Below are 72089 nucleotides of genomic sequence, written 5' to 3'. Positions count from 1 at the left end.
TATAGTTATTTTTCCGTGTTTCAGCTGCTCGGTTTATCGGTTATGTTCTTGTGGTATATTATTGATGGTGCTCGTTGATTTTGGTTGTTCTTTAATTTTTGATGTTATGGTTTGGTTGTTGATTTGAGTGTTTTTGCGTATGTCACTTTATATCATTTTGGATAAGAGCTCACTAAATATTTACGTTGTTTTTTCCTTTCTCTCAAAGAACTGTGTACCTTGCATGATTAATAGATTTAACGATCATAAATACGTCAAGCAAAGTTTTGCACCTTGAATACAGTACATCATAAGATAAATAACACCTAAGGTATTAACTGTGAAGGCTCCACTGGTACAGCGGGTAATCAGAGTACTTATAACAGAAGAATCTAGGTTTTGATACCTATAGCTTCCGCACCATAAAAGACCCGGTGTGGCTTTGTTAATAAGTTGCTCGACTCTTAATATGAGATAAGCGGGTTCGAGTCCCTGTCACACTAAACATGCTCGACTTTTTAGCCATCAGGTTGTTAAAACATTACTGTCAATTCCACTATTCGTTTGTAAAAGAATAGCCCAAGAGTTGGCAGTGGGTTGTTATGACTTGTTGCCTTCTATCTAGTCTTACACTGCTGAATTAGGGACTGCTTGCGGAGATAGCTCTCGTGTAGCTTGGCTCGAAACTGAAAAACAAACAAACATCTCACAGCGAAGAAACACCACAGTATGACGTTTCGTTTAATTACAAATGAACAAATACCTCCTGGTGAAAAATGCTTATACCAGACAGATATTTCGAAATTCTAAAGCTCAATTAGATGAAAATAGGAAAGGCCTACGTTTTAGGAGTAATTTCACTGAGCTTTGAGAGAATATGATTATAATAAATTCCGTGATATTACTTAGCATTATGTTTCCATTAGGTTTGAGAAGAATAAAACATATAAATAAAAGATTAGGTTTTGAAGCTTGGTTAATGGTTAAAATTGTTAACAGTGCTTTTATACGTACTATTTGCTTGTATTAATTAAGCACGTAGCTACAGAAGTCTCGGTTTTGTCAACAAACTCATCAAAATCCGGTTTCTTGCGTTGTAATTTCTCCACCATTCCGCCTGGCTACCAAGAGGTTTATTTTACAGTAAATTTTCATTTGATTTTCAAAAAATAAGATTCTTAAGACTTAGATTTTAGTTTTTATTAGAAATTTCATCCGAAGATTTTGCGCCATTCATCATTGAAAGCTGCATCTGTTTTCATTGTTTATCCTCTGACAAAATATTTTTATACCTATTTGATTTATAATATACATTCGGGATATAGAACCTAATAATATAGAACGCATTTGATATTGTTATATTGTGTGTTTTTGTTTAAGTAAATAACCTTATGCCTAAAATACGTAAACCTTTTCAACTTTATGTTTATTTCGTTGACTTGTAAGTTAACTAGTACTAACTGGGTAACAGTATCATTAAGAAACGGATAAAAAAGTTATTTAATAAGGTTTTTAAATTATCAAAGTAAGAAAGGTTGAAAACTAGTAATGCAACTTTAAACACCTTGAATTAATGATATTTATGTTCACAATGAAACGTCCTAGGCACAGAGAAAATATAAATATATATACATATATATGTCTACACTTATATTTACTAGCTTTAACATTCAAATAAGTTATTACGACATTCATGCTATATCTCCGAAAAAATTTGATTTCACCAGACCTGTATTGATTCTTTCATATTTTACATTTGTGTGTGTTTTTTATTTTTTCCTGTGACTTAAATACAACCAATTTTAAGGCTTGCTCTTTTTGTAGCTTTCAAGTCTGTTCACAAAAAATTAAGACGTACAATACAAATGAAAGATTCTGATTTTCAAGTTTCACATTGCTTGTGATCATATGTATCTAGCAATTGAAAACGAGCAACTTTTACCACTAACACTACCTGACTTTTAAAGCGAACATAAACTGCTGTTTTTATGTTACATGGGTATTTTCCGTACATTTGAATAAGTTAATTTGGTTTTATATAGAAACACTGCTTTTATTTGTAACATAAGACACCTTGTTAGCTTGAGGATAAATAGCAATCAGTGTAGACAATGATTATGTTGATCAATTGTAACCTGTTTCATTATTATCCAGTAATATGTTGCAACTACAAACCCCAATAGAAATTAAGTTAATTATGTTACATAAACTGAACGTGAATTCAATGTAAAAGTCAAGAACTTAGAATTTACTTCCGTATTATTTACGATATTTTATGCTTTTATTTTTTCAAATACAATTTTTTTATTGAAAGACTTCGTAAAAAACAAATATTTTTAAGTATATATTTCCGGTACGATATTTTATAATACAATTAAAACAATAACTTTTACTAGGTTTTCAAATGATCCTGCTTAAATAGTAAACTTTAAATGTTATTTATTAAGTTACATAATATGTTTGAAGAAAATGAAAAGCTCGTTTAAACACAAAAATTAATTTAATATGTAAAATATTACATGAAGATTGAGTCTAAAAGTCATGGTAAGTTGGACACTGATGGTCTATTTCGTGTAAACTAGAGATAAGAGTTGTTTCAGACTGACATTTTCCATGAGAATACATATCACATTTTAACATGGAATAGTGTTTGATAGTCGAATGCTCAGACTGTATAAAAATATTGATACTTCAAAAATAAAACAAATAATTTTAGGTTTTTATACTTATTTATTGTTGATAAGTAGGTTCGAGTGTAATTTATTTTTTATCGCAATTTGGTGATCAGCAACTGCACTGCCCCACGTCATCGCTAATGTCGCGCGCTTCATCATTGCCACATCACTCCGCTCATTTTGTAATGTCAGTCTGGTTTAGATGTTTGTTATCGAGTGTGCGTTGTTTGGCATACGCTTGCAAACATATTTTTATTGTACAACTTTCAAGTGTTTAAATATATTTTGTTTTTAATCCCATAACATGGATAAGTGGATATTCTAAAACGAAATAATCCAGATGATGGTGAATACTCAGAAAATAAAGACAGTTTAATTGATTCTGGCATTACTGCCGAAAAGAAAATGGAATGTGACTGGAAAAACGAGAAACGATAATTTAATGAAAGTTGGGAGTTGAAATTTGCAGTGATTGAAACAAATAATAAATCAGTGTGTCTTTTGTGTAATAAAGTTTTTAGGAATAATAAAGTATACAACCTTAAGCAACACTTTATTTTCACAACGAATTTGATGTAAAATTTCCAGTTGATAGCAAATATTTTATATATAAAATTACCCATCTGAAAGCACAACTTCATGAATAAAAAGGGAGGCGTAAAAATATTTTAATCATTGATAGAACTAGTTACGTTGAAGTAGGTTGAATTCTAGCTTCAAAAATAATTTTCTGATGCTCAACTAGTAAAAGAAATATTGATTGTGGTCAATGAAACTGTTGGAGAATTTGATTCAAAAATAAAATATAGTATTCTTCAAGAGAAAAATAATTTGCAATTAATTCGAAAAACAATTGTCCGAAGAATACCAAACTTAGCGAAAACAGAAAATCAGTTGCTTGAACAATTAAAAGACAACAACATCAAAATTCTAAAAGCAGATAACAGCAATACTATAGTTATAATGAACACAAATGAATACATCCAGATAATTAACAACATCTTGTCAGATACAAACAAATTTAAACTACTGAACACAAATCACAAAAAGACATGAAAATAAATTAAACAAAATACTACTACAAATGAAAAACCAACACAATCTCAGAAAACATTTATTCTTACCTATAAAAAACCGACTCACGCACACCACAAGTGTACAACATCCCCAGACATCACAAACTCGATTGTCAACCTACGAATCATTTAACTGCAACCTCGGTAAATATATAGTGTGGACATTTTCTAAATATGTAACATCAGCCGGCTTCTTATTGAAAGACTCTTAACTTTAAATATTTCTTTATCAACTAAATCATAAAGACTTAATGGTCAGTTTTGATGTAATCTCCCTCTTCACAAAAGTCTCAACGATGGAAGCCTGCAATATAGCCTAATAGCTTTATATCCAAGACCCCATTCCATTGATACACATCCCCAGCAACCAATTAGCAACCCTTATAGAATTCATTACCGCCAAAAGTAACTTTATGTTTAATTACCAAAACAACCTGAAAATGAATATGGCTTAAGTATTGGGAATCCCGTGTCACCAGTTCTTGCCAACATTTTTGTGACACAGATTGAATCTCAAGCGATCAATTCAGCTTTACACCCACCACTATACTGGTACAGGTATGCTGATGATACAATTGCTGGATTTACATCTTCAGATCACACACTTAGTTTTTTCAATCATGTTAACTCGATACATCCCAAAATTAAGTTCACCTGTGAACAGGAAATAAAACTAATCAAACAGCATTTCTCAACTTCAAGATCACAAGAACTGATACACAATTCAAAAGAGAAATACACAGAAAAATCACCCATACTGGATTATAAATTCCTTGGGACTCAGCACATGAAACTAAACAAAAACTCAACATATTAAGAAACCAAATAAAGACAGCCACAAAGCTTTGTTATCTGATAAAATTAACGATGAAATCAACAAAATAAAACAACACTTCATTAACATCAAAACATTTCCTCAAAAACCGTGGAAAAAATTATACGCCCATACCTGTACCAACAACAATAACTCCCAAGATACAGCAAACTAAAACCTTATACTGCTGCATACCATATTTTCCCAATATCAGCGAACAAATATCCAACATTTGGAAAAACTTATAACAAAAATCCACATTCCAGTAAACACCAAATTTATTCAGAAACTAGGAAAAACTAAAGTGCATACTATGTAAAATTGCACTGACAAACACAACCCCAACATAATTTATAAATTACAATGCAACAACTGCCACGACTTCTATATTGGAGAAACAAACGGAAAAATGGAAACAACATTAAAAAAAAACCCAAAACCATCTTCACACGTTTTTGAAAACTGTAAATCAAATAAACACAACATAACTATAAAAAACACACAGATATTAAGTAGGGAAAAAAATATAAACAAATGCAAAATCAAAGAAGACCTACTTATACAGCAACTAAAACCAAAATTAATCCAATATAAAGGAACACCTTTATACCTGTACTAATTAATAACCTAACATCCACCTGCAATGCCCCTAGAATCGCGTACCCGTTTATACTCTTGTCCGTCAGACATGTGTCTGTCAACACTCTCTCTTTTTTAACATGAAGATGATCTAGTAAGGTGGAAACGTTGTTCTTTCCTTATTGGTAAAAGTGTTAATATCCATACTAGCCATTCTGAGATATAATATTATTTTTGTGAATTGGCAACAATCTTTACAAAATGTATCTTTAACTTGTTCGCAAAAATTTTACTAATAAACATTTAGCACACAGTCCACTTGTTTTAAAATAATATATAAAAATATTTGTTACACTGTTAATTATCACAATTCTATCTTCACTTTAAAATCTGTAATGAAACTATTAAATACCACACTTGTATCTAGAGATTTAAATGACTCTTTTGTTTCGTTAAAGTCTACATAGGCTGCTTCAATTATTTTAAAACAGAATTCACTAGACAGAGTATTATTTCCTACTCAGTTTTTTTCAGTACAGAAATTACCACAATATCCTCTTACTGACAGTTACACAATCTGGATTTATTTGGCTGTATATCTTACTTGCTAACTGACTCTAACAATACTTTGAATGCATACTTGCAACGCCCAATAGAGGCCTATGACTATTCTTATATTATGGGAAATAGTGCTACAATAATAAATAAATATTTAAAAGGTTTTGGTCAACACGCAAGGTACTGTGTCGTTTGGCGAAAACAATTCGTGTACTATTAAAATGAGTGATAATTTTGCGATTTCTCATCTTTTGTATCTTGTACTCCAAACGTTCACATATTTTCAGGGAATATTAGATACTTACAACACAAGTTTCGCAGCAATTAGTGAAGAAATACCTCAGATACATAATCTCAAAATGTGATTGAGTTACCGTTTTTTTTTCTTTCTACTTTATTTCATATGAGAACATATTTAATTTTTTGGATTTTTCAAATTTGAAACATTGATAGATCTTTCAACCTACAATTATAAGTCTCATTTCGGGCAAGGCCCGGCATGGCCAGGTGGGTTAAAGCGTTCGACTTGTCATCCGAGAGTCGCGGGTGCGAATTCCGGTCGCACCAAACACGCTAGCCCCTTCAGCTGTGTTGGCGTTATAATGTGATGGTCAATCCCACTATTCGCTGGTAAAAGAGTAATCCAAGAGTTGGCGGTGGGTGGTGATGACTAGCTGAATTATCTCTAGTCTTACACTTCAAAATTAGGAACGGCTAGCGCAGATAGCCATCGAGTGCGAAATTCAAAAAAGAAAACAAACAATTTCGGGCAAAAATGAAGTAAATAAAATACGTTTACAAAATTCGCACTCGCCTATACAAAAGTGATGTATGTTTATGCAATTTTTACATGAAAAAAAATTAATACCTATTTTCAGTTACCCAGAACACTTTTATGATTATTTAGAAAAGTTTGTAGTTTTATTTAGAGTTTTTGCGTAAGGTTACACGACGGATCTCTGCACTAACTGTAAGTAACTTAAAATTACAAGACTATAAGAAAGGTAGCTAGTAATCACCACCGACCGACAACTGGTAGGCTACTGTTTTACGAATGAATTGAGGGATTGAGCATCACATACTAGCGTCCTTATAACTGAAAAGGAGAGAGCATGTGTGGTGTGACGAGGGTTCAAACTCATGGAGTCGAGTTTTCGTAACCATTTGGCCGTGCTGAGCCATTTAGAAAAGAATTACCTGTATATATTTTACTAAAGATATATTCTATTTTAGTTACTCAAGATTAAAACTCAAAGCTTTTCTAGTTATAAAATAATGACGCTTTCATAGTCCGTTTGATTACTTAAAATCATGTTAAAAATCATCATTAATGAATGTTCCTTAGATTCATGAATGTGGCATTATCCTACACTAACACCATACTATCCAGGGGTGGACTATATGTAGATTTGATATGTTTATATTTTTATTTATATAGCAAGATATATATAATAAGTGAGAATTTACGTCCTATATTGCGTCCCTCTAGTACAGCGGTATGTCTACGGATTTACGACGTTAAAATCAGCGGTTCCATTTCTCCCGGTGGGCTCAGCAGATAGCCCGCTGTGGCTTTGCTATAAGAAATTACACACGTGCATTCTACAACTGAGAATGGTAAAAAATTAAGGAACAAGGACGGAGACAATACTTATTCAAACTTGCAAAGCTTTGGTTTGTATCTGCGTTGTTTAAGATGTGTTTTCATAAAAGATATTAGGGTTTTATAAAATTTCTTGGGATTCCTTTTAAATAGCCTTCATTGATACAGACAGTCATGTGCTTGTAAATTGTAGAGTTACTCATAAATCCAAATATTAACTTGAAAAGGAGGCATTACGATCTATAACTTAATTTGGAAATTAAGCAATAAACAAAAACTTAGCTGTTTATTGTTTTCCATTTGGATTTACCGACCACTTGCTGAAATTACTTCAGTATCTTGTTCTCTGGTATGAGTAAGCATTTTTGAAACTTGATAGGTAGGTTTAGAAACAGAGTAACATTCGAATGCGAATTTTACCAGTGAAGTTTCCATATCTTCCGTTTATCTTCTTTGGGATCTGAACATCAACTCAAATGTTAGCAGTGTGTAACGACCCATGAAAGGAAGGATAGGATCATGATAGCTAAGTTGTAGCTGAAACTCTGCAAAACATTATTTTGACCTCAAATTTCTCTAGAGGAGTGTCATTGGTGTTGCGTACCTAGTGTCAATCATCTGGTCCTGTTGAGCTAGGGCCACGGAGAACCAGTTTTGGACATTCTCAACGAGAGTTGTTAACATTGTGTCTGATGCTGTTGTTTGAGTATAGTGTTCACAAAGTCCTGGTGCTACTACAATGGAATTCTTTGGCATTATAGTGCATATCTTCATAGTAAACATTAGTGAATAGAATCAGTGAGCATTAAATTCATTTCCTTTTCTTATGGATCCTTAAAGCTCAGAAAAGTAGAACTGTAAAAAATAGGTTAAAAACACACATTTACGACTCTATAACACAGTCACCCTACAAGTTAATTCCAATATCTGGATTTTTAATTTTTTATTCTTTGAGAAACAAACTCTTATGGAAAATGTTTCTACGTCTTTATTAGACCTCCAACATTAGCAAATAAGCTCTTTTCTGGAGATATCTTAGAAGAAACATCTACACATAAACACAGCAAACTTCTTCTGAATTCGAAGACAATTGACAATATTTGTATCAAGATTGCTTCATTGCTGGTTTGAAAACTTCTTAAAAATTATCATTGAGAGGAATTTGCAGAACATTTCCTAATCGAAGATCATTGCTGGTTTCTTCATCCCAGGCGTTTCTGCAGTAAAACATATCTCCTTTTTAAACAAAGAATTATGCTATCTAGAAATGTTGTGATTTTGATGTTGCGTTACCTGGAAGGCATAATCATACACACCTAATAATATCAGATGTTTCCAGTAACAATGGATTGGATTTTGAAAGACACATTATTTTCTTTCTTGTCTTTAGTGGGTGATGAAGAAAAAAGATAAAATGCTTAAAACCGGTAAATGGTGTCGTTGAGTGGAATATACGTTTTCAGACCACAACCTCTCTTTCTTTAATACTGGGACTTTTAAATATTTTCATGCACCTAGTCCATTTTTACTGCTATTAATCTACCTATCTTTTATCTGTTCACTTTTTTGCATTTTTCTTGGACTGTTGAGAGTAACCCACGAGGCAGTGATAATTTGCCTATTGTTTTGACAGATGCTGATCGTGATCGATGTCTCATCACCATTTTACCATGATTAAAATTGGAACAGGATAAATGTCTTTCTTACAACTCTCTCTTATAACTTAATCCTGTTGTCATTAGCTTTCCAATCATCAATAGCAGTCACACATTCTTTCTTGGTAATCAATAATTGGATAACGTTATTGATTTCAATGATCAGCCCATTCTGCCACAGTTTATTACCGTCACGCACGTGTGACCTTTATTTGAATCATCAGAGTAAGATAGATACTCCTGAATGGAAGTATGTTTATATTTTGCTTAATGTGCATCAAACCATCTTTTTCTTTATGTTTAAATTTGAAATTAAGTAACTCCATGGACTATGTTTTGTCTTGCTGGTTGATCACAGAATCTCCTCCGCAGTTTTCAGTCTTTAATCAGTTAGAGGTCATGTATGAAAGTAAATTCTGTCTAATTGCATATATGAATTTTTTTCTTATTCCATTTGCTCGTCACATATCATTAACAGTATTGCCATAACATATATAAATATACAATAAAAAGTAATTGGTTAAATGTTTTCAATATTATTATATATTTAAAATGTTTAAATTCAATGAGTTTCGTGCCCATCATTTGTTTGTAGAACAGATGAGGAAATACTTTCTTTCTCACAGGGTGTGGTTCAATACATTTTAGAGCAGCTATTCATCACAATAAGAAACAGTTACTAACGCCTTAAACAGTCATCAGGTGGAGAATACATTTCTAAATTTTTCCTGTGACCTAAGCCAAGGTTTGGTAATAACATTGTGTTGCAACATGACAGTATCACTTCCAATAGAACATGTACTGTATAGAACTATTTTGACAAGGAGGTTGTAATAAGATTACTAGTATCAATAAAGCCTCCAAATGATAACCCTAAGACCCCCAACCACCAACAATAGCTAAGTGATAGTGCTTTCTAGTAATGAGTTGAAATGAAATAGCAGTTGATTATATAAATAACTTTGTCAACATCCTGTCAGGTCGATTTATGGACGTTATTATAGTACCAGAATAACCAACAGAGTACCAAATATTTTATATGATTTAAGGTTGCATACGCTATTTATAATAATTTGATGTTATATTTTATTATTATATACGTTTTGTTCTGATAGATATTTCTTTTTGAGGTGGCTTACCCTGCTTAACGTTTCAAGTCAAATCAGGTGATCCATGGTGGTCAAAGTAACACACTCTGTGTGAGTGAGAATTGGTTGTTTGATTCAGGAAATAAACAAGATGAGCATTAAACATCTTATCCAATACCTTACAGAGGCAATTAGTCAAAGCAATTGGACAATAGTTTGAGGAATATTTTGATCCGTCATAGGCTTATAAAAATGGCAAACAGTAATGCGGCAACAAGTATCAGGGAAAAAGTATCCTCCCAGATGCAATTAAAAACAATCAGAGGAATAAAAAGAGATGCATGAGAGTTATGGTGCAGCCTCTCATAATGTACGTCATCAGATCCAACCTATGTATTTTCAGACCAATAAAGAGCATGTTTTAGTCCTACCAGTGTGAAAAGGCGAAAATAGTCACAGAGACGACCATCCTGAAAGGAAAGATCTGTACATTCTGCTCGAGATTTCTTGGCCAAGAAGGCAGGGAAAGAAACAAACGTGATAAGGAGACGAGAAAAGCTCTCGCCGAGAATATCGGTTTTGCTCCGGATATGAGCAACTTCCTGGAATGGGAGAGCAAGATGGAAAGGGATTGGTCCACTGAGCTACTGAATCTTGTTCGATAGAATTTTGGAACTGATGGTAGAAAAGATGCTAGTTCTGAGCTTTATCCAAGATTCCTTTTAGATTTAATGTCTGAACTTTCGTGCACTTGTACAAGTCCACTCGAATGTAATGCAGTTTAAAAGTATGTAATACCTGGAAAAGGTATCCCAGGTCCATTTTTAAACCTCCTTATAGGCAGTACTCCACAAGATATGGTTTTAGGAATAGAAAGAGCAGCATCCTGTTACAACTACCATGCATTCGTCTGTCAATGGCAGACTAACGACAGCGAGATCACGTTCCGAGAGAGTGGTGAAAGAGAGCAAGTTGGCTTGGTAGAACTTTTACTGATGCACACACGTCAGGTAGCATAGACCATGGCAAAGTTCTCATAAAATGATAAAAAATGAATAATGCGCTGATAGTCACTGTTAACCTTCCATGAAAAGCGAGATAAAAAGTGAAACGGAGCTGATAGAGAGATCAATGGCAGTAAATGAATGACTTGGTGCATGAGAATAAGTACAAGAACCAATAATGAAATGAGAAAGGTTATGAACTAAGAGCATAGATTCTATGGATCGATCCCTCTGATTGATTGTAAATCTCTCCAGCACACAGGTAAAGAGAACAAACAGTGATGGTACAACCCAAGGAAACACGGATTGTTTCAACTTCCACTGTGGCCCGACATAGCCAGAGAGATTCCCGTCAAACCGTTATAATTGACGGTCAATCCCACTCTTTGTTGGCAAAAAAGTAGCTCAAGGATTGGCAATGGGTGGTGATGACTAGCTACCTTTCTTCTTGTCTTAAACTGCTAAAATTGGAGACTAGGAGAGCAGTTAGCCCTCGTGTAGATTTGTGCGATATGTAAAACAAACCAAGTTAAGCTTTCAGTGTATCAATTTGCAAAGACAGGGTGGGCATGTTCTAGTTGACAAGCATTGACACCTCTACATGCACTCACCCATCACACAACCTGTCATTCCAGTATTAAAAAACAGCAAAAGGTGAATGTATCGGTACCCTTTAGAAGTGTTTTATGTAAGAAAATACAAACAGTATGATGAAAACAAACAAGGTCTTATTGTCATCCAGATTAGAACAGAATTCTCGAAATTTCCATTGTATTAAAGTAGTAATTTTTCTTTAAGTGGAGAAGTGGGTAGAGAACCATTTAGTTTATCACTGCGCCTTTTATCTTTTATCAAGTTTTTCTAGTGTAGCCTGTGACAATATGAACAGAACATATTTCCTCTGTGTGTCATGCCATATTTTGTGTTATTGTAATTTGAGAGCGAAAGAATTACTGAATTACAATTATATTTCTTTACAAAAAGCATCAGTAAAATGTATGTTTAATTTACAGCAATAATAATTATATATAATTTATGATCGAATGCATCAACATTATCGAATATTTTTATAATCTTAGACACTTCAATTAGATATCCCTCTAATTCCTTTATTTTAAAGACAAACCAATTTTAAAGAACTTCATTGTTCTGCATATGGCAACCCCTCCATCACAGATGCCATTTAATAAAACTCCTCAAATATTAAGTTTATATCAGGAGTGAAATCCATAATTAATTGAATATTATAGTACCGATGTGTATCTTGGTTCAGAAATGTTTCTGAATGACGTTTCATATGAGAAGAAATATGAAAGGTAAAGTGATTTCTGCTTATGCTTACATTTCATTACGAAATCATACTTGAGAATGTTACATCATTCCACTAGTTACTAATTGACTTTATAACGCAATTGATGTTGGAGATATTTCTCTACATTCTACAAATGTACAATAACATAACTTTAAGAATTTGGTAACAAGATTCAGAAACAATTGGACAGCATCAAACAACTTCTCTGAAAAATTTAAAAACGGATGTGCAACAACTTAAAAGTACCCACACCTGATCTTTCTGAAACACTTAGATGTTTAAAATAACGTTAAAATACATATTGCCATTAAAACCGTTGATAAAATGTAAATATTATTCAAGAACAGAATTCATAAAATGTCGTATAAGTTTTGAATAATACAAATGAACATGAATTTTTCAGCTCACTTATATGATGGCAGATTCCCTGGAAGTCGTAGTAATTACGTGATGACGTTCTGTGCACGGAACATCGAGACAGAATAATAGTTTTTGTATGTAGTTAGTTATATTATATTTTGTAGCAATATATTGTACATGTGTCCTACAGCAGATTAATTTAGTTCTCCAGCTTGACTTAATTAACAATTCAAAGAGTTACCAACTATGTTTTAGCCGAAAAGAATAAGTCTATAGTTCCTCTTGAAATGATCAAGTTCAATAAGTTTCCGTATATATACGTACTATGTACTAAATATGTCTATATGTAATAAATGTCTATGATATTATGGATTCAATTTTTTAATGGCCAAAATTTATTTGATTTGTGAAACGTAGGCATTATTATCAGCTTTATAAAATTTAAACTGCTTGATATCCTTATCCACTGATGAATTTTTCTGTGGACTGTTTATTATCATTTTTGTTTCTAACATCTTTGTTGTTTAACGGGGGTGATAATTTTATTGATCTCCCTATGATATAATTTTTTACTCTTTAATTTCTAAACTCACTGGATAGAATAGTATATCAATTGAGGTTAATGTTCCTGGTAGTTTGTTCCTTTATAACACGTATGAACATGAGTACTTTTTGTTCAGTTGGAGTGTTTTCTTCCTTACCATGAAAATGTTTTCGTTTTTATGGACCTTAGTTGTGTGATGAATTTTAATCATGACAAATTTCCGGTTCACCGTATTTTTGGCGCTATTTGATATTCTTTCAACTTTTTAAAAGTTTGTAATTTAGTGATGCTAATTCTTTACCTTTTAAAAACCAGTATTAAGTTACGTGGAGAAGGTATATTTGGTGAAGTTCCATTAATTATGTATTGTTAAAGTACTTTTTACGCAAACCTTGAGGTCCTACGGTAAATATTTTCATCAGTCTTGATTTCTTTACACAGTTTATATTCTTTTGCATATTTCTTTAATTTCACTATTATTCCGTGGGATGTTTTTTTTTTTGGCATTTCAACAGTATTCGGTAGCAGGATGAGGTGTCTCTCCCAAGTCAATCAGGAAGTAATGCTCTTGAGAGATTTTGGTGGAAACACCTAAACCTACGTATAGTTATTTCCTACTAAAGTCGAAGGCCATTGGAGACATATGTATTGAGGTCACATTTCATGTTACTTTGAATTCCTCCCGAGGAGTGATTGTTTAGAAGGATATTAAGAACATTTCCAAGTAGGAGATCCTCGCTGGTTTCTCCAGCCAGGGCGTGTCTCCTTTGCTTTTTATTTCCACCAGCTAGAACGCAATTATCCTGTTAATAAATGTCTTATTTTGACTTTTACATCGCCACTTCTATGTGCCTCTGTCAACGAAGGCTAACTCAACTGTACAGTACAGCTATAGATTCTTAACCCTCTCAGATGTTTTCAGTGTCAGCGGTTATTATATTAGAAAGCAGTTTTTTTTTGTGGTTTTAGGCATGTGTTAGCTGAAGTGACAAAGATCAAGACGCTTTCGAGTGTAAAGTGGATCATCACTGCGCCAAATGTGGTATTTCCCACCACCTTTTCTACCAATCTCGCCGTAGGTGGGTGGAGGAAAAAAGAGGCACATCTCAGTCGCTAGAATGTACGTGTATGACAGAGACCTCACCACTTAGCCAAGATGAAGGTCCACGAACAGAACTTCTAATAACGAAAAATGCGTAGCTGTAAACATAGGGGTTCTCTGCACATTTCTCCTTTACATAAGTAAAAATGTCCAGTGACCTATAGTGAATATTTTCGTCAGTCTCAATTTCCTGACACAGTTTATATTCTTTTGTATGTTTCTTTAATTTCGCTTTTATTTCACTCTGTGTTTGTTGCTGGGATTCCAATAATACTCGGTAGCAATACGAGTGGTATTTAGTTTCTATAGTCTAACTTATAGTAAGGATTGTAGTAGTTGTATTACCGACATTTATTTGTTAATCATCAACAACCAGTCCGTAATTTAACTCCATTCAGGCAAGCGACGGTTGTACCATAATTTTAGTCAGAAACTAATTTTAAAGCGTGTTTCAGTTAATTGTGATTCCTAAATCGCAAGCAGATATTAAAGGTGAAAATATCAAGGTTTATAAAATCTTATTTATTTATTTTTGTTAAACACGAAGCTACAAGATGAGTTATGTGTGCTTTGCTCACCACGGATATTGAAACACACAACCTAAAACAACAATAAGATAAATGTATTTGTAATGTTGTCTGTGACAGATCCTAAGATAAATCAGGTATTTAACATATTAATTCACAAAATAAGGAAAAAATATATTGTGATTGGAGAGCAGTGAATCATGACTTACGTAATTATTAACTAATTAATTTTCGGTTGTAACTATTCAAATAAATTATTTCACCTAAAAGAAAGTATTGTAGATTTGGTTTGTTTTGAATTTCGTGTAAAGCAACACAAGGGGTACCTGCGCTAGCCGTCACTAATTTAGCAGTGAAAGATTAGAGGGAAGGCAGCTAGTCATCACCAACCATCGCCAAATCTTGGGCTACTCCTTCACCAATGAATAGATTGACTATCACATTATAACGTCTCCGCGGTATGATGGGGCTTCGAACCCGTAACCTTCGGATTAGAAGTTGAGTGCAGTATTGTAGTATCACACTTAGTTAAACAGTTAGTTAAACGCAATCTAACATAATATTTCTCTTAATGATACACTATAAAATAATTAAAATCCCCGATATTTTTCTAACTTCTCGAAGAAAAGTCTTTAGCAATTAAACACTAAGTATTATTTATTAAATTAGATAATCAGTCTGAGTAACATCAAAAGATATTTTTAACGAACTAAATAAAATATAAAATAAGAAGAAAAGCTACTGCCAATCGAGCAATGAAGTTTCTAACTATATACTGGAAATTTGAGGAAAGAAAATTTTCGAATAATAATTTATATCAAAAGAGACAGTGAATTTTCAGTGGTTATAGCTGTTATTTATTTGACAATATGATAAAGTGTATGATATTTGTAGTGCTCAAATTGTTTTTGTAACTGATCTTATAACCTAATTTTAATTCAGAATGTTTCGCTTTTGCATCGTCTAAATAGTTTATTTGTTCCTAAGGGCAAAGGTATACATATCAAGTAATTAAAATACAAGAAATAAAGATCAAATTATATCTTTACAACACTTTTATTTTTTAGCACTCAGAATTTAAGCTACAGAATATTTCGAATGTAAGTAAAAGATCAAGATATTTTAATTTTTAATGCTATTATTGATTGTTCTCACTTCAGAAGTCATGATACACTTTACTGTAAACTAATTTCAGTAAACTTTTGTCCTTGAGGATCCAGGAAGGTGGGTGTTTTTTAAATAATTAAAGTTATTATAAACAACATGAAAACAATACCGTAGATTTCTAGTTCTTAACCTCATAGCTTGTGATATGAATGGTATAAATCTTCTTTAGGATATAAACGTTTCTGTTCAAGATTTTAGAATGTCCACACTTTTTGATCTAACATCACGGTAGCATACGGTTTAGTTGTGAAGAAGGGAATATTTTTCTGTATCATATTTCATGTATGAAGAGATCCACATTAACCAGTTAATGAAAGGAGTAAACATACATTCAAATTAAACATAACAGGATAAATTTGTGAATATTTATTTAATAGCTGGATAATAATTTATTCGCCCTTTATTTGGAATGAATATATTCCGTTAAGAAAATCAGAAAAACAGAATAAAATATTAGATGTTTTAAAACTTTTAATTTCATGTATAAACCACCCATCCAAAATACCTGACGTTGCATCTACTAAATCTATAAACTAAAGTTACCAGAAATACCATTTATGGCTCTAGTTTCAAGAATACATCTTCTAGTATGTTTGCACATTCAAGACATTTGTTCTTAATAGCAAAGATAATTAAATACTATTTTAAAGTCTAGAACATAAGATGTTCTAGACAATTTATGAAATAAAAGTCGCATGTTTTACAGTCGAATAAACAAAACAAGTTGTTAAAATAGAAGGCTACATTCTAATAAATTTTCTTTTCGTTGTATTTTTTAGTCGTTATTATTAGTGAATGTAGCTCTCTTAACTCAATTGCTTCTTGAATCATGACATTTCTTGCGCTCTCCTTGCCGCTTACTGACTGGCTTATGTCTTCAGTCACGTGGTTGAAAATTTCATTCATATCGTTGACTGCATTTAGACATGAAGTAATAACATCTGCGACGATAAACGCAGCCCGAAGAAAACTTACCACTTTAATAGAAGAGTCTCGAGTAAACAGTTGAAAGATATGACCAAATGCAATAGCAGAACAAGGAGATGCACTGCTTGAATCAGTTTCAACTTGCTGACAACCTCGTGTTATAGCAAGAACACTCAATAAACCAGAATACCTGTATGGGTTTAGAAACAATCAAGAAACCTTAACACAGGAATACATTTAATGCTTATTAAATTTAAAACCCACAAGAGAATTATATTCCAGCTTTGACACTTTGTGTTGAAATACGATTAGCGTTTACAAACACGTTATTAAAATTCTAATACAACGAATCCAGAATAGAGGGAGCTATTATTGCAGAATATTTTTTTTTTGTAATTCAAGGAAAGATGCTTGTTTAATGCAACTAAAAAAATTGGTTTGAAAAATAACAATTACACCAGAAATACAAATGATTTTGAATAATAAAAAAATCATTCACATGAACATTTTAATTTAAAATAAAAAAAAATTAGCTAAAAATGAGTTCGTAGAATAAATGGCATGAGAAAGAAGAATGTAAGAGTTACAGAAAGAAGTATCTCCTAACACTCTTATTAAATAATGAAGAATGATGAACAGAATCGTTCTTCGCTTGTAGATGAGTTTTGCATTTCGAAATACGATCACAGATGAAATAATGAGTATTCGGACTATCTCGGATAAGATCATAACGTCCATAAATATCTTATCTTCAGTAAAGTGTACTAATACTCTAATGATGGCGGTAAAAGATCCTGTAGAAGAATTAAGCCAATTCCATAACATGATCGTACACGGTCCATTTGGTTAAAACTTTGGGAAAATGGAACATGAAGTTATATGATATCTTCAGTTTATTACATCCATACTTTAATTAAAGTTTCCTTAAGTCCGACGAGTGAAAAACATAATAATAAAGATAATTTTGCTAATTTTAATATATGTACATATTGTAATCGGATTAGGCTTAAACCAAAATTTACTGAAATACTAAGCTTTATAAAACTACGTATAAAATATTATTATATATGTTTGTATATATAGATATAGAGAGAGATTGATAAACAGATATATAAACACATGCCTATATTTAAAATCCAAATATTTCAAAATAGAAAAATTTTTCCTTCAGATTTCATGTTTACTTGTTCGTTTTGTAATTTCTTGCAAACCTGCATTAAGGCTATCTACGCTAGACGTTCCTACGTTAGCTGTGTAAGACGAGAGGGAAGGCAACTAGTCTTCATCCCCCTTCGCAAGTTCTTAAGCTATTCTTTTAGCAAGGAATACTTGGATTGACTATCACTTATGATGGCCTTACGGCAAGTCTCTGATTGTGAGTCGAGCGCCTAAACTTTCTGGGCATGCCGAACCTCATGTTTATCTATTATTATTTAACATCAGGTTCACTCTGTTCTTTTTTATCATGAAATAATTAAAAGACAAAATAAAGTTCGAAATGTATCACCTGCATACATTTTTAACGTTATAATACTTTTTGATAATCTATAACTTGAAAGTGAGATAAAGTTATTGTAAGATTAATTTTGAGGAATACAATTTATCCAAACAAAAGTATGAAAAAATTGTTTAATTTACATATTGATGTGTCTCAACTGAAGTTTATAATATCTCATTATTCCAACATATTTTACAGCCACAATGCGAAGAGGAAGATAAACATTTAGCTTGCGACACATGCTTATTTATAATTAAAGTAAATATTTAATAATTCCTTCAATGAATTTTGTAAAAAGAATAAAGCCATAATTAATGACTTCAACACAAAATAGTTATAACAGTTAAAATCATCGTATATATACCTCGATAGATTAATAGTTTTCACGATCAGAAATATGCCATACAGAGTTTCATGTTGTGAACATTATGTCTGATGCTGGTGTTTAGATACTGTGCTCACGAAGTCCTGGAGTTGCTGCTGTGTCTTTGTTTGGTACTGCAGTGTACCCTATTGTAGAACTGTATGATAGGTAGGGTTAGTGGACATTGAATTATTCTCCACTTATTATGGATCTCTGAATCTTCAAAAAATTAATATAATAAAAAATGGCTTATAAGAAAACATCTTTGTGTAGACGACTCTATTATACAGCTACCATCAAAGTCAGATCCAATACTTCGACTTTTAATTTTTTGTTCTTTAGCTGAAATGTCTCCCTTTTTTTTAATTCAGAAATTATTAGAATGCTTTGCTATCTCTCCCAAGTCAGTCAGGAAGCTATGTTTTAGAGACATTTTCAACTACACCAACATACAGTGAACTCCTACTGAGATCGAAAACCATTCGGGATATACCTATTGAGGTCATTCTTCATGCTACTTTGAATTCCTACCAAGGAATGATCGTTGAGAAGTATATGAAGAACATCCCCGAGTATAAAGTTCTCGCTGATTTCTCCTTCCAGAGCGTGTCTGCTGTCATTCGTATATCCACTTGTAAGGACGGAATATTTTTTTGTAAAAAGGACAAAATTTTGACTTTTATGTCGCCACTTTGACATGACACTGTCATCCGAGGTTATCTGAGCTGTGAGGTACAGCCATACATTCCTGGCTTTCTTAGATGTTTCCAATGTCAGCAGTTCGGATATTAGAAGTCATTTTGTTGTGTTTATTGACAGTTGTTCGCTATATTGACAAAGGTCATACGTTTTCGAGTGTCAAATGCACCCTCATTGCTTCAATTATGGTTGTTCCTACTACTGTTTCTACTAATATTGCCGTAAGTGAGTGAAGGAGAAAGAGGTACACTTCAGTCGCTGGAATCGACGTCTTTTGACAGAGACCTGATAACTCAGCTGAGAATAGGATCCATGGACAGAACTTCTAATAAAGAAAAACGTTATGGTTGTAAACACAAGGGTTCTCTGCTCATTACTCCTCCTCCTAATAAAATGTCCACTTTAATACAGGGAAATCAGGGGTTCTATTCCCCTCGGTGGGCTGAGCAGATAGCCCGATGTGGCTTTGCTATAAGAAAAACACACACTTAATACAGCGATACTTTCAAGGTTTTTATTCTAATCCGGAACATATTAAAGGTTTGACTGACTCCAGTGTATTTTCTCACAGGAAACTTCGTGATGCAGTCACTTTGAAGAGGTTTTCTTTATACCAAATTGACAATTGTTTTGATGGGTGAGTGCGTGGAGGGGTGGCACTGCTGGTCATCTAGCACATGCCCACTTTTTCTGTGCCGTGTTTTCTTGGATCAAACAATAATTGTTTTTTTTTCTCGATCTGTCTCCTGAGAGACTTACAATAGTCAAACCTTTATTCTCTTATAGAACAGTTGGTGTCTCCCTTCTTCATCTTGCACTGCAGTGGTGCACATACTGATGGGAGAAGTTGTTTTGTGGAATGTATGCACTTGGGTTACAACCTTTTTCTCTTCAGTACTATTTTCTTTACTTATTTTCATGTATTTAGTTAATTGTTTACTCTAATTGTTATATCTATGCATTGCCCTTAAAGTTTCTCCGATTTCTCTTGGAAGGTTGACAGTGACTCACGGAAGATTGATCAGTTCCGTTTAGTTTTGAGAGTAATGGGCCATAACCGATGCCAACAGACATGAATATCACGCTGAAGGTGTACCTGGCTGACTGTTTCATTTTATCTTTATCTTGGAAATCAATCCTCCTGTCATTAGTCTACCACCTACTAATGACTACGTTGAAGCAGTAACTGTTTGCATTGTTTATCAACCGTTCGTTTTATTCGTAAATCCTCGACATTTTTCCTATGGCATCCCCGTTCATAGTAGTCTCCAACCAGCGAGCAGGTAGAGAAGGCTCAGAAAAACAGTCATGGAATACCTTTTGCAGGTACTCCATGTTTTCTAACAACATTGCTTACAAGTGGGCCCGTGCAGATCAGATATCAAAGCTTTCCACCACTTCCAGATACATTGCGGACAAGATTCGAAAAGTCAAAAGGTGGTATGCTTCCCATTTCCTTTCCATATCGCTTTTCAACAGACAGGAAATTGCTGATGTACAGAACATTGCTGATACTCATTGTAAGAACTTTGTCTATCTTTCCAACAATATTATCTCTTCCCCTGCTTTTTGGAAATAATGCCTCAGGCAAAGAGACCTCCTCTTTCCTTTTAAGCCGATCGTCTATATGACTATAATCACCTCTTTATACTGGTGGAACGCAAGCTTCCTCAATCTGGCAGTACAATGGTTAGACAAAAAAAAACTGACGTTCACTGAGAGAAGCGCTACCATCTCTATCCTGCCACTATTGTTCTTCTTATTATTGTAATTAACCTGATACGATAGAATAATATTTTGCCTCATGATTGGCACAAAGCTATTGTCTTACTTATTTTAAAATGCTGGGAAGGACATCAAGATTCTATCTAATTAACATGCAGTTTTCTTGACTATCTGTTTCTGTAAGATCTTGGAGAGAATGGTTTGGTTTGGGTTTTGGAATTTCGCGTAAAGGCACACGATGGCTATCTGCGCTGGCCGTACCTGATTTAGCAGTATAAAACTCTGGTCTTCTCTTTAGGGATGACAAGCCATCTCTTGGGCTACTATTTTTACCAACATATCGTGGTATTGATCTTCATATAATAACGCTCCATGACTGAAATTGCTGGTGTTATGGATGTTAGAACTCGCGACTCTCAGATTAAAAGTCGAGCGCACTAATCACCCGGTTATGTCGGCCTTGGAGAATATGATTAATGCTAATCTTGTTTGCTTCTTTGAAAGAAACAACTTTTTCTAGCTCACCCAGAGTGAGTTCCATTGACAATGCTTCATTGTAAACAATCTGATTCGACTTGAAAAATCGATTAGGAAAGACTTCCTCAGAACATAACATCTTGTTTCTGTGTTTTTTCTTTTGTGATAGCTTATGACACTACCAGGAAATTTGGCATGTTGTTGGTTTTCCATTCATATGGATTGCATGACCATTTGCTCATTTCAATTAGTAAGTTTCTAGTCGCCAGGCAATTCCAATACTTTTTCTGTTCTTTCACACAGAACCTGGAGTCTCTAAGGGCGGTTTTTTATTTACGCATTTTTCAGTATTAGGATCACTATTATCACTACCTAACTTCTTTTTACTTTTGTAAACGGGCTTTATGTCGATAACTTCTGCATCTCGTGTCGGTAGTCGATTATGAGATTTATTTAAAGGTAGCTTCCGACTGTCCTTAATATCTTGTAGAACTGGATCACAGCATTGTTTTACGTTTCCATTTTCCAAAAAGTGATTGCATATACTTTTGTTACCAATATGGTTTACACCTTCATTCAAAGCTTTGTCTTGCTTAGGAGTTTTACGTGGTTCCAAGACAAAATTATTGGGGCTTATCTCAGACAATAATGGACACAGTTTTTAACTCATTGTTTTGTTATATCTGAGTGTGATCCATAAATGTGTGCTCTTTGTGACATTCAAATACACAAAACAAGTTTTTCTGTTTGCGATCCTAACAATCGTGAGCGGCTGCACTGTTTTAGACTTTTCTTTTCCGCGGTTTTACCATTGACATTGAATGGTGTCATTGGCAACAATGATACTGTCTAACTGAATTGTGTTGGCCCGGCATGGCCAAGCGTGTTAAGGCGTGCGACTCGTAATCTGAGAGTCGCGGGTTCGCATCCCCATCGCGCCAAACATGCTTGCCCTTTCAGCTGTGGGGGCGTTTTAATGTGACGGTCAATCCCACTATTCGTTGGTAAAAGAGTAGCCCAAGAGTTGGCGGTGGGTGGTGATGACTAGCTGCCTTCCCTCTTGTCTTACACTGCTAAATTAGGGACGGCTAGCACAGATAGCCCTCGAGTAGCTTTGTGCGAAATTCCAAAACAAACAAACAAGAACTTAATTGTGTTTTAAAAGTTTTAAAGGAAGATTGGCTTTTTAAAATATATTTAATATTTTAACCAGACTTTTGGACATTGTTTAGTTTTTAACTCGATTTATTTTTACATTTTATAAAATTTTACTTTCAAGTTTTTACCGGTTGTTTGGCGCAGAAAGCCTAGTTGCAACTAACAAACCTAACAATAAAAGTGAAGAGAAAGACCAGGGATATAATTTCAGGTTGTTTAATTATTATCTTCGTATGCATATAAATATAAGGCATAGCGAAATACTTTATATATATATATATATGTAGTACGTAAGTTTGTACACACATTTACTTTCACTTTCAAGTATCGTTTTATAATGTTCATGCTACTCGTCCAGGTTTCCTCCAATATCAGAGTATGCGGACTTATAACTCTAGGAACCGGGTTTGAACACCCTTCTTGGACAGAGCACAAAAAACTCAATGTGTAGCTTTGTATTTAGTTCCAAACAAGTAACCTAACCCACAAGTTCCGTATTATCTGGCTTGCATTTAAATCTTTTCTATTTTTATACGTTTATTTTTATTTTGTTGTTTACTGAGAGTTTAACAAAAAATAAATAAACTGCATTTAACGTAAAAGAATGTAAAATATAAATTTCACAACTTCAATAATGAAGTTTTTCGATTAATATTTAGGATTATATTTTGTAACTTTCAAGCCTGTTTATTAACATTTCAGATGTACAATGGAAATGAAAAATTCTGATATTCCTGTCTTTACTTATGTTTGTTTTTGAATTTCGCACAAAGCTACTCGAGAGCTATCTGCGCTAGCCGTTCTTAATTTAGCAGTGCAAGACTAGAGGGAAGGTAGTTAGTCATCACCACCCACCGCCAACTCTTGGGCTACTCTTTTACCAACGAATAATGGGATTGACCATTACATTATAATGTCCCCATGGTTGAAAGGGTGAACATGTTTGGTGCGACGGAGATTCAAACCCGCAACCCTTAGGTTACGAGTAGAACTTCTTTACCCACCTGGCCATAGCGGACCTCTTTACGTTTGTTAAAATAATTTAAAATTAATAGTGATGATGTGTCTTTTTCAGCTGAAAGAAACAAAGTTTACCATACACACGACCTGTTTTGTTTTGTTTTAAACAAAGATAAGCCACCATATTTATTAATTTGTATAGATACTTGATATCCATTTCATGGACCAAATGTGGTTTCAGATAAATGTTACTTTTATTTTTCGTAAAAAGGTATTTGTGTAGCCTGTAGATTTTATATATGTTGTCATGGCTGTATATAATCTTTGATAGATCGTTGCAGGAACACGGAAATTCATAGATGACATTTTTGAGATTGTTTTTGGTCGGTCGGTGTTTATTTTTTACCAGAATGGACCTGAAGGTATTGTAGGATTTCTGTCGGACTTCTAAGTTGAATTTTTTGGCTATGCGTTTGAGTTCTTCACTGAAATATTGGTAATGTGGTAACGAAATGTGGTAGTGGTGGTAACTTTCTGATCTTTTCTTTCTGTCGTGGTCTTCTTCAAGGAGTTTTTAATGAAGGAGGAGGTGTAACTATTCTGCTTAAAACTCTCTATGGTCTTTTGGCGTTCTGCTTCGATGGATGTCTTATCGCAAATGTTTTCTGCTATCTTGTTTAGGCATTGGATTATACCACGTTTTATTGAAGTTGCATGATAGGATTGAAGATGTAGGGATCTGTTCGTGTGGGTGGGTTTTCTATATACAGTTGTGGTTATTTGTCTTGCTTGTTCGCTGAAGAGTGTGTCAAGAAACGGTAGACTGTTTTTTCATAGTGAAGTGGATTATTTTGTCTACGGAACTGAGATGTTCTAAGAAGGCTGGTATGTTTTCTTGACCGTGGGTATCGTCGACATAATGACTGTAGAAAATTGGTTTTATAGGTGTGGATAAAAGAACTTTTTCTTCAAAGACTTCCATGTAAATTCTGCTAGGATTGTAGAGAGTGGTGATCTCATGGCTAGACCATTTGTTTGTTCGTAGACTTCCTCGTTGTATTGTAGTCAAATGGTTGTTGGTTTCATTATGGCGTCTATTTTCATATCCGTTTTGTGTAGTAGAGAGTTCTCTTTCAGCAGTCGTTGTCTGGTGATATGAAGAGTTTCTGAGGTTGGAACATTGATAAATAGGCCTATGATGTCAAAACTGACCAGAACACTATAAAATACAGACAACTCCTACACACTCACTCTAATCTGAAGACAAAAGGCAGAATACTTTCGAAACGTCGTTCTCTACACATGTGTCTTCACAACAGGCAGTTGCCGTTCTTTTTACAAAGACACTATACAATCATGCACAATAGCCAATATAAAACCTGGATTAAGAGAGAAATTAGCTATAATTATAACTTTATACAAAATACAACACTTAGATACGTGTTCACTTCACACTACACGACATTTATTTATAGCTTGTAATAGAAAGTAACTAAACTACATACATCAGAACAACCAAACAGCTCATATGAAGCCAAATTCATAAACAAAGTCTTTTGAAATTAATTAACGTCATAAGTTAGTAAACAAGGACATAAAACCTATAATAACTGGTATGCACTGAGTAATAATATAACCTGGTGTTATTAACGATACTTCTGCGGTTATTTTTAACACTTTTTTTAATTTTAAAAAGACACCTTGATAAATAAATTTCGTTACAGGATACATTTCTTTAATGTTTGTTATTTTCGAATTAAGCTCAAAGTTACATAATTGGTTATCTGTGTTTTGCCCACCAGTGTGAGTCCGCTGGGCGAACAGTAAGAAACTGAGGAAGTTTTCTTTGTTATCTAACAATTTAGTTATATGAAATGTATGCACAATAATCTATTTTAATAAAGCCTAAATCCTTCAAGCTTTTATCTTATTAGTTTTCTCAATGTGTCCTCAAATGTTCAAGAAAATCAAAAGAAAGAAAACTGGTCAAACAAATAGTTTAAAAAGTTAAAAGGTATTAGCTATGATTAATAAATGAGTTGTAATTAAGTTGCAAAATAAAAACTGAAAAAGACTATTGAGGAACTCTAAGCCTCTAATACAAGAATATCAAGTTTCTGGCATAAAAAAATGTATAATTTGAAATTTGTCGTGTGAAGGTTAAACGCATTGCTTATTGTTATACAAATGCGATTGGAAAAATATATATTTAGATATATAATAATATCTTATTGATCTTGGTTTATAGAGAAAATATGTCACTGAAAAACAAAAATAAGAATCTAAGGTATTTGAATCTGTTCAGGAATTTGTTAGAATCTCATGTAAGTTATAACACATTTAAAGGAAATCCCCACAACCACCAGAATATACAGTACTTCTAACATTATTTCTGAGGATATTTCTCCAATAATAAAGTTTAAACATATAAATATCAAATAAAAAAATGATTTATTCTCTCGGTCATCACTTGGTTTTAAAAATTAAAAAATGATCATTAAATTGCAGACTATAAAATAAATTAAAACAATGAAATAAATTCGAAGTCTTCATTCCCATAGATATACTTCTTCTTGTAGTGTTTAATTTTTGTTATCTAAAGAATGTAGTTCATATAAATCAATATCTTCTTCAGAAGTGTCAATTTTTCTATTTTTTCTTACATCTTGTTCATTAGTTAATGTCCACAGTCATGCGCTCAAATGTATTGTTTTTCTCATTCGTTATATTCGATGATGAAATAAGAACAACTATGGTGATGGGTAATGCTCCAGAATCTAGAAAAAGAAGTTGAAAAATATCATCAGATAAAATGACAGTACAACCTGCTACACTGCCTGGGCCAACTTCAAAAGCGGAAAACCTCGTTTCGTAGAAAGGACAGTCAATAAACCAGCCAACCCTGTAGCACAAATATACAAATTGGTCCGGGAACAATCTAGATATTCTATACGAGTAGATGTTGATCGCTTATCAAATAAAAATCCACAAGAAATGATATTATGGCTAAATACATTGTCAGAAGATAATTAACATTACTTAACATACTGTTTAGATTATTAGACAATGAACCTAGTAAAGAGGAAGCTAAACCAACATCAATTCCCTCATAACTAAGAGTAAATTGTTCATCTGCTGCAAATAGAAAATGTGGTTGAGAGATAATGAACTCTCCAACAAAACAAAGGAAACAAGAAACAAAATTCGATAATCTAAAACAACTCTTGAAAATAAGAACAGCAAAACGCTAGTAAAAACTGGGTCTGTAGAATACATTACAGTGGCTTCTGCAAGCGGAAGAAGAGTATAGAAATAATAGAGAAGAGTATGTCCTAACGCTGCAATCAGACAACGAAAGAATGTCAACAGAATAGTTTTCCGATTGTGGTTGAACTTAACATCTTTTATGATAATCAGAGGTACGGGAAGAAATATTCGGACTACCTGAGATAAGCTCATGATGTCCTTAAGAGTTCTGTTTTGAATAGATTGTACAAAAATACCAATTAGAGCATCCAGAAATCCTGATAGTAATATCAGTAAAATTCCATAATACTGTGATCCTCAGCCCATTTCGCTGACACCTTAAAAACTAAGTAAAACAGAGAATCATTATATTGTCTTAGAATGTATGATGAACACAAGTATATTTTTGTAGAGTAAATAAAATAACCGAATGAGGTATTAAATATTTTAATAGTTTCAACTAGGTACCAAAGTATGTTAGAAGTTTGAGTTAGAGATTAGTATATTGATAAAAATTTATGTTTTATTTTGGAATTAAGCACAAAGCTACCAAGAGGCTATTTGCACTCTGGCCAACACGGCTAGCAAAATCCGATTTTTTGGGTTGTGAGTCTGAAGACATAACAATACTACTGGAGGGCTATAAAAATTTATAAATGGCAACTAATAAGTTAAGACAAAAATCAATATATATAAATACGTACCTACCCAAAAAATAAAAATATACATTAATTCACATTATGAATCAATAAAATTAAATTTTCTAGCAAATCTTATTTTAGATTTAAAAAGTCAATGAAGTGAAAGGAAAATCTTTGATTACAACATGAACTTTAGTTTTTTGCATAAGAAAGTCAGTGACTTACCAACAGAGACATCAAAAAGTACAAGCAATCTCTCTTTCTTTTCCCCATAAGGGAGCGGATAGCCCGATGTGGCTTTGCTATAAGAAAAACACACATTCCCCATAAGGATATTTAACTATTAATGTGAAACTTCATGGTACGTTGTACTTTTACGGTATGAAAAGTACTGGGTTTATATAATTTAAAACGAATAAACCATAAGAGCCTGAATGGACTCATATATATATATATCCATTACAAGTACTTAGTTCGTTTTATTAATCAATGAAAATATTGTTTTGAATATTTGTAGTAAATGACAAAAATCGATAAGTAAAAAAAAAAACCTCATGACTAAACATTCAACCCAGGACCTTTAATTAACATGAATAAAGTTTTTCCAACTGAACAATCCTAAAATTATCTGAAACTGCTGTTTTTATATAATTTCGTCAACGTATAACACAATATATATCAGCGCATAATGTTAAGGCTAATGAAAGTACTGTTTTTATATTATTTCATAACTTTGTTAGTTATATTTTATGTTTTTGTAACTTAAAACAAGAAAATAAATGCACATGGATGTGTTCCTTCTTTACTTATTAAATTACTGGCCAGTTTGTTTGTTTTTTCCTGTCTTATGTTCACACAAATTTGTCTAGATATAAATATTAATATGCAATATTAATAAATATTAATACAATAATTCTCATCTTACGTTTACTATTTTCTAGTCTTTTTATTTTACAATTGACCTATAAAAATACTTACACTGTTAGTTCTTTACAAAAAATAGGAAACGTTCAGATTACTCAAATAAAAAATTGTAAAGATATCACTAAAATTTATAAGTTTCGTATCACCAGAAAACAAAACAGTCAACCATATTCTGCGTATTCGCCTCCAAAATCTAACATCTAAGCGTAGCATTATAAACCTCTATGCTTATCCCTGAAACAAAGAACGAAAAAATTGAGCATAAATAATTTTAATTATGAACATAATTAGGTTAATTGACTGTTGTACTCTGCTTTTCTTTATTGACAAAGACTAAGACACAAATTACCTTACCATCTTCTTATGTCATGTTTTGATATTTATTAATTGGCCCTTTATCTAAAATAATTTATGACACATATGAACATCCTGGAAGATTTGAAGTACAATATGAGAAAATATTCACTGACATTTTTAAAACAAAGTACATCATAAGAAAATAAAACTACAGACATTCTTATATGAAGGATTTCTAAGAAAAGCTTAAGTAACCAAACATGAGTCTTTTTCTTGTCTATTTCCTGTAAAGCACAAATATACAAAATAGGCTATATATGCTTTGCCCACCACGGGTATAAGATCTGATTTTTGCGTTATAAGCATTCAAATTTGCCACTGAGACAGTGGAAGCCCCAGAGCATCAGAACTTCAAAGTACCTATAAAATAGAAGTCAAGTTATGTGGTAAATTAAATCGTTATTATAAAAAGAAGACGAGTGGAATCATAGACGTCACAAATTAAAATGATATGTTCAATGGCTTTGATCTAGGTCTCACATATTATATATTAAAGATAACAGTTATTTATAGGTATGTAAAACTTGTTCATGTTGACAAAGACCGAACAAGCAGTAAGCAATGAAGAAAACAACATGAGTCTTGATAGAACATTAATGAAATAAAATTTTAGTATACACACCGGAAGCTATACGAGGGCTAGTAATGTTAAACCCCAAATATTCAGCCTAAAATTAAACACATTGAAATTGCATTACAAATTAACACATTCAACTGAACGCTCATTGGATAACCAACAAGTAAAGAAACCTTAGAATTAAAGATTTTCAAATACGAAATATGGAGATATGTCACAGCTTCTGGATATCACCTTAATGCTGAATTTTGAAACATAACTAATTTGCAAAAGGATAAAGAAGAAAGTTTTTTCAAAAGAAATACATTGGCAACCAACATGTGATAATAAAACCAGTAAAGAAAGAGTTTAGGTTTGTTTTGCAATCTAATAACATGCAGGTGGCATGAGACTTCTAATTCCAGTATTCAATCATTAAAATTCCCGTGTATTTGTATTCATGAAACGAATAAGAGAAACAGTAATATCAGAACACAATGTTTGTGGAGTCGTTAGTTATCCTTTCAATAGAGTTATTTGCTGATTATAATAATGAATTAGATAGCATAAGAGTTAAAAAGTGAAACAACATTTTATATTATGCATGATAAAATATTCATCTTCATACATTTATTCTACTACTCTACACTTTATTACTATTCTTGAAAAACATAACGTTATCTGTACTTAGACATTAACATCATTACTCAAGCATTTGAGATGAAAATTATAAGTGAAGAAGGAGACACTTTTATCATTGAAGTCGTGAAATATTCATTTCCAAATACAGGTATTTCGAATAAGTTGTATTATAATATTTACTATTCACAGCTTATTAGATTCAATAGAACTTTATTAACCTTGTAAAACTTCTTTCTTAGAGACCGTTAATTCATTAGCCATGCGAATAACCGTGATTTCTTTAAACTCATTTTAAACACAAAATGTGATTAATTTTTAGGAGAATTCAACGATATTCTCAAAACCAATCATTGAAATACAAGTATTACAATACATCATGATCTTTCAATAACTGTCATGTTAAAAATTAATTCCCGTGTAAATTGTTTAATGTGACAGTTTAACGCTTTATTTTTAACCAATATTAGTTTTAGCAATCGTTATTTAAGTTATTGCTATAACTGATTAGAAATAGCTATAAAACATTTTCTTATAAGCTATAGAATTTTTGTTTTAGAGAATATTGGAGAATATTGGAAACTGTAGATGTATATACTCATTGTCCAAGCCTCATTATAAACATAACATTGCACTCTACATTTTGGGGTCATGAGTGCATTATTAAGACGATGCTAAAGTTTTATGTTTGGTCAGAAAATTGTAGAGCAAGATTTAGTGTCATGTATTGTTGTTTAACTGTATTCTCTCATTGTATTGTTTCAATAATAGTCAGTTAGTGCAAACAGGTTTGTGTAGCTCTGCATGCATTTTCCAAAATATGAAATAAACTTTTTGTCAAAGACAAATATTAAAGATCATTTTACAGCTTTACTTGAAGAGCAACAAATATAAATAATTCTTTAAGTGATTACTTCAGCAATAGTGGATAATATCAGTTCTGTTCTAGATTACGTCAAAGTAGATGGGTTTAAACAGACTTTACTTGACTTATTCAACGGGGATGCTTATAATCAGTTCTTTATAATGCTATTTCAAGAAGGAAGTAGAAACAATTCTTCACAACCACATTTCTGAAACTTAGATATTTATAAGTTATACAAAAGAACTTTGTTATATAATATAAATATTGGTTATCACTTTTCATTATAAACACAGAAAGTTTTAGCAGTTGTAATATTACTAAAATATCATACATTAGCCACAGTCTTCCCTATTTATTATCTTTAGTTAAATTACAATGGTACTAATTGTTTATAATTATGTAATATCAATAAAGTAACATTTAAAATTCATATAGAAATGAACGATTACAAATCCTCAGTATATGGTAAACAATAACATAAGACATTCATAATGTAATTTATGTAAACTGCACAGATGTTAAAATGGAGTTTATATTTGCCAAGCATTTACATTATTTTAATCTGTTGTTTGGTAAATTATTCCTTCATCTAGAATCTTGAAGTAAAAGGTCAGAAAGTTAACTACGTATACTCTGATGTAAATGACAAGGTATACCCTAAGTTTTTCCAACAGGTTATTCTTAAGATGTTTGAGTTTCTGAGATAATTAAACACAAGGTTATTTATTATAATGTTATCCTTTGAATGTTTTTTGCAGTTAAAGTCAAAGCTGTACTGTAGTTTATCCGTGTTCTGCCCACCATAAGTATCATTCGCTTCCTAACATGTTAATTCTTTAGAAATACCGCTGTGCCACTGGGGGTATTCCTTGAACGAGATATGATATAGAAAATACATGTTATTTTCTATAATATATTATTTTAGACTCTCTTGGTCAGTCCTTAAGCTAATTTTTTTTCATAATGGTAAATAAACACATTTCAGGGTGTTTTAACTAATCTTAACCCTACAGCAATATCTTCCAAACGATCATAAGTTCCATTATTAAGCGGAAAATGAGATTACTTAATGGTATAACTCGTGACAGTCTTAAACACGTTTTGGAAATCTCATTTGCGCATTATCATTGCGGTACTATAGCTAGTTTACATATTTAGACTCTTGTGAAGTAATATGTTGGTATATATAGACCATTTCAAAACTAGCTCAAAACAACTTTTTGATCAAAGTTAGATTTATTCTTTTTTATTATATTATATATATATAGTTGAAGAATTTATTTGTTGTGGTTTGTCACTGGAATATATTTCTTAATGGTTATGAAATAAATAAATATTGATGAAATTAATCTTATCCTAGAAACTTCATAATTTCTCCCAAAGTAGAAAAAATCTCTATCTTAAAATAAAGGTCACATTCATTTAAAGCAAATATTGTTGAGTTATTTTGGTGTTATATTATTTATTCTCTAAGGATATTGTCCGAGCCTTTTATCAGGGTCTATGGCTGTATGTCCAGTGGATAGCTGGTTTGGTAAAAACAGCCAGGTCGTGTCGGTCCTAATTCTTTTTCTCTTTACTAAAACAGATACGTCACCACAGCTTGTTTGGAACTTTGGTTGGTTAAAGTAAATATAAAGGTATCAGAAATTTTATAAATAGATTTAAAAGCTAAAATAAAACATCCTAATTTTTTTTCTTTTTAATTTTTACTTTATAAGAAAATCTCTGAAAAAAATACAGTTATTTTATACTGAACGCAGGCTATGAAAAGACAGTGTATTTACAGATTGGTTTAGTTGTCATGTAGGAAAAATGTGTAGAAATTCAGTAAAAAGTGATAGCATAAACACAGTTCAGGTACTAATAAATTAGGTATGGGATATTATAACTTGAAATTGATATTGAAATATTATACAGTGTAAAGTATTATACACATTTCTTTTTTTTTATTTCACTTCTTATATCTACTATTTGTTAAAACTAAAATCATGATGATTAATCTATTTAAACCAAATTATTCTTTTGATCTTTATTGTCAGTCCCCAACACAAATGACTGTTGAATCAAACTATGCCGATAATCGTAAATAATTTGGATAAAAACGTAAAATCTTAAGAACAACTTCATAAAGCAGGTTATGCACGCGAGTTATACCAATATCTATAAATTCACAAAAAATACGTTAGGCCGTTATAACTCCATAGAATCATAAATAAAAAGTAACAGAATTTTCAAAACAAGTAACTTACTTTTCATACAATAGAACACTCCAAGTTAATCCTTTCAACTGTTTTGATGACAATACGTAATTTAATATACTTTTAATCATCTAAATGTTTCAACAATAACAGATGTAAGTGTTTGTTTTTTTAATATATCCGTCTTCATAATTTTTTCGACAAGGTGTTTGATGTCTGTCAGTTGTTTCTGGAACTTGTAATTTAATTCTTGAAGTTGTGTTTTTGTACATTTGTATTATTAAATGAAATATCTCAAATAGGTTATCAAATAAATTAGTTACTTACAAGTCTCCTACAATTTAAAGTTAACAAAGATGTGTTAATCAAGTTAACAGTCCGAAAGAGTAAGCAGTAAATATTCTCAAGCACGATTCTGTAATGAAATATGAAAATAAGCAGAAATAGCTTAAACTTTCCTATCTCCTCTCATATCAAATATCATTCAGAAACATTTCTTAACTACCAGTCTGCATGAAGCAGATCTGTACTATAATATTCAATTAATCATGGTTTTCACTTCTTACCTAAGTTTGATATTTTACGATTTTATTTAGATGTTATCTGGTAAAATGGTAAGAGAAGTATTCAAGTGTTTGATTTTGTAAATGAAGTTGATAACGTTGATGCATCAATACTTTTCTTATTTAACAACTAGTATAAAATGACGAAGAGACACTCATATAGGTTTATGCAAAGTAAAAGTCGTCTTAAGTTAAGATAATTTTAATTTTCAAATACGGTGGTTGGACTTTAGAACGGGTGGCCTTTGGATATTGTGTAGGCAATACATTTGAGTGAGTTTCAAATAAAGCTCCATAAATATATTAAAGATAAGACTGGCTTTTTCATTTAATAATTTTAGTACGGCTTAGAAGGTGGGACAGCCGATAGGTCCTTTGTTGTCACTAAACATTGTGTTATGTTATTATTCATTCTATAAGAAGTTTTTTTTATGTATACAAATGTATTACGTTATTTTGTCTTAATTTAAAATAATTAATATTTTAGTTAGTTTGTTGTATAAAATTAACTTAACAAAATTCATTATTTCCATTGTTTTTGTCACCAACATAGTTTTCTTTCATTCGCTCTTAAGTTAATTATAACTGTTGGTGTTATTAAATAAGTACTCATTTTACTGATGCTTTCCGTAAACAGATGTAATTATCCTTCACTTAAATATTAAGCTGTATGTTTTCTTTTTCTCTCCAGTTACAATAATATAAAATGTGGCATGACACGAAAAGGTAATATATTATATTTACATTTTCACTATGTATACTGAAAATGTCGTTGAACAAAATTTATACACATGTGATATCAAATACACACATTATTTTTATCAGGAAGAGCGGTACCAATCCCTATATAATGATGGATCTGGTAAAAATGGCGAGCTGTACATTTAGCAAAGTAACGCGTTCGACAGTACATCGGCAAAACCCAGCTAAAAGGTTAGAGACAAAATAACTCTTCACTAATTAAACAAAGATCTGCTCTAAAGTCGACTGACCTTCCTTGATGTCTAGAAAATGGACTGTAAAAACATGTATTCTATTCTTCTCTCTCAGATATAATACGTAAACTACTGTTTGTTTACAATAATTTTGCAATATGCCATTATGTGAGTGTATACGGAAGTAGATATCTACTGTATATATTATATTCTTAACATTTGTGTATAATCTCAAGATAAAAATAATATAACATAAAATCGATAACTTATTTAAACTATTTATAAACTCTGAAGTCAACATGCACAGAAATGGGTAATGCAGGTTTTCATCCCACCCCAAATGTTCTCTAGTTTCTGATCTTTTTCCAACACAACAATTTAAAAATAAATATTTTGTAACTGTTACATAGAGACATTCACTCTTAAAAACAAGTTATTTTGAGGTTGTGAATCTAAAGTATGGACTACGTCAACTGTATGTGGAATATGTTACTAATTTATAACGTAACAGATTAAGATTAATCAGTATAGCAATAACGCTCAACGGTAATGATTTTAACCAACAGTAGGAAACTTCTCTATTTTTATTTACATATCAAAATTATTCCATGAATTTTATTATATATACCCAGTAACTTTTAAAAAACAAAAGAGCAAGGTTGTGTTTGTCGTAAAAATGTTTACAGAAAATATTCTGAAATAGAGACCTATCGTCGCTCGCTTGTTACTTGAAACCTCGTTCAGGTAAAATAAAGTAACATAATGTGAAAGTTATGGTGAACTGTAGTGTAAAGATTAGAGTTATTTATATAGATTGGTTCTAAGAACTGAAACTTGAATTCTCATGTATTAAAGAGTTACAAAAATAACATCTGCGTAACAAATTACAACTCCAAGTTTTATTTTCAAAGGTGTTGGTCATCTAAACTACGATATCTCTACTGCAAGTGGATATATCGTAATTCGGAGGCATACAAACTTTTATATCTTCTCCAACTAGTATGGCATACTTTTTATTTAGATAAATTTTGTAATTTCTTATACAGTTTTTGCTTTAAGGTTATCACATTAATTTTGACGAGATGTTCAAGGTCATAAATATATCCTTATCCTTTAAAAATGTTTATGTGCAACTTAGAAACATTTTGAAGATATGAAATATATCCTATAGAAGACAAATGTAAATAACTTTTAGTTTTTTCGTTTGATCTTACCCTAGAACACATTACCAGATAGTCATAATACATCCAGTAAATTATTTTACCATACGCATTTATACTTCAATAAATGTTTTTACTATTGACTGAATTATATCAAAAATAAAAAAATTGTTGATAGAAGATTCATAATAAACTCTTGATAGTAAACATTACGTAGATTTGGGCTTAATCAGTTGGCTCATGTGTGAGAGTCTGTTTGATACTGTTATGCGGTGAAACCTTCCTAGACTGTTATGTTTTAGGTTTCATATTAAACACCTTAACCTCACATTAAGGATAAGAATAGTTCATACACGATCTATATTATGACAGATATTTGATCTGTAGCATTCTACGTTTTACAAGTATTTTATATTATATTTTCAGAAAGAGAGATTTAAAGAATCCTAAGATCAAAGTACAATTTTATAGCCTTAAATCATTTCTTTAAAATAAATACACAAAAGGATTTGTATCAGATTTTAGTAAAATATTCATGTACATTTCAAATTTAACAAGAATTATGATTATGGGTATCGGAAGAATTTAAAGGTAAATATATAATACTGGCAAACAATTTCATAGATTTAGGATAAATCAGAAAAATGTGGTTCTCTACGGCATACTTATATGAAGACAGAAATAATTTTTGTACTTGTGGCTTGACTATAACTTAAAAATACAATTTTTTGTATTTGCTTTATTACAAATCGCTGCCTTTTCTCTCATCTTTTCTTATATACTCTACATATACTGAAACGCATAGATTTCAACATTCCACTTTCAGTTAACTTGTATAGAAAGAAAATTACTCATTGAACATTTACATTGAACGTAGACGTTTACTATGTTATAAAGTTATGGCACTCTATTCAGGTATTGCAATGAGTAGATTAGTGATGACGAGAAACCCACTTGTTGAGAAATTTATATGCAAAAACGGCTCGTTTGGGCTGAGAAAACACTTTACATAGAAGAGCGAACAACGTTTCGACCTTCTTCGGTCACCTGACGAAGAAAGTAAAGTGTTTTCTCAGCCCAAACGAGCCGTTTTTGCATATAAATTTCTCAATGAGTAGATTATTTCTTGCGACGAATTCTTTTCAAAATGGAGAAATTAGACTGTCTAAATATATGACACAACGAAATAAGACAAATATAGATAATTTCAGGAGACCAGATTACATGGATCGTCATCACCTGATCCTTATGATGATGATATAATTACACTAAATTTATAAACGATATTATTTATTAAAGTATTCCTGACCAGTTAGCTATTTTGGACAGAATTATAGATTCTTTACTACACATAATTTAGCGTTACAGAACCATTTTTGATGGCTTAAAATTTATTTTTTAATTTTTTTATTAAGAACTGAAAAACAGAAGTTAGTATTTTTTAAAGATTTTTACAGTTACTTCATTAATATGCTAAACTCTACATGCCAAATAATTCGGCTGCTGTAGGCGTTCGTTATTTGTTTTAAACTTTCAAATAATCTATTCTTTTTCTGAAATGTTCATATATTAACTTGTACTAGGCTATTAAATGGTGGTCAGCTGAAAGTTGGTGTGACAGGTATTCACAAATAAATAGCAGATTCTAGAAATATCATATGTACATTTTTCTATTAGTCTTATTTTTCGTGAAGAACTAACATTCAGGAAAATAGATACCTACTGGAACTATTAAACTTCAAAATATTTAGTTTGTAATAGTCTTCTTTCAGGTAGTAAGTTGAAATTTGAGGTAATAAATAGAAACGATGGTTGGACTGGGTTGATAACATGTTAACTAAATCTGCAACTTTCTGTAAATTATACGTTTGTTCTTATTTATTGACGATTTTCTCTGTTGACTGCTTATTATTATTTTTTGTTTCTAGTACATTGGGTGTTAACAGGACGTGACAATTTTATTTATCGTATCTATAGTGGAATTTTTACCTTCATTTTTTAACTTACAGGTTGGAATAGTGGCAGCTATGTTTAGTAATACTGGTAGTTTTTTATGTTTATAACACTTGTGCACAGTGTATTCTAAATTATCGTAAAATTTTATTTGTTGTTCTGGGCCTTTACTGTATCATAAATGTTGCTCGTTATAAACTGACAGGTTCACTGTACATCTCATGCTAGTCGACATTTATTTACCTTTCGGAAAGTTGACATTTACTGACTTCTAAATTCAACTTCAACTCAATTTTAGCCTATTTGAAATCGTAATACGTGAGACAATAAATTAGAGGCTCTTTCAAGATAAATTATAACATGTCATAGTTAACATGGAGAAGGTATATTTCGGTCAAGTTCCATTAATCTCGTATTATTAAAGTACTTTTTACACAGACGTTGTTGTCCCATGTTATATATTTTCAACAATCATAATTTCCTGACATAGGTTATTTTCTTTTGTATGGTTCTTTAATTTCATTAGTGTTCCATGAGGTCTTGGTTGCTAGTACTTCAATAATGCTTTGTTTCAGGATGAGGGGTATTTTTTTTTACTTTAGTTCATCTTGTAGATCGTACTAATACTAAGGGTTGTAGTAGGTATAGTACCGACATTTGTTTGTTAATCATCAACAGACAGTCAGTAATATAGTTCTCCATGGCAGCAAGCAGTGGTCATATAATAGATTTTCACAGAAACTGTTTTTCCAGCCTATTTTAAACTGGAAACTTTGGTTACAACAACACATACTACTAATACCAATTGTTCTCTACTTAATCATTTCGAAACCACTTTTTTCGTAATTACTGTGATATGTCTTTAGGTTTTGGACGCTTTCTTTCGTCATGAACCATCTTTTATAAGAACATTTTCTTAATTTCTTGAATAAATGTTCAGGATTTTGAAGCGTTTTAGTGTGTGTGAAAAGTATGCAGATTTATTTGTTCATCTGTTACTTTTAGTGAGGGTTTATAAGGGCTTGGTTATGTTTTCGTGAATTTATAGATACTGGAATAACTCGAGTCCGTAGCCTGTTGAATGAAGCTGTTCATAATTTTTAAATTTAGATGCAGTCCTCTAATTTATTCATGACTCTCGGCTAAGTATTGATTCAACTGTCATTTGGGGTTGAGGCTGACAAAAAAAACGTATAGGATAATTTGGGGTTAATTTAATTAATCACCGTCGTTTTAGTTTTAACATATCGTAGATATATAGAGGGAATTTAAAAATAAATGTGTGTAATAATTCACATATTGTAGCATCTTAATATAAACCCCACCAGTCTTCGGATTGTCTACGGATTTTCAACACTAAAAATCGGGTCTCGATACTCGTGGTGAGTAAAGCACAGACAGCCCATTGTGTAACTTTATGTTTAACTACAAACAAACTCAATATGAATTTTAAACTTTACATATTATACCTAATTCAGTATTATCTGACCTGTGTTGACTCTATTATTTTGTATTTATTTTTTTCTCATTTTTCCTACATGCTAATTAAAACAATTTTTAATTTCACTGTTATTACAATCAATATAAAGATATTGTATGTTTATTTCAGAGCTTCTCTATAAAATGTTCTTTTAAATAGATTTCAGGATTTTATATCTTAGCGTTCCTATTTAATTGTAAAATTTCTAAAGTAAACCCGTTTTAAATTTTTTGTTATCTCTGTATTTGCGTTCGCTAAACAAAGTTTGCGAATAAGTAGTGGTGATGTGTCTGTTTCAGAGATAAGAAACGAGGGTTAGAACAAACACAACATGGCTGTTTCAACAGTTTTTATTTTAAGATAGAGAAGTTTGTTATTTTGTAGAAAATTATCAATTTTATTGGCTTAGATTAATTTGATCAATATTTATGTGTTTTATAATAAATTAGAAATATATTGCAGCGACAAACCACTACGAAAAGCTTAATTAATAAATACTTCAGCTATATATATTTAAAAAATACGTAACTTCTTTCTGGCACCAAGTTTGCGAGTAACGTAACTTTTGTTCCGGTATACAAAATTTAACGAAAAAAAAAACCTGAATAAAATACTTGATTTTCTAACATAATTTTAATGCTAAAATAATTCAATAAAGTTTGTCAAGAGTATCAGGAGTTCAATGGATTGATCATACTGTGTTCCTCTTTTTTGAAATATTAGAAGTGCTCATTTTCAAACTGGACCACACTTCTGCACTTTACAATGACATGTAAGTTTTTGAAATACTTCAGCAGCATCTATCGAGAGAACTTCTGGAAGCTTCAAAGAAAACAGTTCTATGGAGTTGCAAAACCAGATCTTCTATTGCTCAACATTTGCCGTTCTCTTCTGTGAAGTTATAGAAATTATTTCCTCATATCATAAAAGTCAGTGCGAATTAAGCCACGCTGTTTGGAAGGTTAGATTTCAGATATCGGAAGGAATTCAAATAACTATCCACAGCAAAAAAAAAGGGGGAAGTAGAATGTCCTGTTTCACAAACAACCATGATACTTTTCTCGCAAACTGGGTATTAAAAGTGAAAATATTAAGGTACACAATTGACGAGATGAGATTTTCTCAATACAGGTGTTGAATACCAGTTGTACATCTTATAAGTTTTCAGACTTATTGTGGACATACTGGTCGCTGTTTAAAATATATCTGCCATTGATTTTGATTGTGTTTATTTTTTAAAAGATTTAAAGTCACATATACAAGCATAAAATACACTTGCACATTGAATATTGGAACGTTTGTTTGTTTTTGTAATTTCGCACAAAGCTACTCGAGGGCTATCTGTGCTAGCCGTTCCTAATTTAGTAATGTAAGACTAGAGGGAAGGCAGCTAGTCATCACCACCCACCGCCAACTCTTGGGCTACTCTTTTACCAACGAATAGTGGGATTGACCGTACTTATAACGCCCCCACGGCTGGGAGGGCGAGCATGTTTGGCGCGAAGTGGGCGCGAACCCGCGACCCTGGGATTACGAGTCGCACGCCTTACGCGTTTGGCCATGCCAGGCCCAAATATTGGAACGAGGTTGTTGTAAATGTTTTTGAACAGTGACCTAAAATATTAATAACATTGGCTTGCTTGTTTGGTATTAAGCACAAAGTTACACAATAGGCTATCTGTATTATGTTTACAACGAATATCGAAAGCGGAAGGTGGTGAATCATGATTTGCATAATTTTAAACTAATTAATTTTGAGATGTAATTTTTAAATAAATATTTTACGTAAAAATAAATATTATAAAATCACACCTAGTTGAACAGTTCTTTTCCTTAATGATACGTAAAAAGAAAACTGAAATCACAAATATTTTCCAAGATTCCAGAAGGGTTGTTAGTTTTGAAGTTGAGTACAAAGCTACACAATACTCCTTGTGAGCTCTACCCACCACGGGTATCGAAACTTGGTTTCTTGTTTTTTAAGTCCCGAGACATGCCGCTGTGTCATTGGTTTTTTTTTTTCGAGGAAATACGTCTAAGAATTAATTATTAATTATGATTTATTAAATTTGAGAACAAGATTGAGGGAAATCAAAAGACATTTTCAACCAAATTAGTTAAATAAATACGTAAATTATTATGTTAAAAACGTTAAAGCTAGAAAATTCACTAAAAAATTTAAGTTTCTAGCTGTTTTATGCAGACTTGTGGAAAGAAGTGTTTCAAAACAGTATTTTATGTCAAATGAGTTAGTGAATTTTAAGTTGTTATGGTGAATATAACATTAAATGTAAGTTTAACAATATAAGTAGGCAGGAACTTTCAGCTTTAAAAAGTTCAGTAACAAGGAATAAGACATAACAATAAAAAACTGTGGTTTTATTAAATAAGATAGACTACATTAATAAAGTGTTTCAAATTAATATGAAATTTGAAATTGATAATAAATTTATATAATTGGAAAAAGAGACAACTAAAACAAAAGAGAATAAATTTAAAAATATTTGTATAAAATTTTTTTTTTCTAAATAAAATAACAGATAAAATAATGAAAGACAAATTTAAGAGAATTTGTCATTGTATAAGAGCAAACAAGCAATGATTCTTTCTCAAGATTCATGAAGACAATTTTCTATGAGAACAATATTGTCAGGTATAGCAACATATAATCACAAGTTTTCTGGTTTTTAGTAAAGTTAGTGAAACATTTAACTAAAAAGGAGTACATACTATAAGCAGGTCTGAATTTTCACGAGAAAGAAGTTGACTCTTAACGAAGAGCTGCTCTGAGCTAGTTTTAAAATAGTCTTTATATACTAACATATCATTTCATGAGACTGTAGATTTGTGAACAAGCTATCGTACTGTAATGATAATAATCAATAAAATTTCTAAAACGTGTTTTAAGATGTCACGAATTATGCCATTAAGTAATCTCATTTTCCGTTTAATAATGAAATTTATAATTATTTGAAATATATTGCTGTAGGTTAAGGTTAGTTGAAACACTTTAAAATGTGTTTATTTACTATCATGAAGAAGACTAACTTAAAGACTGACTAACAGAATATAAAATAATATATTATAGAATATGTGTGTATGCTAATTTTATATATTTCTAGAGAGGTTCAACATATAAAGAGTTGTTTAAACTACCTCATTAAACATACCAATTATTAATTTCACTGTTGAACGAAAATATACAAACAAAATTAATTATTTTAAAATAATCTACAAAAGTAGTAGAAAATATGAATGTAACATTTTAAACCAAAAGACGTTTATGTAATTATATTATAACTTTGAAAGTTTTGTGTTTTTTTCATGAGAAAAAATATAAGAATCTACTTCTTAAACATATGAGTTAATGAAAAATACGTTACTGTAAACCAAGAAACATATGAATGGAATTATATATCTGTTAAGTAAAATAATCTATTGGAAGTATTCGCAAATAAAATACTTTTCCAATAAATATTAAAAACGAAGTTATCCTTGGTTATATAAATAGAAGAGTTGTTTTTACATAATGTACATTTGTTACTATATATCAGAATACAAATGATAATTATAATCTATCGGAAATATTCGCAAATAAAATTGAGATGTGTGATGAAATTTTAGTATATATTAACAAAAATATACATGAAGATCGGATATCTAATTATCAAATATCGAACTTAGTTTATCAATATACACGTTAAAAATATAATTTAGTTTATGTATGTTCTACCAGTAAGGTGTAAAATCAAGTATACAATAGCATGTAAATTTAAGATCCACGTCATATTCAAGTATTAACGGACCTGAGCTACACAGTTGTAATGAACACATCAATAAAAAAAAAAACAATCTTCATCTGATCTGGTAATGTAGATTATAGGAATGAAATAAATTTGTTAATTTATATATTGTAATCGAAGTTGAAAACAAACAAATAAAATATCGTATTTACCTGTTATCAATGTCAGTTATTTTTTGAATTGTACTGGCTTTAGCACAGATAATAAAAATAAAGCTATGCAGACATACTTGCAGGAGACAGAAATTAGAAGCACTTCAGGCTGTGATTCAGAACATAAACTTAATGTGATTTTATCGTACATTTGTCAAAATTTCAGTTTTCAGTTGGAGATTTTCCTTTGGAGTGTAGTTCTATTATACTGTAAACACTTTGTAGTTGCTACTATGATGAGCCGAATATCTTTTAGTAATAACCTAATCATAGAATTTAGAACGTTCTAGCATTTCTTTTACATATTTATCAGATTTTAATAAGGTGTTTATTCATTTGTATCATTCCTTACATATTATTCGTGATGAAAGTAAGCCACATGTAAGAATTTTCTAGCGTTGAGTGAGTGATTCAGTAAAGATGGCAGGTTGACAGATACATGACTCACAGATATACTAACTTGACTAACAATTAGATTATCTTATAACAATAGTTTTCACTACGTTATAGCTAAAAATATCAAATTCAAATTAAGTTTTAATTTTTTTAACCTACGTACTTTGACCATAAATGACGATTAAGAAAAGTGTAAGAAGCCGCTTTCTGGATTCATATTCACACGTTACAACAACAGAAAAATATAATAAAATAAAAATAAAACAATGTCGAGAGGTGTTTGTTGAATTGTTTATCCTTATAGAGGTCTCTATCATTATGAATGTTTTTCGTGTTCTTAATAAATTACTGGTTTGGCCCTATTTTAATATCAACAAAACTGTGTTCTTTTCGCAAAACCACATCTAAATAAAGTATAATGTGAATATAATTTAATATTCACTATAATTTTTGTACTTATACGTAAAATTCAAGCCCGGGGTAGACAGATGGTTTAGGCGCTTGACTTTGACGATCGCAGGTTCAAATCCGGGTCTTACCAAACACGTTCGCCATTTCAGTGTTGAGAACGTTATAACGTAACGGTAGATCCCACTATTCGTAGGTAAAAGAGTAGCCCAAGAGGTTCCTTTAATCTTGTACTGCTAAATTAGGATCAGTTATCGCAGATAGCCCTCGTATAGCTTTGCGCAAAATTAAAACAAGCAACAAGTTTAGAAGGCAGATATCTCTGTTTCTAAGCAAGTATAATATAATTTTGGTTGAAGTTTTTTGAATACAAAGATATAATAAAGTAAATAGTATATCATCTTTCTGGGCTATAGAGTACATCTGATTTTGACACTTTAGTATAATATAAAGAGTAAATGTGTGTCACATTAACACCATCAAGGGTTTCAAGTCTAGTAACCATATCATCAGTACTGTAACAGAACTATATATGTGAAAATAGGGATATGTTATGTTAAACAAAATAAAATTACAACAAATAAAGACCTTTATTTTTATCCATGTTTCTACCACTTGTTTAAGTGCTACTTAAAACGTTTACTATTGAAGGTAATGGAAACGTAGTAAACACATTTATTATTGTTTTACTTTACGACGTCATTTATTTATTTGCTATGTCAAATAGGTAAAGTGATTTAATAATCTGAAAAAAAAACAGAATGTCAACCATTCCTGAGTTTTAAATATGGAATACTGTGTGGTTAGAAATAGTATGTGAATGAATTATATCCTTATATAATATTTCAGTTTATAGAAATAGATACCTAGTATAACAATTAAAATAGTACTATTTTTAAGCAACCCACAAACAATTACCGGTAACACTTTAATATATCAGTAACGTATTTCCAATTAAATTATTAAAAACAGAAATGAATGTTGGTTATCTAATGCTTAGAATTTCGTTAATAATACAAATTACCGTCAAACGTGTTTATGTAAGAAACCAGTGTTTCATCCTTTCATCATATTTACTTTTCTGGAGGATCTGACGTCACACTGTCTTTTAATAACTTAGTAATATAGATTCTATACCTCCTATATCTTTAGGCTTAGGCTGTAATAACATTAAAGTTTGAAATATTAATGTAATTACATCTATGGCATTAAAAAATCATTTTTATGAATGGTGCGTACTAATTGGTTCAATGTGTCCAAATATTCAAATGGACCAGATATTTGATAAATTATAATAAAATGTGTTAATAATTGGTTCTTGAAGTCTACAAATTGAAATGAACACCTGACCTATAATTGTACCCGGTTTTACTATATAATACAAAAACTGTTTTAGTGTGTAATATTTTCTTTTCCTTCTAAGATTGTTGTTCGATGTCCTAAACAGTATGTTACTGACACCTATGTATGAATGAAACCTGAACTTAATTATTTTGTTCAATTACTCTCTCTGACGAAGTAATCATGACTAATTCTGAAATTAGCGTCCATAATATGCCGGATGGTAAAGCAATCGTTAACTGTTGCACAGTTCTATGCATGTTTATCTCATAATGTATTGCAACGTAAACATTTTAACCTGTTAACACACTCTAAATAAAAGTTGTTCATTTTGACTACCAGGGCATAGTCACGTCTATTTTCTGCTTTAGAGATATCGTGGCCGCTGTCAAATTGACTATCTAAAATGTATCAATAAGTAAGATGACTATCAATTTGTAGTCGTGGATATGAAATTGACTATTAACTAGGAACGATGATCTATTACTAGTCAGTTTGCCTGACTCTTAGTCAAGTTGAGCAATTAGCAAGTTTGACTACTTCCCAGTCAGAATGACCATATCCCAGAGGGAACATTCAAATTCAGAGGTGCACCTCTTGTTGTTGTTGCAGATAATTTGGAAAGCCATGCTATTGGAGGGTTTCTTGAATCATTTTCTGCTCTCAGATCATGTAGATTCTGCATGGTAACTTGGGACGATTTAAGAAAGTTGACTGATATTTCAAAATGTCCAGAGAGATCTATTGCATCCTATAATTACCAAGCTGCAATGGTCTAAACTGAACCGACTTTGTCAAGTACATATGGGGTTGGAAAAATCGCCCCTGAACGTTCTGCAGCAATTTCATGTGGCAAATGCTCTACCATGATCTTTTTGAAACTGGCTTGGTGTCAGAAATTTTAGTTTTACTCATAGATCAGTATGTCTTGTCTGGATACTCCAGCCTTCAGTACCTTGCAGGCAGAGTGAAGGAGTTCCACGACAAAAAAATTGATAAAATTAATAGGCCTGCGCATTTTATTTTGAGACGGTCTGTACACATTAAGCAAAAAGCTGTGCAAGTTTGGTGTCTCTTAAGGTTATTTCCATTACTGGTAGGTAATGCAGTACCAGAAGGCAATAAAAATGGAAAGTTCTGTTGGCTCTGCTGGATATGGTAGAATTGATAATGTGTCCATCAATGTCATATGCAAGCATTTAATTCTTAAACGATGTGGTACAACAGTTCCATTCTCTTTATGAAAAAGAATTCCAAATAGAATTCTCAAGCCAAAGGGACATTTTACTCTGCATTACCCAGAGATGACCCACAGATTTGGTCCACTGAGGAATGTGTGGACCATGAGATTTGAGGCCAAACATAGTTTTTTGTTTATGTTACAAGACGTACCAAAAACAGGAGGAATCTAGCCAAAACAATGGCAATGAGACACCAGTATAAACTCTGTTCACATTTGGAAAGCAATGGATTTCTTGGAATAGATGTCTTTGACCTGACTAATCCTGTCAAATTGCCTGTGAATTCACTCGGAGAAGAGCGAAACCTTGTCAGTGCATTTGTTGGGGAAGTCTATTTTGTCACTAAAGCATCAGGTTGTACAGTTAACTGCCTCACATACAATACAAGGACAATGGCTGTCAGTAGCTGTGAATTCGACAGTCTTCAATTTTTTTCAGTGATCTGTTGCTTTGTTCTTTGGGGAAAACATTTTTTGTATTGTCAAAGATACCAAACTGTTGATCATCACAGGTATCTTCATGCTTAAATTATAGAGACAATGAGAAGCTATGAACTCCTGAGCATTCCAGATCTTTATTATTATTACCCATTGCGTTGTCATGTGAACAAAGGTGAAAATATGATCGTCCTACATCACTACATTCGTGGCGACTGAATGATGACAAATTTTAAACAGAACTCGCTAATCAGTGCTAAATTGTAACCTATTTTATGAAACTTGGTGTGTACCTTCTAGTGACAAATTTTATCAAAAGATTTGACATATTTTATGTAAATTTATTTCTGCCTTTGTGTGACAAATTTCATCAACATTTTTAACAGAGAGAACTTGTGTCATATTAATATGTATCATGCATATTTGCACCAAAATCACTAATATCATCACCATCTATTGAGGTCAGACTATTTATATTTGCTTTCACCTTTTAAAGGCAACTATTTGTTAGGGAAAAAACCAAATTGCTTATTTATCTGATTTATACCAATCCTGCTGATGTTAAATTTATGGAAATGTAATATATCTTTTGGTGTTTTGTAGTTGTTCTTCAATGACAACTTTTCTGCATGTGTATACATATAAATCATTTTTATCAGTACCATACTTTTAGATTCCAGAGAGATGGATTTATTCTACCACATGACCTACAATGAAAAACAAATTGTGGTGTCAATGGATGATCTGGGATTGTTGCCCAGTAAGATTTCTGAAAATCTAAATATGGATGTAGATGCTACCAACTTGTCAGCTCAAGTGTATATGGAAGACTGGCAGGACTGGGTGGATGTTCAATGGTCTGACATTCCAAAACCACGAACAAAGTTGCTAATGGTGTCTAATGCTGGGTTCTCTGACGGAGAAATAGCTGTTGTTGTAAGTCGTTTGTAAGAATGTGCAACCCATTTAAATTTGAGTGATTATAATCATTTATGCAGTCATTGGAAATCATTCTGCGGAAACTTTATTCCAAAGGAAAGAAGTAAAATTGTTCAATATACCTTATTCAACATAGCACAATTACTGTTGTTAATTTTTTATTACAAATTTAGACCCGTAAAAATGTATTTTTGACCAGAATCCACCGAACCCTGAAGTGCCTTCAAGCAAGCAGATTGCATCTTCACCCAATCCCAGTACTGAACAAATTCAGTCCATATCATCATGATAGGAAATGTCCTAATGAATGTCAAACAGATCTTTCAATATGTTGGAGAAATAGTTTCATCTTTCACTTGAGATAATTAGGCATTAGTTAGTATTTCATTGCAATCAGTGAACCCCAATTTGTAAGTGTTTTGAACTATTTGATATTTTTTTTGTCAGCATCTTAGCATTCAAGCCTTGGCCAGTACCCTTTAAGTTGGAAAATTTGTCAAGTCTGCCTAGATCTACTGCTTTGCTGTTGTCGCAAGGGAAGCCTGTTGAAAAAAAGGCTCGCTTCCATTTACTGGATGCAGTCTACACTGAGGTTTCCAACTATACCTTGTAAGTGCTGTGCAGTGAATATCATGTGTACCATTTCTGATTACAAGCGTGTAAGTATATCTCTTCAGATGTCTTCATCTGTACTTGATAGCCTGCCCATCCTCTATTTTCCAGTTATCCCACGTCAAGGCAGTATGACCAAGTAGTGGATGAAATATTTACGCGCTACCCTTATCTGTTAGATGTCCCAAATCAAACACCCCAAGGAGTTCGTGTAAATACTATCCACATGTGCATTATGTTATTTTGTTGTGAAATATAGTTTCATCACAAATATATTCTTTTATCTATACATTTGACTTTATGAGCTCAAAAGCCAATGAGCCCAATAAAATTCGTCCTAAAGTAAATAACTGAAAGGACCATATAACCATTTGAAAGGGTGTAAATGTATTCTGCTGGAAACATGTTCATCAGTTACAAAATAACTTAAATGACATTTTTGTATTCTTAATATTAGTGAAGAAACAAAGAAAATTTTGTGGGAAGTTATATTTTTTAAAATACACACAAGTACATATATTTACCAAGAAGAGGCTGTGGAAAATACTATTTTGATACTTTGAAATATCTGTTTTGTTTGTATACGATGTAACATGACTCAACTAGTGAAACTCAACTAATTTGACGCTAAAGAGAATACATTGTGAAGATGAACTCGTACAATTGATTTATTAACCAGTATGTCTATAACTTTCCGTTTCTCAGATTAAATCTGAAAAATGCCAAAAGTGGGTTAAAAAATACTGTTTAAAATAATTATAGTTGTAGCAAAACAGTTTTGTTGTTCATTCTCAATAGAACTAATTCTGTCAATTCTAATTGCAGGAGCTGTGAAGGATGAGGTTTCGTCAGAAATTCCAGAATAATAGAAAGCGGAAGGATTCATCATTGCCTATTGTCCAAGAGACTATATGAATTAAAGCAATACTTGTGTGAAAAGCCAGTTGGGGAGAATGAAACTTCCACCGAAAAACACAAAGAATGGATGAAAACTCGTCTGCATTGGAGGGAAGAGGGTGATCTTTGTAAGGTGGACTTGCTTATGGACAACACTCTACATGATCGTAGGAAACTCGTCATTGACAACACTCCTGTCAATGAACTTATAGAGCATTATCCTTTCCTTGTGGCATCACCAGCACAGCTATTGAATGAATTTAAGCGTCTAGGAAATGATGCAGAAAAAGGTTTGTTTGTTTGTTTGTTTTGAATTTCGCACAAAGCTACTCGAGAGCTACCTGTGCTAGCCGTCCCTAATTTAGTAGTGTAAGACTAGAGGGAAGGCAACTAGTCATCACCACCCACCGCCAACTCTTGGGCTACTCTTTTACCAACGAAAAGTGGAATTGACCGTCACATTATAACGCCCCCACGGCTGGGAGGGCGAGCATGTTTGGCGCGACTCGGGCGCGAATCCGCGACCCACAGATTACGAAGCGCACGCCTTAACGCGCTAGGCCATGCCAGGCCTGCAGAAAAAAGAGTGTCCAACTTTCTCTGTCAATATAAGGACTCAGTAAATTCTTACCTGCAGGACAGAAACATATCACCAGAAAATAATTCATTGCTAGCATTTCTTATCAAACAGTCCTCACACATGCCTGATCTTACATCTAGTATTGCCATTCTTGGTATCCCTTTTCTTTTAAAAGAAAGTGAAAGTATCATGGTGGGTACTGAAGTTAGGGAACCTGCTGATAGTGGTATATACATTCAATGTGGTTCAATTTCTCAGTTTTGTGATCAGGAATTTAAACTATATGTTGATGGCTTTGATATTTGTGCCATGAAGATTTTGTGGAAGCATTCACTATGTATGTAGGGAGGTTTTATATCTTCAACTTTGCATTTCCAACAAAACTCAAGAAAACTTTCAACTTTATTGAAAGAGTTGTTCTGAAGCTCTGTGATGAGTCCAGGAAAATTACCATATCTGAAAAAGATGCAGATAGGTGTGTTCTTCAGTTGCTTGATCTGTTGAATGTCAAAAAAACATAGAAGCAGGAAATCTGTCAAAACGTCTAAAGGTAAAGGAAAAGGAAAGTGTTCAAAGCCATCAGGTTATATTAGATCTGGTAATAGTAACTTGTCATGTGTATTTAATCCAGGGTGAATTTTCAAAAACCAAGTGCAAAGTTCAGTTGTTTATTTTTCAAATTGTTGCTGCATTTTGAATTTTATTTTGGTACATGTATGTTAATATACGCTTGTGTTCAGTTTGGAATAAGAATGGTGCTACTAAAATGCATTTTATATTTTTCAGGATGGTGGCAGGTTATTGGGACTTAGGTTGAATCATCAGATGGCTGCAGGGTTGACTGCTCAGTGATAGTTTTGCTGACCACAACTGACTGAAAATGGCCTCTTTGCCTAACAGTGACATTGCAGAGGTGGTCCTTACCCGGTCAACATGACACATCTTCCATGGTTGTTGGATAGTCATAATGACAACAGTCCATTGTTAATGGATGGTCATAATGAAAACCGCTCCTTGGACGAATAGGGTCACACTGACTATGTCATGACTACTCTGTTGTGGTTTGCAGGTAGGCAATGCGACTATTGTCAGGTAGTCAGCATTGGTCAGAATGACTACCTAACGAAAGTCATAACGACTATCATAGAGCAGTCAAATTTATTATCTGCCAGGTATCCTTGCTACCATCATCTGACTACTTTCCGACTACACAATAGTAAAAATGACAAATATATTTAATAGTCATACTAGTCATAATAGTCATTGATTTTAGCGACTACTTGGAGAGTCTTTTTTGGCACCGCATGACTACCTGATTTACCATTCACAAGACGTCGCCTTGACTAGTTCTTGTTTTGAGTGTTACCATGAAGTTTAATTCAATAAAGTGCTTGTATTGAGACTGGTTCTTCTTTATCATGAAATTGTTGCCAAAGATTTTAGTGTATTGTTACATCACAACGTCGCCTCGGTTGTAGAAAATTCCAGGTCTCAGCTGAGCAACTATATATATATATATATATGTTCATCAAACCTGCAGGGTTGAGAGACAACAGCCAACGTGTGTGTTAGGCTCACCTTAACTACTGACAGACGGTATTAAACTATTGAAGATACAGAATTACATGTAAAAACGGCTGGTATTGGTTGAGAAAAGTCTATGTAGGGCAGCGAACATAGAATTTTCTCAACCAATACCAGCTGTTTTTACATATACATATATTTTTCTCGTCATCACGAAAGATACAAGTTTGTTTACTGTAAGTGTTACTATTTAGTTTATTCTATAACTTAGTATTTAATGATTGTAGTTTACATGAGAGGTATGTTGAAGGTTGATTGTTTAAAATTATCAGTTGCGATAAATTTTGTTACATAACTTTATAAAAGTCGTTCGTTGAATGTCTAGTTAACTGTTGTACTAGCCGCTTATTAATACTCTTGACGTTACGTTGCTTGAATCATTGGTACTTTTCTCGTCAAATGAGTATTGTTACATCATATCGTCTCGTAGATTGTAAAATCTTGAAGACTTTATTTTTGAAAGTATAGGCAACCGAGCGAGAGCAAGTTAAGTGAAAATTCAATCAGAAAAAAATTACAAATCCTAAAGTTAGCTACAGTATGAGTGATCAGCCAGAAAGAGCGATATTTCACATTTCATTACGTTTAAGGAGAAATTTTATCTTCTATTGTAGTTAAACCTGTCTGTGTGGACTTTGAAGAAATGTTGTTTGTTTGTTGAATTGCGCAGAAAACTACACGAGGACTGTCTGCACTAGCCGTCCCTTGTTTAGCAGTGTAAGATTATAGAGAACGCAGCTTGTCTTCATCACTCACTGCCAACTCTTGGGCTACTCTTTTACCAATGAATAATGGGATTGACGGTCACTTGTAAAGCCCCCACGGTTGAAAGGACGAATGTACTTGATGCGACGGGAATTCAAACCCAAGACCCTTAGATTACGAGTCGAGCGTCTTAACCACCTAGCCATGCTGGGCCGTTGACGAAGGAAGACAGGTATTTAAAATGTGAGGAACAACTGAGCTAATATACAAGGAAGGATAAGTGGATTTTTTGTATATTGTGCATCAAAAATATAGTAGAGAAAATTAATTTGTTTTTCAATTGAATTCTAAAGTAATTAAATCTGCCTGTGTGGTTTTTGTAAAAAAAAGCGAATTATTTAAAAATTTATATACAACTATGATGTCCTATAGTGAAAGTATTTTTGTACATACCTTATTGTGTATTGCGTGTTTATTTTTAAAATTTGTCTCCAACAGGTCACAGACATCTACTGTAAATGAATCATAACCTACGTACTTAAAATTCCTAAGCATACCAACAATAAAGTCAATGTGCATGTAAGGCTAATTAAACTGCTAGTAGACAGTATCAATCCAACCGTTTGAAAATTAACAACTAAAGGGTAGTTAAAACACAGTAAATCATTAATAATTTTAATTTATTAAAATCATACTAAATGATTTTAACATCATACTTTATAAAATATCAGTTCGTGTAACAGAGGTTACTTATTAATGCTTTTATCAAAGGTAAACAACCAAGCATATTTATCATTATCGTATCTTCCATTTAACTTTCATTATTCGACACACATTTCATATCAACTTAAAACAAACATGGGAAAACTTACAACAACACAAAACGTTGTTATGTTTGTAAGAAAACCCAACATAAACTGAATATTATATCATCCTAAACATTATGATCAAGAAATTGATAAACCACTTAGTAAAGTGAATGCAAAATGAAGACCATAAAATCACACTCTTAATACCAGTTCATTAAAATATTTATAAATAAAATGTATGGCTAAGGGTTTTTCAAATGTTTCGATTAATTTAATATTTTTTTTTTATAGGAATGAAATACTAGGATGTAAACCAACTATATTCTATAACTACCTATCCACTACGGAGGATTGAATTCACGACCGCTGGTTTATGAGACTAGCGTTCTGTCTCATAAATGAACAACTTTAGTCTTTTATATGCAAAAACAGCTCGTTTGGGTTGAGAAAATATTTTACGTAGAAGAGCGAACAACGTTTCGATTTTCTTCGGTCATCGTCGAAACGTTGTTCGCTCTTCTATATAAAATATTTTCTCAACCCAAACGAGCCGTTTTTGCATATAAATTTCTCAACAAGTGGGTTTCTCGACATCACTGATTACAACTTTAGTCTGTTTCGAGACACGCCTCTTAGTATTCTTGAAAAGGAAAAACTTCTGAAACAATATACAGTTTTAAAAACGAAATAATGATCAAACAATAAACAGATTTCTTTTAAAAAAGTATTACAATAATAAATCTCAACAGAGATATAAAATAAATCAGTGCTCCACTCATAAGTTTATTACCAACAATAAAGATCGCACTCACGACACTTGGTTTGTGAGACCTCTGCTTTCTCACCGAGCTACTGTTGGTTTTTAAGAGGATATTTTGTTTTATAAATTTTACATTCTTTCTCTCTCTCTTTATATATATATATATATAAATAAAATGACGAACTTATTCAAAGTACTGATGTATCCAAATTGTTGAGCTAACCTGTAAGACGGAAATGATATAAAACGTTGTGTATCATTGAATATTATACATATATAGGATGTTATAAAACACACAGGAAATATTTTTAGGAAATTTCCAGATAAACGACCTACTTCAGGTGTAACTATCGAAATTAGAAGTTTAAAACGTTTTATATTATTAATCTCATAAAGACTGGACGTCGATATTTATTTTAGAATAAAACGTGATGTAAAGTTAAAATTAATACATAAAATTAGAACAAAATATTCCTCTCAAATTCTATCAGTTGAGAAAATGTTTTATGTTATTTATATACATAGATACATAAGATATATAAAATGGGAAACTTCTTTATGCCTGTCTCATGCTAGTTATAAAGAATTGGTTTATTTATTTTTTGAATTTTACGCAAAACTACACGAGGGATATCTGCGCTAGCCGTCCATAATTTAGCAGTATAAGACTAGACGATAGCCAGCTTGTCATCACCACATACCATCAACACTTGGGCTACTCTCTACTCCCAACGAGTAGTGGGATTGACCGACATATAAAGACTTATGTTATGAGTTAGTACAAGGTTTATCTCTCTCTTCAACCATTAAGTAAAATATCAAACTATAGTGGCTCAGGAAAATGGATGAATAGCTGTAACTTTGTAAAAACTGCATTAAACTTAATTCCAAAACTAAAATTATGAATCTGAATGGCATGAAATGATTTTGATGAAAGAATAAAAAATTTATTATCGTTTTTCTTTTGTTAATGGATATGAGGTATTATAAAACAAAACCATTTTAAAGAAGAAACATCTACTACATTGGTGTGTATGCACCTGTGATTTAAGAAGCAGCGAGTGATATGTTTGATATGAAGCTTCTGAAGATGAAGAAGAATATCGTGAAAGGTGATACCATCATTCGCTTCCTAAATATCTCTGTTCTCAATTTCTCAGAAGGATAGTAATAAGGTATGGCAATAAGTAGCGCAATAACAAATGAGCATTTAATAGGAATGGAGGATTATTTGTCTGTTTTTATTAATTTCGCAAAAAGCTACTCGAGGGCTATCTGTGCTAGCCGTCCCTAATTTAGCAGTGTAAGACTAGAGGAAAGGCAGCTAGCCATCATCACCCACCGCCAACTCTTGGGCTACTCTTTTACCAACGAATAGTGGAATTGACCGTTACATTTTGACGCCCCACGGCTGAAAGGGCGAGCATGTTTGGCGCGAAGGGGATACGAACCAGCGACCCTCAGATTACGAGTCGCACGCCTTAATACGCTTGGCCATGCTGGGCCTAGGAATGGAAGAAAAGACTTAAACCACAGCGAGATCGAGTTAAACACCATAGAAAATAGTGTTGTTGTATGATCTTCACGTGGACCTTCTTTTAAAATGCTTACCAAAGTAGTACCTAAATGTTTTACTGTATCTGATAGTTGTACGAAAATAAGTTATATGTGAACATGTAAGAGTTAAGACATGGTAAATGTTCATTTTTACTTAGACCAGTCCTAACAACTATGGTCATATCAACCTCGTCAGCAGAGAGTGTAAGCCACCAAAGTTTGAACAAAAGTAGGAAGTAAATAACTGTTGTTTGTAAAAATCTTGTTTAATAAAATGATGAGCTGGAAGGTAGTTTCTGTGAAAAATAATCAGCATACTTAAAATATTATGGTCTGGACATAAAAACCAGACAAAATCAGAAGCTCTTTCAAAATAAAGGAAGATCATACCAAAGGTGGGTTTGTATTAAAATTATTGGTAATGGTGTCCCAGAGGCATAGAACATTATAACGTGTAGAAAGAGAGACACAAAACCCAGTCTTTGTATATTACAATAGGTTAAGGTCAGTAATGAATTAGTGTAAACGTTCAACAAAAATACATTCAAAGGGTAATTAGATATGCTTGTATAATTAATTGGATGTTGTGAGTTAATATTTGACGTCACTTATTGGACTCCAAGAAACTTAGATTACCGAATTCTTCCAGAATATGTTAGAAGCGGAAAATAGTTATTAGAAAATGGTATAAATGTCTATAGCTAATTAAGTTTAGATCTAGTGCAATATTACACATTTTGTTTGGAGTTAGATAGATATGAACCATAATTATTGTACCTCTCACGTAATTATTTTTTCGAGTAAATGAATGAGCACTATTGGCCAATCAGTAATTGAAGTTGATGTTTAGTGCTCAGAGGAATTGAAGGAATTCTGAAGTTTATTACAGACATTACTTCACTTGAGACACATTATTATAAAGGTATAATTATGTGTTGTATGCTTAATACACACGTGACACTAAAGAATGTGTTGGTTACTGGCTATTGAACAGCTTACTATAATGGAGCAGTTGCATGAACATTATATATATATATATATATGAATGTGAATGAAATAATAAATACAATGATGCTGAAATGCATATCAATGCTAGAAAGGTGATTGAGACTGATGAAATGTTGTGTCATTTATCAAATATCACGACAAACACAAATCCATAAACATTTCACACTTTGTTTATTCAATGTTCAAAAATTAGAAAAATAACTATTGAATGTTCAACAACCATTTTTTATAACAGAACACACTTTTAGATAAAATTCCTCTCTTCACAAGGAGAATACGACTTTCACTGGGACGGCAGGTGAGGGGTTGATTATATATATTTATTGAAGTCATTCTTAAATCTAATACCAAAAAATTTGAAATCTTGAAAACTATTCCTTTTGCACTAAATATTAGCTCTTTGAACGTGTAAAAATATTACACTCATAAGTAAACATTGTGAGCATGACTTAAAAGCACACTCTGAACACTTTCCTCCTATAGTAGTAAACAGAAAAAAAAACTTTGTTTTATAAACTATTCATTTTTTAAAGTTTCTTACAATGAGGTATGGAAACGAAGATTAATAATTATTAGCACAAACCAACCTCCGTAGGGTGGTGATTCTACTAGCCTATGAAACTGAGGAGGGTGTGAGTGAAGTAATGTTCAATAGGGTAAAAGAAATTTATGCGGGATCATAACGAATGGTTAGAATATCACGGTAAAAAAAAAATAGAAAAGCGAAGTGATTTCTTTGTTGTTATTGGCCGAGAGTCTACCACGTTCTATGAAACATTTTAGGTGTCATCTTGAAAAGCTAGTCAACAAGTCACATAAATGTTGCTCAGTTATCATGTCCCCTGCCATTCATCCAAAAGGCCACAGATGAACTTTCTATGAGACAGTTTTTTTGCAGCACACTAAAAATACGATTCTTAATTTTGCCCATTAGATAGTACAAATCAATCAGTATATTATGAAACAAAAGAATATGTTTAAAGTATAATCATGAAATAAAATCAGGAAGTGTTTAGACTTTGGATAGATAAGCAATAGTTAACTAAACATTTAGTGTTGCTAAGTACCTAATTTCCATTATAAGTAACCATGACTAAAAATAACAGCAAAATAAGATAAAAAAAGACAAAGCAAAATCATCAGTGGTTACTATAATGGACATACATAACATTTAAAGGGAAACTGGAAACCCTTACAGTTTACACAATAACTACTTACTATTAGTAGCCCCCCGCTAGTACAAGCGGTATGTCTACGGCTTTACAACGCTAAAATCAGCGGTTCGATTCCCTTCGGTGGGCTCAGCAGATAGCCCGATGTGGCTTTGCTATAAGAAAATACACAAACACAATACTACTAGTATCCTAACTTAGTTTAACTTTATTTCAATAGTTGTATATACTCGGTATTCGGTTTATACATAAGTAATGTATTTATAAATATTGAAACATACGTACTTATGTTACCTGAAAACAAATTCTAATGATTACGAACACCATGTCAATGGAAAAAAATAACTGTTTGAAAACAAGTGTGTTTTTCTTTACCCTTTATTATATTAAAGATTATTACACATTTCTGAAGATATTTGGAAATATATTTTGTCAGGGGATTACTCAAGCTTGTTTGTTTTAGTTAAATATCTATTTAAAAAGGCGCGTAATTTATAGTGTTATGAAATTCCAGCATATTCTCTGTGTTTGTACAGGATTCTCGAGTTTAAGAATCAACAATGTACTGTGCGTGCGTATGTAAAATATTGTTACCAACAAAACTTTCGAGAACTTTGCCTCAATGCGCCAGGAGAATATTTTCACATTATTGTGTTAATTTGCTATAATAGGTATATTATAAACCTCGAAAGCTATATATAGGTTTCCCAGGAAAGTTTACAGATTTCGAGCATCACAAATCGTTTAACTTCAGTAAATTAACTTCGTACGTTGATCTATTTTTAGATAGTTTTGTTGGAAAAAAAGTTCGTGTAAAGAAGCTATCCGTCTATGTATTAAGATAGAATTATATATATTTATGTTATTATAAGAGACAGAAAGCCAAAAGCGACCAACGTTAGGATTTCGTAACTTGTTATGCCTCCAAACTAAAACATATATGTAACATCTATGAAGTAAATAAAACGCAGTGCTGAAAAATATTAGTATTTTTGTTTAGTTCTATCGATGTATTTCTACTTAGAAGTGGCTTAGTTATAAGGAAGAAACTGGCACATTCATATATATTCTTTCTTTCTTTCAAGCTACTAAAACGAGTTCAATATACGTATATATATATCAAATGATAAATAATTACGAACTGTCACTCTGAGGCTTCTGGATGAGCTATCAAAGAAGTGGCGCCACTCGTTCGGGCAATTCCAATTGCCTCGCACATACCGGATACATTGTGGCAGAAGTAGAGCCCATCTTGACGAGTGAAGAAACTTGAAAAATGTCAATGACGCTTCCTCTGACTTGCGACTTGCGCACTTTCATCATCTAACAAATCATATTCCTTGAACGTAGGTGTCAAAAGCATTCGACTTTGTTAAACCAAGATCTGTGATCAAGTCACTGAGGTCTCAGCACTGAATCTACCTGGAATGTTTTGGAAAATAGGTAAGTTTAAAAATTTTATTATCCATGTCACAAAAGCAAAGTTTGAAGAGAAAAATAGGTCTTTTCCATTTACTTTAGGCATAAGCAATTGGAAAATAACACTTTCTGCCCAATAAAAAGAAAAAAGAAAAAAATTGTTATGTTGTGTAATTTGTTAGACTTAGAATCACGAGGAGAGAGCCTAAAATTCTAACTACGAACACATTGACGTAAATGACAAGTTATACCTTAAGTTTATTTATTTTGATTATTCTTACAATGTTTGCCAGTTTCTGAGTTTATTGATAACAAGCTTATATATTATCGCTTGAATGTTCCTTTGTAGTTTATTATAAGGCTTCACAACGGTAAGCCCCCCGCTAGTACAGCGGTATGTCTACGGCTTTACAACGCTAAAATCAGGGGTTCGATTTCCCTTGGTGGGCTCAGCAGATAGCCCAATGTGGCTTTGCTATAAGAAAACACACACAAACACACAACGGTAAATCTGTGCTCTGCTCACCACTGTTATCGAAATACGGTATCTAGTGTTGTAAAACCCACAGATACACCTCTGTGCCGCTCTAGGACACAGCTTGAATGAGAGATTGTACTTTACACTATACTGTCCAATCCTGTCTTCAAACGTTTGGTTAATGATACCGATTTTTTTTTTCTTTCGCTATAGTCACCTTAGATCAATATGTTTGTAGTCATATGAGAACTGTGTCTGTTGTAATTTATTAAACTTAGAATCACATATTTTCTTCTGTGATGTCATGTTTACCGTATCCTGTTTACTCTGAGGCTTAACCTTGAAAATAATTGCTTCTGTGTCAAAAACAACAACAAACACTGAAAAGTTTCATTTAGAGACGAGATACAAAGGTATTTTAAAATAACGGCAAAAAACAAGAGATAAACTATTATTTGTTTGATTCCAACTGCATTTTTGTTATGTTGTATGAAAAACTTACCCTAAAACACGATTAATAAATACTATAAATTCCTCATCGAATTTTTACGTTAATTTCACTCTTATTGCTAAGCCACGGTAAGAGATTAATTTTTCATCTAGAAGATATTATTAATACAGGTTTTCTATTGTATGTTTCATAACAAATAAAATATTAAAGTTTCTTGTATAAATATTAAAACCGTATGGATATACAAAATAATGTTTACGTTTCTTTTAGTTCTATCGAAACTAAAATAAGGTTTAACCACTGATTCATAAAAGTTACGAAGTAAACGTTCATAATGAGATACGGTTTGATTGGAATGAATAATCTGACACCAACCTTGGACATTGTTTTTATTTTTATTAGTTTTTTGTGTGAATGTCGATCCACAGACAACTTTTTTTTATCAATAGTCACGACACAATTTGATCTTCCATCTTTCTTGGTGTGTTAGCAATGTGCCCCTAACAATGCACCCTCATATTCCACTTCATGACACAATGCTGTAATAGTCGCTACCATTTCCCTTCACCCGAGGGAGCTAATCAGTGCATGTACCTAGATAAACTTCTTTACTGTGATTCTATCGCCAGACGTAGACAGAAAGTAGACAGCTTATTATGTAACTCTGCGCTGAAATAAAAATGACAAAATAAAAATATTTAAAAAATATCGCTATATTATAATTTCTTTCACTATTAATAACATAAAATACTTAAAACGTTTTGATAACCAAATACTTGAAGAATTTTATTACACCACAATTTGATGAAAATTTTATCTATTTCTTTTGCTCTTTCAAGTAATATATTGTTTCATTCTTGAGGTGAAACTTTCATTAGCTTTAACCCATCAAACAATTAAAAGTTCTCTTAAGAAATTGTTTTAGATGTATAAAATGCAAATTGAACATCGTTTAAGTAGTTTTATGGCTGTAGAGCAATTGTGATATCCTCAGATAGAAATTAATAGTCAGACATGTCTGCAAATTTAGAGCTGCAGCTCTTTATATGCAAAGTTTCACTAATTAGAACTAGACAACAATGCTCTCCTAAACAAATATTAATTAATTAATAGAAATATTTGAATATTTTCTTTTTTTTTTTAATCTTGCCAGCTTCTCTATCTATTTATTAGCAACTAGACACCAAACAATTGCGGGCTGTTTTATTTGATTGCCACAAAAAATCAATTTTGCATTAAAGTACAGTCTCTAGTTGAAACTATGCTTTACTTCAGTCCTTGTCAGTAATTCACAAAGAAAATAATTACATACATCAACAAACAGTCACAGTGACAAGGAAATAGTTAGTAATATTTTTATACCACTGCTACTACATATATCCAATACTTCAGCAACAAGACAAAAAGGATTAGTGATTCAACCAGTGATTACGTTGCGAGTAAATTCAGAAATAGCTGCACAGGTCCTGAACATCATCTCTTTCTAAGGGCGACATTAACATCGATCCGTATTTTCTGTTTAAGTACGACATATTACTAAACAGTGGCAGCGGGTACAAATTGTTGGAACGTTTAGCCTTATATACATGAATAATAATATGTAGCTTGCTATGTTTTAAAGGAGTTGTGGATATAATATGTGTACAGTAAATATCACATACAACTTTATTCTGTTTATAAAAAGTTGAATATTTCTATGAACTTGTGTCTCTTGGGTTTACTTTTATTTTTGCTATTTTCTGTTGTCGTCTATTTTTACTACTGTGTGTTTTTTTATAATAAATCCACATGGAGTTATCTGTTGAGTTCAACAAGGGAATCGAACGTCTGATTGTATTTTCTCTACTTGATTCTGTTCTCTACTCCATCAGTCAGAGGATTATAATACAGTAACATATTTTATCACACCCATTCATACATCTCTAACTCTTCTTACTTTTTAATGAGGAATTTTAAAACAAAAATTATTGATATAAAACTGATGATACACTCTCGATGTCAATCAACAAGTAAATCGTTCCTGAATCATTTAGCTCAGATTTTTATATGAGGTAATATTTCACGCCAGTACACGGTAAAATTTACCTAACCGTTTTAGTTTTAAATTTGATATTGTACATCGTATCATCACGTTGCGGCTGAGAAGCATTGATAACTTCTCCATTTATTTGATGGCAATTAGAAATTAGATTTTTAACATTATGTATGTTAGAAACATTTCACATTACATTTGAGAACGAGTAGTTTAAGAAATAATGAGATTCAAATACAATTGGAAAACCTTTGAGGGTGAATAAACAAAATGATTTACGACACACTTCATTAAAATATCTCAACTATTTCAAATAAAAATAAAAATTACAAGTTTTGAGCCTAATAACTGAGAAACTGAAATACAAATGAATAATATTGGTGGAAAATATCATAGGTTTAGAATAAAACAAACAGACGTAGTTTTCTTTGGCATACTTATATAAAAAGAGATAGACATGTACTGGAAAACTTAATAACTTGTAGGTGACATTGTACACAGACAATATCAATTCAGAAGTAAGAGTTTACAGCTGTAGTTTCATTACAATCTATCTATGTACTTTCTCTTCTACAAACTATTGTCGTCTTTCTCAATTTTTGTTTCATAACAGCTGGAAATATTGTTATCCGTACATATATAGAGAAAACTTTTTCTTCGTGTCACGTTGAGTTAGCATGTAGTGAAAGAAAAGTACTTACTTAATTTACTAGATGTTTTCTATGTTATAAAGTTATAACACTTCATTTGAGTACTTTATTGAATACGAGGATATATAATACTTAACAGATAGTAAACTTTTAGAAGACAAAACGATGACCAACACACCAAAACTTTAGGATTATATACCTTGACTTTAAATTATATTTATCTGAAACACAATCCAAATAGAAACTTCTGATGTTTCTTTATTTATTTTATTACGCGAGGTTTCAATGTTTGATTATTAGTTATAAACAAACTAGTTTTAGGACTGATACGACGTGACTATTTTGTTTATTTAAAAATGCTAACGTTTCATCAAATCATATGGGCATTGATCACATTGTAGAATAATCTTAGTTTCAATCAAATGCAACTTTTATTCTAAAAGTAGAAGAGTTTGCTAGTACGAGTAAAAATCATTACCATTGAAAACGAGACTATTTTGATCAATCTTAAAATGTTTTCTTATGATTTATTATATTCGAGTGACGAAAAACCAAAAATAGTTGAGTTAGTCCAAACATGAGTTACATATCCTAAAACACACGAGATCTCTATTTATGTATATATAAAATGCTTGTATGGCATCTCACATGGGTCGAAACTTGTGTTCATAAAACTTTCAAACTATTCATACCAGCATAAAATGCGTTTACAAGTTAAATGATGCAATAAATTTATGTTGAGCAATCACTTACATAAAAAGTAGTAATATTTCTTGATAATGGCTAAAAAACATATGTATATTCCTTTACTTTATTAATTCATCAAGTAGCACACAACCTTAAAGAAAAGGTCGCGAGTATGAATCTACGCGAAATCAAACATGCTCGGCATTTCAGCCGTAAGGGAATTTTTAAGGTGAGGATCAATCCCTCTATTCGTCAGTAAAATAACTGATTGATGTATATCTGCTTTTCCTCTTGTTTCACTAAATTGTGGACGGGTAATGCAGGTAGTCCTCGTGTAGCTTTGCGCAAAATTGAAAACAAACAAATGTTAAATAAAAACAAAAATAAAATATAACATGATTTAATACTAATGTGATATGCTACATGTAATTTTATTGTAACTAGATATTAAAAAAGATAAGGTTTAAGATGAAACTGGAGCACAACCATATGTGTATACAGAAAGCATCAGTGAAATAAACATATTTTATAACATTCTAATTTTCATAAATAACTTAAGTTCTAATGAAAACTAACTTCGAAGTTGATAACTACAAACTAGGTCATCAATTGTATAAAGTTAAATCTATGTAATATATTAACTAAAACTACTTATTGTCATGAAGACACAAGAATATAGAGCTCATAATGATTATCATACTGTGTATTATAAGTTGGGTAATTTATATCTAATGATAATTTTGGCTGTGCATTTTTATAATGGATTTTTCTCCTAGAAAATGACACGATAGAAAACGTCATTTGGAGTAACTTTCTGTAACAATAAATACTAACAAAACCAGAATCCTATTTCTCTTGCTTTTCCAAATAATGTCTTTTTTAACATTAAACTTTAATTATGATACGTTAAACAGAATAATAAATTTTAACAAGTTCAAATGCTCTCTTTGACGATTAATTTGAGGACGTACAACGCAAAATTTCGGATACGTTTCTCTACAGTGGACAAATAAAATAATTGAATGTGGCTTTGCTTTAAAAAAATCAATGTTCTTGACAAAATAGTTCAACATTTTGAACATTAAACGTACATTAAGTTTGAAAGTCATTGATAATTCAATGTTAAATTTTCTTTTTTTTTCATGTAGAGTGGTTTTAAGAACTGTTTATAAATAACATTTTATGAGAAGAGATAGAGAAGTTTAATCATATGTAAGCTTTATCGTGTTTTCCGTGATGACGAGAAAACTCACTTGTTGAGAAAAATATATGTGTAAAAGCAGCTGGTATGGGTAGAGAAAAACTCTATGTAGAGGAGCGAACAACGTTTCAACCTTCTTCGGTCATCGTCAAGTTCACAAAGAAAGAAAGAGGTAACTGACTGACAGCTAACCTCATGTTTGAAGGCGGTTGTGTAACTGAGTGTAGGAATGTAGAGGGCGAGCTTAGATGTTTGATTATATTTATTGATATAGGTATAAAGGTGTTCCTTTGTATTGGTTTATTTTGGGCTTGAGTTGTTGTATAAGTAAAGTTTCTTTAATTTTGCGTTTGCTTATGTTTGTTTATTTATTTAGTAGTTGGGTGTTTTCTATTGTTATGTTGTGTTTATTTGATTTCCAGTGTTCGAAAACGTGTGAAGTGACTTTTTGTTTTCTTTGAATCTAGTTTCCATTTTTATACTTGTTTCTCCAAGATAGAAGCTCGTGGCAGTTATTACATTGCATTTTATAAATAATGTTGGTGTGGTGTTTGTCAGTGTAGTTTTTACATAGTATAGACCTCTGTATTGTGCCTGGTTTTTGAATAAATTCGGTATTAAGTGGAATGTCATATTTTGTTCCTAGTTTTTGCTAAATGTTGATTATTTTCCTGCTGATGTCGGGAATATATGGTATGCAGCCGTATATGGTTTCGTGATGTTTTAAATCGTGGGGCATATTTACTTTTCTTAGTTGATTTTGCTTTTTGTCTAGGTATGTGCGAATACGTTTTCTACTGCCACGAAAGCACGCCCTCTACATTCATTCACTCAATTACACAACCATCTTCAAACATGTAGTCAGTTATCGGTAGTTACCTCTTTCTTTCTTTGTGAACCTGACGATAACTGAAGAAGGTCGAAACGTTGTTCTATCCTCTACATAGAGTTTTTCTCTATCCATACCAGCCGTTTTTACATATACATTTTACAGTGTTTTATTTTTTTTAGCTGACATATTAGTCAATAGTCGGGTATTCATGTGTTTCCAACTAGTAAAAGCGGGTTTTATTCAGGTACTCCCGATCTCGCTCCCACATTGATAGATCTCAGAGAAGTCTTTAGATCCACAAATCATAGCCCGACCTGAAATTGCATCGCTTGTCAGAATACTACCCTATCATCTTGGCTTCACTTATGTCTCTTCCCACGAACAGTTTTTTTTTGTTTTATTTTTAATTTCCATTAGCCAACCCCGCGAGTGGGGTAATAGGGGACTACCTTATTCCTGGCCACTATTTCATTGACCCTCACCGAAATATGTCTAAACACCTGCCGTATAATTTGATTAGTATGACTGCTGTCGTAGTAGATAAATGCAATACTTCAGTGATTTAAAAAGAAAGTTAAAAAGATTGAATTATGAAAATATGTACAAGGTTATTTTATGAGTTGTGTGCGTGTGTGTTTTGTTGTAGCAAAGCCTTATTGGGAAATCTGCTAAGTCCACCGAGGGTAATCAAACCACTGATTTTAGCGTTATAAATCCGTAGACTTATAGCTGTACTAGCGAGGGACAAAGTAATTTAGTGCAACATTGATATTACAATATTACAAAGTTGTAAGCAACGGCGAAGAACAGATTTCTGATTGTATATTGTAGTTTGTACATGCCCTTAAATTCGTAAGCCTAAACAACGAATTGTAGAACTCTTCTAATCAAGGTTATACCTTCGTCATGTAAATTTATGGATGACGTTAAAATGATACAACAATAAAACTCTTTCTTATATGTATGATAATGGAGAAACTTAATTGCTACGCTATGTGCAACCACCAACTTCTCAAAATTTTTATCCTGTGTGCATGCAGATTTGTAATCAGGATTATGAATTTTCCGTTTCCCGCCACGCAGAACTTTTTTTTTTTTCATACGAATATTTTTAACGCTGTAGTTTAAATATTTGATAGATGGTGTCGTTGATTATTAAGTATTGTTTGTTTCTGAATTTTGCGCAAACCTACTCGAAGGATATCTGCACTAGCTGTCCCTAATTTAGCAATGTAAAACTAGAGGAAAGGCAGCTAGTCATCACCACTCATTGCCAACTCTTGAGCTATTCTTTTACCAACGAATAGTGAGATTGACTATCACATTATAACGCCCCCACCGCTGAAAGGACGAGCATGTCTAGTGCTAAGGAGATTCTAACCCGCGACCCTCAGATTACAAGTCGAACCCCTTAACCCACCTGACCATGCCGGTCCTTGATTATTAAGATAAGCCTGAAACTCAAAAAGGGCTAAGAATGTAAAGTCATGTTTTCTTGCAGCCTTAGTATTGTTCTTTAGTTTTATGAAATGTTGTTGGTAAAAGGAAATAAAATACTTCTTTGTTTACAATCAAATTATAAATTTGGAATGTACAAAGTTTAAAAATAATTCTTAATGAATCTATTAATTACCTATTGTGTACATCTTTATACAATCCAGAAAAAGAACTGAGTATGTAATAAGCCCGACAAAGTTAATAAAGAATTAAGTTTTTAAATTCAAAGGGTAAATAAAACTATCAAAATGAAAACACTCACCCATTAAAAATCAGTTTTAAGAATAATTGAATATTCAGGAATTTGAAAGATACTGGGATAGTCAGGAGAGAGAATTAAATTTACAATAACAGAACATAGAACTGATAGCTTACCTGTTTTTATATAATATGATGGTTAATTTAGGTGAAAATTCTGAGACTAACTAGAACATGATCCAATAGTGTATTAGCTGTTCATAGGACGCTTAACTTTTGAATTTTTAATGTTGTGACGTCAGTAAAACGTGCATGCCATGAATCACCAAAATAATTATGCACTTTGTCAGCTACAACACAGTATGACATATGGACTTCGTAGACAAGAAATAAAGATTTACTATAGTGTAGATATATATGTAATATTTAAGGAATTACAATAAAATTTGATGTGCATCGTGATGTTTATACGTCATGTATTTGTATTTGTACCTTAAATGCTTCAGTTCTTAAAGTTCAGTTTTGCAGAGAACACAGTGGAACAGCGGAAAATCTGAAGACATATAACATTAACAAGCAAGTTTCGATAGCAGTATTTGGGAAAACACAGTTCGCCCATTGTGTAGATTTGCCCTTTACTACAAGCAAACTTATTAGATAATATAAAGCTAAATACTTTAAACTAAATTAGGATATAAGATCAATTTACAACAAGCTTACCGCTACAGTATACCGTTTGTGATTGGTGAATTTCTAAGTTTGCAGTAGCAGTCACACCTAATATTAGCATAATAATTTAGATATTAAATAAATGTACTTGGTTGAAAATATCTTTTAATTTCTATCAAGCTTATTATCCGATTTGATAAACTATAATTAAAGTTTATTTGTTAAATACTTTCCTTCGAGTTGTTACAATGGATGATCTCTCCAGACGGTCTTACGCCCACTTTCAAAAAAATAATTTACTTTTTCCATTAAACAAGTAAACAAAAGTACCTACAATCAAATTGCATTATTGTTAGAAAATCGCATAGTTATGAAATATAATAATTAAGCATGGTTTTCCGCTTGTACGATTACAGTTGACTTTAAAATTTATTAACCGGGCAATGATGTAGTATGCAAGCAACACTGAGACAAACTAAGCACTTGTCTTGTAGCTTGGTTATATATATTTCATCAACAGGTTTTGTACGTGTATTAGTAGAGAAGAAGTAACTTCGTAGCTGTTAAAGCCTCTAGACAAGTGTTTTTTGAAACAAGTAAGAAAAGTAAGGTTTCTTAGTGTTTCTATAAACTTGTGAATCTTTTGTTTCTTGTAACGCTTTCCTTTAACCATTCGAGAAACTTTCATTTTTGAGACGTAAACGTTCCGATAGTATTAACGTCTTGAAGCACATAATTCATTATCTAACGTGCTAATTCTAGCCAAGAACTGGGTTGCTTTAATCTCTTTAAATTGTAGTAAACTTCAATCTCTATCAAGAAAACTATTTTAGTTTTGAAAGAAACCTTCAGAATAATCATTTGGAATCTAGATGATATGGTTAAACCTTCAATAGATGGATATGAAACATTTCGTTACTTATGATTTGTGATTGTACAGCAATTAAAACTCTGAACGTAGTTTTTATACAGATTATCTGTAACTGTTTACTAATGTCCATTTGAAAAATAAATAAAGATCTGAAAGTTGCAATAAATATTTAATGATAAAAGTCTCGTTATCAAATTATGATTATTCTGTCCCTTTCTCGATCTAGTTCAGAATTTTTTTTACAAAGTCTGAAAACCTGCAATATACATTTATAATCTTCAACCACATCTACTTCGTTAGACATTTCTTATGCTATTATTATATTACTTCTGGATAATTCTGCTTGTTTAATTTCACACAAAGCTACTCGTGGGTAACCTTCCCTACGTGTAAAGTGACTCTAGGAGCTAATTAACTATACTTTCATTGCTGTTTTCTGTCCTACTTTTATTCAACAAAATATAACATTTACTGTGGTATAATAACGCATCAACGGCTAAAAAATGAACATGTTCAGTGACTAGTTCCGATCCCGCGATCCTCAGGTATGGAAATGAATGTTCTAAACATCAAGACTTGCATTTCTGGATAAGGGATAGGAAATACCCCGGTAAGTTAATCTATAATACAAGGGGATCGAATATTTATTGGATGAAAAGAAAAAAATCGAAAATAGAAGATATTTAAGTTTAAAACATATTATTTATTAAGAAAGTATTATAATAAAGAAAGAAAAAGAGAAAATATTCTTCAATATATTTAATTCTAAAAACTGAATGAGATTAAAAACGAACACCTACATTTACAAATCGCATCATTGTACGATTTAATCAATTACTTCACTGGCTGAAGAAAATGTGGTGTGGTGTTTCTAAGTTTACGACATAAATATTGATAAACTGAAGTTTAATTATTTTTTACAACATTGGTCTGTCACGAACAGAACACTTGGAATTCTGTTTTCTGTTAATCATTTCCAGCATTTGTGGGGTAGCTTCGCGGAATTACAATGCTGGACAACAGCTGTCGCTTGCAATGATCAAGACAACCAGTATCTGCACCTTTCACATATCGTAAACACAACGTTTTATGTTTAACACGTGATCTCTAATTAATTAACTATCTGACTTTCAAATAGAGTAGAAAAAATTTAAAACAGCTGCATTTTAATTTTTGATAAAAGTCAGCAAAATTTAACTCCGTTTCAGTCTATTTGAAATCGTAATAAGTAACATCATAAACTGGAGTCTCGTCGGAGATAAATTATAATCCAAATAACACAATAGCAGTGCAATACCACTGTTACCAAAATTTGTATGTGCATACATGTGTATATATGTTTGTCAGAACAATTATATACACTAAAATGAACTGATTGTTACATGAGTACACATATATATGTACACATGTTAAATATAGCAACATATAAATAAACACACAAGTAATTTTGGTTTCTCATTCAGTTATAGAGAACCCATTCTCTAGGACGTCAATAACATCTGTATATGTATGCCAGTGTTTAGCTTCTTATATATATTTCTTCTTTTTTTTTCACGACAGAAGTATGATAATATCTTATTCCGACGGCATTCGCATTTGGTTCTCTCCATCAATATGCCATGTATATAGAAATATATTAAAGATTCCTTAGTAGTTCAAAAATGCACTATTGTTATAGATAAGGCTTTTAGAAGGCTAAATAATCTTGAATATCTTTAAGCATGAGGTCATCATGTTTGGATAACTTTTAAAGATAAAATAACTGCATCATCATGTTTTTGTTCGATTTTCTTTTTATATATAGCATTTGAGAATAGTTAACCTGTTACAGTCAGAGATGATAAGATACTGTGGTTTTAAAACTAACATAGAATATCGGATCCTTCATCTTCAACAGAAAGATTAAGTATTACAGTGTCTTTTATTCTCATAGCACTTTCTTAGGACACTTAAGGTTTTATCCGCACTCACCGAAAGGCACCTGCCTAGTGATAATCACAAAACTGCTTTACAGGTGCTACCGGTGGACTTATTGCTTTTTAATATCTTCTTTATTTTTCTGTAATAGAATTTCTTAATTTCAATGAAGATATCTCACTTTTGTTGCTTTTGCTTTAATATAGGACGGCACGAGTACTTCAAAATTATAATTTCTAAGTTTAAATGTGTGAATCAAATAATTCCAAAAATTGTTTGTTTTCTGCTTAACAGCGCAGAAATATAGATGATGTGATTTTTATATGAAAGTTTACCGCACAAGTCAGTTGCTATAAAAATCGTAAATGGATACTAGCTTGCTCTTTTCAAGCTACGATATAGGCTGGTTCAAGCTCGATTTCTTTGAGTTTTAGCGGATTTCTAACTTATCACTCATCTCTGATTGGTTAGCGGAGACACTAGAGTATTCCTCAAATGCCTCCTCAGAGAATAAATCATCATTGATTAATATGAAATATTTTCACATGTTACTCGTTTATTAATATGAGTTCAGTTTATTCTTTCTCATTTATTCTTAATTTCTAATTTTAAGAATTTTACAGTTTTGAACAATTTTTGTTTCATTTTTCTTGTTGTTCGAGGGAGGATGATTCAAGAATACCTTAACAAAGATACACGATCAAATGTTGTTAACACTGATAAATTTAAACTTATTGTGATTTGAATTTGAATTTAGATCGAATTTTGTTTTTGCTGAAAACAAGCCTCAGCCTTCAATTTATTATGTTACATATTACAATTTCAAATACCGGGAATTTTAATTTTAATTTAAAAGTGAATTGAATTGCGATGTGTGCCAAATTTATGATATTTGCCAACAAGATTGATACAGACAATTTTCTTCTTTAAGATATATACAAACAACAATACAATTTATAATAAAAGTTGTTGCAAAGAAGATTTATATATAAAAGTTTTATAAATTTATGAAAATACTGAGTCTTTTATCTGGTCTGGAACTAAATATTTTATCGACAGTTCACGATGAGCGAATTAAATCTAAATTTACAATGTTACACTTAGCGTAATGGCTAGCTAGTTAACAATCTATTCTTAACTGGTCTCATGCCATTTGCAACTTGCCTTCTTTCCGACAAATCTAATTTAACGTTCTTGTAGATTTACTTTTGTCCGAAATTAATTCACTGAAACTAAACAGTTTGTAATGCTTGAAACCAACAAAATGTCCTGGTCAAATAAGTGTAGTTTCCCTATTAATAAGCCTAAAGCACAATTATAACTTCCGAGATTTTAGCAAACTAACTGTAGCAAACCAACAAAGTATATTTGTCTCTTGGTGCGTCGATTTGTAAACGTAAAGGCAAGATTAAGAA

Source organism: Tachypleus tridentatus, chromosome 8 (genome assembly GCF_004210375.1).
Source record: "Tachypleus tridentatus isolate NWPU-2018 chromosome 8, ASM421037v1, whole genome shotgun sequence".
Classification (NCBI taxonomy): domain Eukaryota; kingdom Metazoa; phylum Arthropoda; class Merostomata; order Xiphosura; family Limulidae; genus Tachypleus; species Tachypleus tridentatus.
This window is presented reverse-complemented; position numbering follows the sequence as displayed.